General features: G+C 34.0%; 3 protein-coding genes across 3 annotated transcripts; 1 reads left to right on the top strand and 2 right to left on the bottom strand.

Moving 5' to 3' along the window:
- Nucleotides 1-4,334: 4,334 nt before the first annotated feature.
- Nucleotides 4,335-11,721, bottom strand: LOC132548118 (beta-1,4-N-acetylgalactosaminyltransferase bre-4-like). Its single transcript, XM_060211939.1, has 6 exons — nt 11,538-11,721; nt 10,199-10,431; nt 7,659-7,846; nt 6,302-6,424; nt 5,571-5,675; nt 4,335-4,476 (listed from the first exon to the last, which is right to left on the bottom strand). Exons 1-6 carry the CDS (start codon nt 11,719-11,721, stop codon nt 4,335-4,337), a joined length of 975 nt encoding a protein of 324 aa, XP_060067922.1.
- A 2,253-nt stretch (nt 11,722-13,974) lies between these two features.
- Nucleotides 13,975-34,307, bottom strand: LOC132548117 (beta-1,4-N-acetylgalactosaminyltransferase bre-4-like). Its single transcript, XM_060211938.1, has 7 exons — nt 34,001-34,307; nt 21,275-21,496; nt 19,876-20,108; nt 17,249-17,436; nt 15,942-16,064; nt 15,212-15,316; nt 13,975-14,116 (listed from the first exon to the last, which is right to left on the bottom strand). The coding sequence occupies exons 1-7, from the start codon at nt 34,305-34,307 to the stop codon at nt 13,975-13,977; spliced, it is 1,320 nt and encodes a 439-aa protein (XP_060067921.1).
- A 66-nt stretch (nt 34,308-34,373) lies between these two features.
- Nucleotides 34,374-40,292, top strand: LOC132548116 (carbohydrate sulfotransferase 11-like). Its single transcript, XM_060211937.1, has 2 exons — nt 34,374-34,589; nt 39,237-40,292. Exons 1-2 carry the CDS (start codon nt 34,374-34,376, stop codon nt 40,290-40,292), a joined length of 1,272 nt encoding a protein of 423 aa, XP_060067920.1.
- The last annotated feature ends 24,502 nt before the right edge of the window (nt 40,293-64,794 follow it).

The following is a 64,794-nucleotide window of genomic DNA, read 5'->3' as shown; positions in this document are numbered from 1 at the left end:
ATGTAGAGAGGAGGCTAACCACTACAGTAATGTAGAGAGGAGGCTTACCACTACAGTAATGTAGAGAGGAGACTTACCACTAAATAGTAAGTGTCTACGGTATGTTCTTGTTGCTGAACAAACAAATGTTCAATCTTTTATTGTGATGTTTTCTGCCACCAAAATGTAATTTTACGTAGTTTCACCTCCTTGTTTGTGTTTATTTCATTTCAGTGATGTCAATTGACGATATAATTGGTCATCTGCCCGACCACATGGGCTGCCTCCGGTTACTCAGGTTTTCCCCCGCAGTAAGACCCCGCGTGCGCTTTTATGTCTTGATCAACAAGACTTAGTTTAAGTTGTTTCACAATTGTTGTAAAATAAATTAATTACACACATTTAGAGAAACTATTTCAATTCTAATTCGGTCCAAATCACTCCTGACAATACTTCATGACTTGTTTTTAAGATGTTACTCATGTATAAACATGTTTTCCGTTCGGGCAATACATTTACATTCCATATAAGCATTTACAAGCAATAAAATCTCACTCGGTATTCGGATTTGAACTTAAAACACTTTCAAAATTAAGACGCTTTCTCTTCCGGAACACCTGATCTTATTCTTTTGTATTTTCAGGTGTCTCCTTAAAAACATTTCTTTTGTTCATATTTTGACCTAGTTTGATTGAATTTGAGTTTTAATCCTGATTCAAATTGACATGTTGGTATTTTTTTTTTTTTAAATCCTGAACAAAGAGGTTTACATTTAAGTATGATTCAAGGATGATCTTACTGATATGATAAAATTACAACACAAAAACTATATTAATATAGAAATAGAACGATTTCTATCATTTCAGTTACACTTTTTTCTTTGATTCTTTGGTTTTGTTTTATGTGTGAAATGTGCTGCTTATTCACCAGAAACCAGAGAATGAATCCTGACGTCTGCCATAAATTATGTATTGAGTCAGTGGAAAAATAAACACGGATGAATTAAATTTTGATATATTTATTAACAAATGTACGTGTTCATAGATTTATTATCAAGTGATTGGAATATAGTTTCCTTGCTGTACAACTTTCATCTTCCCTTACATACATAAACTGGCAAGCAGACAAGCAGGGAGGCAGGCAGAGAGGCAGGCAGAGAGACATATCGTTTGTATGTTTCACCAAATATAATAAGGAAATAACGAGAGACCCACTGGCTAAACTACTAATACATATAATGCTACGTTACAGAATTAACGTACTGCAAACAAAGCCCAACAGCTTTATCAAAATTCAACAACTTAATAACAACAAATAAATTTTATGCAATAAAATTACAAATATTGTGATGGTGTACAGAGCTAGCTACTAATTAATCAAAAGTCAGAAGAATAATCCAAGAATGGTTTCCTCGCTAGGTATATATGTCCATAAGGCATTATCACTAAATAACTGTACAAGTCCACACTTCACAGACTGAAGTCTCAAAGTAAGCTCACTCAAGCCGTAAGTACTTCAAAAAGGCTCCTCAGGCCCAGTTCCATTATTTCATTTAATACTTATTTTATTGTTAGCGTTAACAAATGGATTGGGCACAGGCATTACCTATGATATCCCTTTCCTTACATTTATACAAACATTTCGTTAAACAGGAAGAAACATGAATATATGAATAAGGATATATAGAAGCAATACATAATTCAGCCTTTTTAAATAATGTACTCTTAGAATCTAGCTGTTTATTATCACAATATATTTTGCCACCTTTCAAATCTGTTTAGTATTTTTGAAAAAATAATAATTGTATATACATATATGTGTGTATATATATGCGGAAAATTATTTGGTTTAGGTTTCAGTAAATTTATGAATTTATAATGGTGGTGCTTAACTTTATTCCGAGTATACAAAGGGAGATAATTCTAACTCTACTGATTTTTCAGTAGCAACCATAATGGCGCCCAGCAAGTGATCGGATAACAAAAGTATTTATTTCAGTTTTTCAAGGTGACAAATAGGCTTCTGGGTCAGGGTATGTGATATGGGTCTACCGACTCCATCAATCACCATAAGACACCTCGCCAAAAGCTACAGGCCTGTGATGACTGATGAGTTAACAAGCCCATACTCCCCCTCCACTCACAGCCAAATGTTAGAATATGACACAGGACAGTGGAGCTACTTAGCAGGTCATGTGGCTGGTCATGACTCTACAAAGTCAATGTCACTACACACAGTGCCATTAGCGACCAGTTACACAGGAGCTGTACAGAATCATTTAGTAATAAGTATTATAATAATTAATATAATACAGCTAGTGAAATCTTTCAGATTTTTCTATGTATTCCAAGACACAGGAGAGAATGAAAACATTAGCATGAGCACTTAAGTCAATGTCACTCTTTGTAAGGAGATTAATATCAATTCTAATATTACTAATTTCACTAGATATAGACTAGAGCAAAATTTGTCTTTCATTGTCGTACTTCGGACAAGTAAAGAAAAAGTGACCTACATCTTCAATATAATCACAACAAGTACAATTTGGATTATCAGGTAGATGATCCATAAACAAATCATAGTTAAGTTGGCTTGCATTGTTACGTAGTTGACATAGTATCATATCATATTTACTTGAACCACCATACTTTAAAATGTTGGTACAATCACATATACTTGAGAAAAAAGTAATCTTATATAGGTTAGTTCTACGTAAGGTGTTTAAGATGGGCATTAGTATCAATCTTAAAATATGGTACAATGCATTCATACAGATAATGAGGACAGTCATGCTGCAGTATTTTGCAGAATAATATACACTGATGATCGTAACGCCTTTTTTAAAATTTATCAATTCCAGATTCCTTGTAGATTAAGTTATGACTAGTACCGCTTCTTAGCCCAGTTATAATTCGAAGGCAGTCTAACTGAACTGATTCTAGAAGATCACTTTCATCCTGTGTACAGTTATTCCAAACAACATTCCTATATTCAAGTAATGGCCTTATGAATGATTTGTAGATAATTTCAAGTGACTTTCTATCAAGTTTATGTTTAAGCATTCGCATAATTTGTAGTTTAGAGCAACTATTTTCATAAATATAATTAATATGATCTGCCCATGAACAATGGCTGTTAAAAAAAATTGACATTGATATCATTACTGTTAGACAGGACAGGATAAGCTGCCTCGGGGTTAATCTTCTTCGATATCAATAGAGATTCTGTTTTGTTTGGATTAAATTTAACACCCCACTTATCTGCCCATGTAGTTATTTTTCTTACATCGTCATTAAGAATATTTGCAGCATGTCTGCCATCATTATCTATCAGGACGTATAGTGAGGTGTCATCAGCAAAGAGTTTGACACGGGAAAGGAGGTCATCTTCAAGGTCATTAATAAATATTAGGAATAAATATGGCCCCAAAACTGAGCCTTGTGGCACTCCTGCTTTTAGCGTTTGTAAATTTGACTTATAACCATCCAATAACACCCTTTGCTGCCTGTCAGTTTGATAACATTTAATCCAGTTGAGAATACTGTCTGTCTTACCATATTTCTTCAGTTTATGAATTAAACCACCATGCCAGACCCTGTCAGACGCTTTGCTGTTGTCACAAAATACTATCATAGCTTCTTTCCCTCTATCAAGTTGTTTTAATACTTAATCATACAATGAAATCAGTTGGTTAACAGTTGAGTCTTTAGTAAGGAAGCCAGACTGCTTTCTAGAGATAATATTATTGTTGGAAAAAAAGTTAAAAAGATATGTAAAAACATTTTTTTCAAGAATTTTTACTAAAAATTGATGTAGCTGAGATAGGTCTGTAATTGCTAGGGTTACTCCTTTCCTCTTTGCCCTTATATATAGGAGTTCCATCATGTTTATATATACTTCAGGTTTCTAAAAAAATCTTGTTTAGATGATTCTAGACTAGCAGGTACCTAGCTTGTTTACATGTGTCTCTAGAAACTTCTGGAAACACCCAGGTAATTCTAATAACCGAACTTTCTAGATTTAGAAACTTCCGGAAACACACATGTCATTCTAGTAACCGAGCTTTCTAGGAAAATCTGCCTAGCTACACATATTCTGACAAATAATCATAAACGTGTTTTTTATGTAAACAATCAATATGATGCAATGCATGTAAATACGACACATCTGAATTTGGTTTTCTATACAACATTTATACATAACAATAACTAGACTAAATCTGAGACTCATACGGCGGTTGACAAAGTGACCTGGCAATCTAATGAATAATAGGCATGTCCTTGAATTTGGTATCATGTTTTAATGTGTAAACAGAAAGAACACATACCACTAGCGCTGTCTGTTTTAATTCATAACTATATTGCGTAATCTTTCTGGTCTATTTCGACCTGGATATTAGTATACAGCGTCCCCCTTGTTATATTTAACACTTTATATTTCAGACTGTTGATCCCGTCAGTTTTCATCCTCTTAGTAGCAGTGGCTAGCAACGCAATCCTGAAGAAAACATGGCGCATATTTTAGAAATACACAACGCCACGGGACAAAATAACAAGGGAGATACTATCGACATAAAGGAACCTGAATTCAAACACAAATTGTTTGAAGCTATGGCAATAATAACAAATGAAACTAATGAATTTAAACCGAGGCCCCTTAAAAAGTACGACGATAATAAGACAAGTCATAGACAAGTGTTAGAAAGAGAAAATGGATATGATACAATTTGGTTCGTTATCTGGGTCTGCTCTATCGGCACTGGTCTTATCTTGATGGACGAAACTGCTAGGTCATCTCGAGCAAAGGCGACAGTGCAGGTGACGGTGTAGTATCTAGAGCAAGGGTGACGGAGCATTATCTAGAGCAAGGGTGTAGGAGCAGTACCTAGAGCAAGAGTGACAGAGAATTATCTAGAGCAAGAACGACGGAGCAGTACCTAGAGCAAGAGTGACAGAGAATTATCTAGAGCAAGGCGAAGGAGCAGTATCTAAACAAAAGACGACTGAGCAGTATCAAGAGAAAAGGAAACGGAGCATTATCTCGAGCAAAGTCAAGGGAACGGTTTACAGAGCAAGGGCGACGGAGCATTTACAAGAGCATATCGACGAAGCAGTATCTCTAGGAAAGGTAACGGAACAATATCTATATCAAGGGGCATTGGAGCAGTATCTGGAGGAAGGGTGACTATATCAAAAGAACAATAATTTGTTAAATGATTATACAAAAGATGACAAGTGAATAGCACCTTTATCATAAACTTAGCGTTAGATACAGTAGAGTCAAACAATGAATTAAATTGCAGTATAGAGCTGGTTCGTCCCTTTGGGTTTCTTCACTGAAGATAAGGGCTAAAATTTGGAAGCGATTGAAAAAAATCGAAAGGCATCGAAAGGAAAGTAATAATTTAGGTAATTGGTAATTTCACTAATTGTATTCTTATATGCCCATATAGGAAAAGTCTTTTAGTCAACATAAACACAATCTACTGTGAATCAATAATTTGCCGCAATAGATTATATTTCGCGTTCATTCATTATCAAATGGATTGACAGTATATAGTAAGTGTCATGGAATGCTGTAATCAAACGTACCTTTTAGGATTAGGCATATTGTGTTTTTCTTTGGTATGTTTTATCATCTTGTAGCGCGAAATCGTCATACTGTATCTTTGTATCTTCAAAGAGGCATTCCTTAATCTGAATACAAGGATAAATATGAATTATTACAAAATCAGAATAAAAAATTATCCAGCACTTGTGAGTCTGAATCACTTGTAGATTAAAACATCTTTCTAGCGGCTTATTCCTTTATTTACAGAAGAAAATACTGACATTTTAACAGATTTTTTATATTCGACCTCAAAATCGGCGAAAGTAAAAACAAATATGAACAAAACAAAGATTCACAAGGAAACTCCTAAAAACATACAAGGAGAATAAGACCATGTGTTTCGGAAGATCATTTTTTTTCCCCTCATCGACGTCACCCACTTTGTAAATTCTGGTGAATCAGAGTAAGTAATATCATGCTTCTTAATCAAAATAAGTGAAACAACAATGGTATGACTAGCTATGTTAATGATTATCAAACACATCCAACTCCAAATCGTACCACAACAAGCCAAACATTTTCATAATCTTAAACCCGATTATGTCATTTGACAGTTGCCGATATTGTGCACGGAAATTTTAATATTTAGAACAGTCTCTGAATAACTATCATCTGCGACATGTAAGCACCATAGTTGAGCGTGCTGAGCCCCTTTCCTTTATGTACATACAAGTGAGACGACACATCAATAATTGGTGTTTAGACACAATACCTGACAGATAAGTCATCATCTTCACCACCCCAACCAAAGTATAAGTTGGAGAAACCATTTATTATTTCAACATCATTTCGTCGTAGTTGAGTGACTCCACCGGCAATGGATTGATAGGGCAGCCTTGAAGGATAAGGATATTAGATTCAGTATAAAGTGGTAGATAGTGATATTGATTGTAGATAGTATGATACATTTTGTCGTTATGTATGGCGTTTTGTGGTACATTTTGTCGTTATGTATGGCGTTTTGTGGTACATTTTGTCGTTATGTATGGTGTTTTGTGGTACATTTGTCATTATGTATGCTGTATTTTGTTGTTATGTGTGGTGTTTTGTAGTATATTTTGTTGTTATGTTTGATGTTTTGTGGTACATTTTGTCGTTGTGTATGGTGTTTTGTGGTACATTTTATCGTTTTGTAAGGTGTTTTGTGGTACATTTGTCATTATGTATGCTGTTTTAAGGTAGATTATCTGTTATGTATGGTGTTTGGTGTTATATTTTGTTGTTATGTGTGGTGTTTTGTAGTATATTTTGTTGTTATGTTTGGTGTTTTGTGGTACATTTTGTCGTTGTGTATGCTATTTTGTGATACATTTTTGTTGTTATGTGTGCCGTTTTGTGGTATAATTTCTTGTGTGTTGGTTAAGAGTGTTTCTAGTTTTGTGTCGGTTAAGTTGTATTTTTGTCATTGTGTGATTTTTTGTGTGATATTTTATGATGTGCTGTATTTTCTGTTGAATTTTGACGTTGTACATTGATTTTATGTGCATTTTAACGTGAGCTGTTTCTTGTGTTAAACTTTGTCATGGTGTGTTGGTTTGTGGTATATTTTGTCATTGTGTGCTGTGTACATTCTGCTGTTATGTGCTAGTTAAACCATATTCTCATCGTTCTACTTTCGTTTTCGGGTGTATTTTGAAATTGTGTGTTGTTTCATTTTTTTCTTATTTTGTTTTTTGTTTTGTTTTTATCTTTATGTATGTATTGGAATTGAGGTGCATTTTTCATTGCTTTCTGTGGTACTTTTTGTTGTCAGGCGTTAGTTTTCATTTCGTCATGTGTGTATATTTGCTTTACAAGTATCTTTATTTGATTTGAACATATTGTTATGCATTATTTTTTATGGAATGTGTTGCTTTATCGGTACATTTTGTCTCAATTGATGCCATATTTTCATTTTGTGTACAAGTTTCATTTGTCCTTCTTCAACGTTACGAATTCAGTTACGCAATGCCGAATTTGTGTTAACGTTACGCATTATAAATGTAGTCAAAATCATTGTGCTAAGCCTTTATACAAACGTCTGGATACTCATGTTGCACTATCATCCAATCACATTAAAAGTCAAGTACCTATAGTTGAATTTATCTATGGCTGCTGAGAGGTGACGTGGACCATTTCCACAACCGTAGTAGATACGATCGTCTTCGGGAATGAGGTCAACGTCATGGAAAACAAAACATCTGAACTCTGCAGATTTCATTGCCTCGACGTATCCAATATTCATCAGAAGTCCTCTGTTGAAAGTATTCGTTCCAGCCTGAAAAGAAAGCATAGCTATTCTATAACGATCTCCATCATTTGGTAGTTATCCATCATAGTCCTTCAAAATTATGTTCTTATATTTTGTTAATGCATAAACCTTCACATTTCACTTCTTCATATCTGTAAAACACACGTGAACCAACTATAGAGTAAATGTTGGATAAAACGCCAGACCTCTCGCGAAAATGATTCATTTGTTACGAATGTCGTGAAACTATGGATTTCTTTGTGTCACATTGAAATTACGCAATTTCGCGATTTAAATTCTGTATCCTAAAATCAAGTGACCCATCTTGTGGATGTGGTACCCCAAGTGAAACAGATCAACATTTCTTTTTTGACTGCCCTAGATATAATAACCCTAGACAAAGTTTATAACAAACCCTAAACAACCATAATCATAACCACTATCAACTAAACTATGTTTGGCATGGCTGCCCAATCTGTACCACCTATATCAATAAATCATTGTTTGATGCTGTAGTTAACAATATTGATGATACAGAAAGGCTTTAATGTCCAATGTTTGATAGATGTTGATATAAATTGAACTTATAGAACAAATCTAAAACTAAGACAAAATAGAATTTGTAAAAATTGATATCCTTCCATAGATATAGTCAATTCAACTTTCATTTATCATGAGATGAATGCCGGTTGATAGTTATTTACATGTTTCCCTATTATTATTTGTTCTTTCTGATTTATTCACAATATTTCAATTAGTACTTATAATGAGGAAACAACACTGAATAGTTCTCTATCTTGGTCTAAATATCCTTTTTATTTAGAATAATAATCCCTTGATATCAGAAAAATGTTCTTTATGTGTACTTGCTCCCTCACTAAAGTGGGAGAGGGCTTTTGTTTCATGGACATTCTGGTCCAAACCCCTTTTATATGGGAGAGAAAGTACATGTAATGCACATTTAATATGATGAATATCATAAGACATTGTAAACTGGAAAGCTGGTGGTTTGTTTTTTCTTATAATCATAATTTCAAAATATAAAAAATAACAGAGTTGTCTCCCAGAATTTAAAATTGATGAGTTCGTCAATATTACATTTATGATTGTATGTATGTTATATAAGGTTTATATGTGTGTATGTGTGTGTGTGTGCCTGTGTGTGTATGTATGTATGTGTATATGTTTGCATGTATGTGTGTGTGTATGTATGTATGTATGTATGTATGTATGTATGTATGTATGTATGTATGTATGTATGTATGTATGTATGTCTGTCTGTCTGTCTGTCTGTCTGTCTGTCTGTCTGTCTGTCTGTATGTATGTATGTATGTATGTATCTTTGTGTGTATAATTGTATGCTTATGATGTATTATGTTTATGTCTGACCACCATGTTGTCTAATCATATTGATTGTTTATATCAATAAAATATTCTGAAACGAGACAAAACAATACAAATTTTAATCTAAGGTGCTCTAGCCGGATGATTCTATAAAAAAAGTTTAAAAAATAAAAAGTAAAATAAAGTTCTTGAACATGTTTCCTTGCTGCCTTATATTCAATATACCGTATATGTAAGGGCGATTGTATCACCAGGGTCACGCCACATACTGTTCAAAAAGCGGAGCACTGTGGTATAGCGTGTATACGTAAACACTTCTGTCACGGTTCATGAACCCCTGTGTACGAATTCTAGTAGGACGATTGCATGGATAGAAACTAACATAAGAAATCAAAAAGCTCCATCACTATCATACTGTATAAACAGTTCAATATTGTTCATTTTAAAGTATTCATTCCAAATGTGTCGGACTTTGATAATTGATAAAACGCAGTTACTATGTTTTTTGCACGTGATTGAGACATGTGTTAATCGAAAACCATATAGTGTTTTTATCATCCTAGCGATCTAACGCCTAGGGCAGTCAAAAAAGAAATGTTGATCTGTTTCAGTTGGGGTACCACATCCACAAGATGGGTCACTTACATACATACATACATACATACATACATACATACATACAGACATACAGACAGACAGACAGACAGACAGACATACATACATACATATAAACTTGACATCACATACATACAATCATAAAATTTGTGTTGACAGACTAATTAATTTGGTATTTTTTGTATATTTGTTTTATTGTTATTTAGTTTTATTTTATGAGAATGAAATTAAAATGCGACACCACATACCTCGAAAATGAAATAAAAACAAGTAAAAACATTACTTATTTCATAACTAAAACAATATTAACCTTTTTTTGTTCTAACTAAAAATGTTTATAAGCAACCGTAGAGCAACCATGTGAAGCATCAAACAACTCACCTTCATCATATAGTTTTAACCAGTGTGTGATTATCTTACCTGTTCGATAACGAAGATAGTATAGTTCAGCTGTTGTCTCGTCAGCATTGGATGGAGGTTGTAGAGAAGCGTACGTAATTGTGATGACCTGTTTCGGTAGGGTATCACTATAGCCACTCGTTGGTTAGTTCGACATTCCTGAGGTTCGAAGTGTCCACCTGGCTTTAGATATTTCAGTTCCAGCTCCATTTTTTCCAAAGATGGGGAATTTTTGTATGTTGCTAGAGGACCAACTATCAACATGAAACGATTAGATTAATACGATATTCAAACAAAATTCAAAGAATTAATGAAATGGTAATAAAAAAAAAAAAAAAAAAACATTTTCAAAAATATAATTGTTCAATTGTATCAGTCTGTTGTTTATGCATGATATGGTATCGAAAATTGTCAAACATTTTGCAATTTTAATGAATAGATCTATCTTACAGATGTACATATCAAATTCATTTACCGTCATTTGTTTAATTGGTTTAAAGAACCGATAATACAATGGCCCAATGTCCGTCTGTCATTGTGTATTTTCATTCATTTTGCGTAAAATAGAAAATACTCCAGACCCAATGTTGCATCAGAAATATTAGTGTTTGGCCAAATGAAGTTACGAAGACGTATCTTTTTAAAAATCCTTTTTATTTCATTTTCATAAAAGTGAAAAGGAATCTTTGTTACCATTTTTGTGCCAATTGTAACTAAAACTCAGGTTTGAATAAATAGTGTTTTTCTCTCTACATTGTAGGTGTTATTCAGTGTTGGCAACTAAGGGAAGCAAAGATCATTACTTTGTGAAGGGCAGTGGTGAAATGCGATAAGGAATAGACACAGAATCAATTAAAGTTAAGCATTTATTCATAAATTATCTCTGAAACATGATAAAAATGTAACATGACGAAAACACACATTGTTCAGGGTTACAGGTATACTCCGGCTTCAGGAGATGATTGAAATAATGACGATTTATCCAAGTACAGCCATGGAACTTCGCCTGACCTCCTGATTACTTAAGCTCTAAAGAATTGTACAAAACGTACGTAATTGTATATCACTAAAGGATTTTTTTATAGGCAAATGTATATACCAATTAACTTAGTAAATTGCAACTCATAGTTGTCACGTTATGATAATGCTCGCATATATATATATATGTACAATACTAAGCCGCTGTACGTTACATTTTGCCAGTATACACAATTTTTATATCTGACACACTTAGGATATATATGTATGAAATACAGATAACATACACATATCACATAGTTCAGTTTTTTAGTGTCAGTTCTCGATTTAAAATTGCTAGTTCATCAATATTTCTATTAGACCTAGAAAATAATATACTAACCAAGTCTTGGTGGGTTTGGTGGACATTCAGGTAAGTAATCCGTCCAGTTAGAATCTCCATGAGCCGCATTGTAAAATCGAAAATGTTGCTTGTGTGCCAAACTATAAAATAGAACTTGAATAACTATGAACGCTGTTATTAATATAGTGCAAACTCTTATTATAAGATCCGGTTTGGAAGCCATATTTTTCTCAGCAGAAGTCGAATATCTCAATTTTGTAAAGTTGACACAATAATGGTATTTAAAACCAGAGAGATTGCTGATTGCCGTCCGATGATTTCTTTATGATTGCCTGAATATTTCTGTACAGGATAACAACTTCATACGCGGTCACGTTTGGTTAGCCAAGCGTTGTTTGCAATAGACTTTTTTGTAAATGTTTAACATTTGAAAATTAGTTTATGTGGGCTTTGTTGGAGGATTTATGTAAGTTGAAATTTAGCCAAGGACCGCCCATAATTTGAAGTTTTCATAGATATTGAAAATAATCTGAAAATGAGTAGTAATTGACAAGTGATAGGAACAATGTATATTGTATTTGTATGCCAGTGTCTTAACAAAAATTCAATTGCTGCAATAGACCAAGAATATTATTTTTCATCTTTCTGCTGTCAAGGGGACCCTATTTCTCAATAATTTTCAGTGCAGAAGATTAAACAGTTATGAATAATACCAATGTAAAGGAGTATTAGCGATCAGAATTAGGACCAATAATAATGTCAAATATGTATAAGTAATCAGAACTATGACAAATAACAATGTGAAAGGTGTATTAGCGATCAGAATGAGTACAAATAACAATGTGATCGATGTATAAGTGATCAGAATAAGGACTAATAATAAAATGAAAGATTTGTTAGCGATCAGAATTAGGAATAATAACAATGTTAAAGGTGTATTAGAAATAACCACTGCAGTAATCTAGAATGGAGACAAACCACTTCAGTAATGTAGAGAGGAGGAGGCTTACTTCTATAGTAATATAGAGATGAGACTACGTACTACAGTAATCTAGAATGGAGACAAACCACTACAGTAATCTAGAGAGGAGATGAACCACTACAGTAATCTAGAGAGGAGACAAACCACTACAGTAATCTAGAATGGAGATGAACCACTACAGTAATGTAGAGAGGAGACAAACCACTAAAGAGTAAGTGTCTACGGTATGTTCTTATAACTGGGCAAACAAATGTTCAGTATTTTATTGTGATGTTCTCTATCACCCACATGTAATTTATACTTAGTCTCTCCTCATTGTTTTTGTTTATTTCATTTCAGTGATGTCATTAGACGACATTATCGGTTGTCTGGAGGGATGATCGGGTAGCACAGTTGTAATGCAATCGAATTAACCGAGCCATCCATTGTTCGATTCCTGGAAAGGACGTAAAAAATAAGGGCGTCATCTGCCCGACCATAGAGACTGCCTCTGGTTACTCTGGTTTTCTCCCGCAGTAAGTACCCACGTGCGCTTTTATGTCCTGGCCAACAAGATTTAGTTTAAGTTGTTTCACAATTGTTGTAAAATAAATTAAGTATACACATTTAGAGAAACTATTTCAATTCTAATTCGGTCCGAATCACTCCTGACAATATTTCATGACTTGTTTTTAAGATGTTACTATTGTATAAACATGTTTTCCGTTCGGGCAATAAATTTGCATTTAATATAAGCATTTACAAGCAATAAAATCCCACTTGGTATTCGGATTTGTACTTAAAACACTTTTCGAAATTTGGACGCTTTCTCCTCCGGAACATTTGATCTTATTATTATTTTTTTTTTAGGGATCTCCTGATAAATCTTTCTTTTGTTCATATTTTGACCTAGTTTTAATTAATTTGAGTTTGAATCATGATTAAGCTGACATGTTGGTATTTTCCCTTTTTAAAAGCCTGCACAACGAGGTTTACACTCCAGTATGATTCAATGATGATCTTACCGATATGATTAAATTACACAACAAAAACTTATAAATATAGAAATAGAACCAGAGAATGAATCCTGGGTTGTTGGTCTTGTCCATCAAAGTCTGTCACAAATTCTGTGTTTAATAAATGGAAAAATAAACACAGGTGTATTAAATTTTGATATATTTATTAACAAATGTACGTGTACATATATTCATTCTCAAGTGACTGAAATAAATGTTCTTGGCTGTACAACTATCATCCACCCTTACATACATAAACTGGTAGACAGACAGAAAGGCAGACAAACAGGCTGGCAAATACAATTACGAAATGACGAGAGACCCACTGGCTAAAATACTAATATTTATAATAAGACTAAAACTGCGATTTGTGCGGTTGACATGGTTACCTGTCGATCTAATGAATAATAGGCATGCGGGTCCTTGATCTCGGTATCATATTTTTAATGTGTAAACACAGAGAACACCTACCACTAGCGCTGTCTGTTTTAATTCATAACTATATGGCGTAATCTTTCTGGTCTATTTCGACCTGGATATTAGTATACAGCGTCCCCCTGGTTATATTTAACACTTTATATTTCAGACTGTTGATCCCGTCAGTTTTCATTCTCATAGTAGCAGCGGCTAGCAACGTCATCCTGAAGTAAACATGGCGCATATTTTAGAAATACACAACGCCACGGGACAAAATAACAAGGGAGATAATATCGACATAAAGGAACCTGAATTCAGACACAAATTGTTTGAAGCTATGGCAATAATAACAAATGAAACTAATGAAATTAAACCGAGGCCCCTTAGAAAGTACAACGATAATAAGACAAGTCATAGACAAGTGTTAGAAAGAGAAAATGGATATGATACAATTTGGTTCGTTATCTGGGTCTGCTCTATCGGCACTGGTCTTATCTTGATGGACGAAACTGCTAGGTCATCTCGAGCAAAGGCGACAGTGCAGGTGACGGTGTAGTATCTAGAGCAAGGGTGACGGAGCATTATCTAGAGCAAGGGTGTAGGAGCAGTACCTAGAGCAAGAGTGACAGAGAATTATCTAGAGCAAGAACGACGGAGCAGTACCTAGAGCAAGAGTGACAGAGAATTATCTAGAGCAAGGCGAAGGAGCAGTATCTAAACAAAAGACGACTGAGCAGTATCAAGAGAAAAGGAAACGGAGCATTATCTCGAGCAAAGTCAAGGGAACGGTTTACAGAGCAAGGGCGACGGAGCATTTACAAGAGCATATCGACGAAGCAGTATCTCTAGGAAAGGTAACGGAACAATATCTATATCAAGGGGCATTGGAGCAGTATCTGGAGGAAGGGTGACTGTATCAAAAGAACAATAATTTGTTCAATGATTATACAAAAGATGACAAGTGAATAGCACCTTTATCATAAACTTAGCGTTAGATACAGTAGTGTCAAACAATGAATCAAATTGCAGTATAGAGCTGGTTCGTCCCTCTGGGACTCTTCACTGAAGATAAGTGCTAAAATTTGGAAGCGATTGAAAAAAAATCAAAAGGCATCGAAAGAAAAGTAATAATTTAGGTAATTGGTAATTTCACTAATTGTATTCTTACATGCCCATATAGGAAAAGTCTTTTAGTCAACATAAACACAATCTACTGTGAATCAATAATTTGCCGCAATAGATTATATTTCGCGTTCATTCATTATCAAATGGATTGACAGTATATAGTAAGTGTCATGGAATGCTGTAATCAAACGTACCTTTTAGGATTAGGCATATTGTGTTTTTCTTTGGTATGTTTTATCATCTTGTAGCGCGAAATCGTCATACTGTATCTTTGTATCTTCAAAGAGGCATTCCTTAATCTGAATACAAGGATAAATATGAATTATTACAAAATCAGAATAAAAAATTATCCAGCACTTGTGAGTCTGAATCACTTGTAGATTAAAACATCTTTCTAGCGGCTTATTCCTTTATTTACAGAAGAAAATACTGACATTTTAACAGATTTTTTATATTCGACCTCAAAATCGGCGAAAGTAAAAACAAATATGAACAAAACAAAGATTCACAAGGAAACTCCTAAAAACATACAAGGAGAATAAGACCATGTGTTTCGGAAGATCAATTTTTTTCCCTCATCGACGTCACCCACTTTGTAAATTCTGGTGAATCAGAGTAAGTAATATCATGCTTCTTAATCAAAATAAGTGAAACAACAATGGTATGACTAGCTATGTTAATGATTATCAAACACATCCAACTCCAAATCGTACCACAACAAGCCAAACATTTTCATAATCTTAAACCCGATTATGTCATTTGACAGTTGCCGATATTGTGCACGGAAATTTTAATATTTAGAACAGTCTCTGAATAACCATCATCTGCGACATGTAAGCACCATAGTTGAGCGTGCTGAGCCCCTTTCCTTTATGTACATACAAGTGAGACGACACATCAATAATTGGTGTTTAGACACAATACCTGACAGATAAGTCGTCATCTTCACCACCCCAACCAAAGTATAAGTTGGAGAAACCATTTATTATTTCAACATCATTTCGTCGTAGTTGAGTGACTCCACCGGCAATGGATTGATAGGGCAGCCTTGAAGGATAAGGATATTAGATTCAGTATAAAGTGGTAGATAGTGATATTGATTGTAGATAGTATGATACATTTTGTCGTTATGTATGGCGTTTTGTGGTACATTTTGTCGTTATGTATGGCGTTTTGTGGTACATTTTGTTGTTATGTGTGGTGTTTTGTAGTATATTTTGTTGTTATGTTTGATGTTTTGTGGTACATTTTGTCGTTGTGTATGGTGTTTTGTGGTACATTTTATCGTTTTATAAGGTGTTTTGTGGTACATTTGTCATTATGTATGCTGTTTTAAGGTAGATTATCTGTTATGTGTGGTGTTTGGTGTTATATTTTGTTGTTATGTGTGGTGTTTTGTAGTATATTTTGTTGTTATGTTTGGTGTTTTGTGGTACATTTTGTCGTTGTGTATGCTATTTTGTGATACATTTTTGTTGTTATGTGTGCCGTTTTGTGGTATATTTTCTTGTGTGTTGGTTAAGAGTGTTTCCGGTTTTGTGTCGGTTAAGTTATATTTTTGTCATTGTGTGATTTTTTGTGTGATATTTTTATAATGTGCTGTATTTTCTGTTGAATTTTGACCTTGTACATTGATTTTATGTGCATTTTATCGTGAGCTGTTTCTTGTGTTAAACTTTGTCATGGTGTGTTGTTTTGTGGTATATTTTGTCATTGTGTGCTGTGTACATTCTGCTGTTATGTGCTAGTTAAACCATATTCTCATCGTTCTACTTTCGTTTTCGGGTGTATTTTGGCATTGTGTGTTGTTTCATTTGTTTTCTTATTTTGTAGTTTCTTTTTGTTTTTATCTTTATGTATGTGTTGGAATTAAGGTGCATTTTTCATTGCTTTCTGTGGTACTTTTTGTTGTCAGGCGTTAGTTTTCATTTCGTTATGTGTGTACATTTGCTTTAGAAATGTCTTTACATGATTTGAAGATGTTGTTATGCATTATTTTTTATGGAATGTTTTGCTTTATTGGTACATTTTGTCACAATTGATGCCATATTTTCATTTTGTGTACAAGTTTCATTTGTCCTTCTTCAACGTTACGAATTCAGTTACGCAATGCCGAATTTGTGTTAACGTTACGCATTACAAATGTAGTCAAAATCATTGTGCTAAGCCTTTATACAAACATCTGGATACTCATGTTGCACTATCATCCAATCACATTATAAGTCAAGTACCTATAGTTGAATTTATCTATGGCTGCTGAGAGGTGACGTGGACCATTTCCACAACCGTAGTAGATACGATCGTCTTCGGGAATGAGGTCAACGTCATGGAAAACAAAACATCTGAACTGTTCAGATTTCATTGCCTCGACGTATCCAATATTCATCAGAAGTCCTCTGTTGAACGTATTCGTTCCAGCCTGAAAAGAAAGCATAGCTATTCTATAACGGTCTCCATCATTTGGTAGTTATCCATCATAGTCCTTCAAAATTATGTTCTTATTTTTTGTTAATGCATAAACCTTCACATTTCACTTCTTCATATCTGTAAAACACACGTGAACCAACTATAGAGTAAATGTTGGATAAAACGCCAGACCTCACGGGAAAATGATTCATTTGTTACGAATGTCGTGAAATTATGGACTTCTTTGTGTCACATTGAAGTTACGCAATTTCGCGATTTAAATTCTGTATCCTAAAATCAAGTGACCCATCTTGTGGATGTGGTACCCCAACTGAAACAGATCAACATTTCTTTTTTGACTGCCCTAGATATAATAACCCTAGACAAAGTTTATAACAAACCCTTTGTTTATAACAATAAATCATTGTTTGATGCTGTAGTTAACAATATTGATGATACAGAAAAGGCTTTAATGTCCAATGTTTGATATATATTGATATGAATTGAACTTATAGAACAAATCTAAAACTAAGACAAAATAGAATTTGTAAAAATTGATATCCTTCCATAGATATAGTCAATTCAACTTTCATTTATCATGAGATGAATGCCGGTTAATAGTTATTTACTTGTTTCCCTATTATTATTTGTTCTTTCTGATTTATTCACAATATTTCAGTTAGTACTTATAATGAGGAAACAACTCTGAATAAATAGTTCTCTATCTTGGTCTAAATATCCTTTTTATTTAGAATAATAATCCCTTGATATCAGAAAAAATGTGCATTATGTGTACTTGCTCCCTCACTAAAGTGGGAGAGGGCTTTTGTATGTATGTATGTGTGCGTGTGTGTGTATTTATGTATGTGTGTGTGTGTGTGAATGTATGTATGTATGTATGTATGTATGTATGTATGTATGTATGTATGTATGTATGTATGTATGTATGTATGTATGTATGTGCGTGTGTGTGTATGTATGTATGTGTGTGTATATGTGTGTAGGTGTGTGTGTATGTGTGTGTATGTATGTGTGTGTATGTATATATGTGTGTATGCTTGTTTATATGTATGTATTTGTGTATATATATGTATGTATGTATGTATGTATGTATGTATGTATGTATGTATGTATGTATGTATGTATGTATGTATGTATGTATGTATGTATGTATGTATGTATGTATGTATGTATGTATGTATGTATGTTTATGGTGTATGGTGTATTATGTTTTTTTTTACCGCCACTTTTATATGCCTGCTGTCTATTCCTATTAATAATTTTTAAATGAAGTGGCCTCGCAAAAAATCGTATAATAACCACGTGTACTCCTAATTCTGTAGTCTATCACTGAAAGTATCAATTGTATACACCAGTATTTTATTTAGGTGGTATAATGCAAATGTATTTTTAGACAACTAACTGTAATAGTAATATAAACGCTGATATATACAAACTATTTCAGAGTTATTAGTTTTTGATAGTGTGAAACCAGGCGTTAGATCGCTAGGATGATAAAAACACTATATGGTTTTCGATTAACACATGTCTCAATCACGTGCTAAACATAGTAACTGTGTTTCATCAATTATTAAAATCCGACACATTTGCAGTGAATACTTTAAAATGAACAATATTGAACTGTTTCTACAGTATGATAGTGATGGAGCTTTTTGATTTCTTATGTTAGTTTCTATCCATGCAATCGTCCTACTAGAATTCGTACACAGGGGTTCATGAACCGTGACAAAAGTATTTACAAATACACGCTATACCACAGTGTTCCGCTTTTTGAACAGCATGTGGCCTGACCCTGGTGATACAATCGCCCTTACATATACGGTATATTGAATATAAGGCAGCAAGGAAACATGTTCAAGAACTTTATTTTACTTTTTATTTTTTTAAACTTTTTTTATAGAATCATCCGGCTAGAACACCTTAGATTAAAATTTGTATTGTTTTGTCTCGTTTCAGAATATTTATTGATATAAACAATCAATATGATTAGACAACATGGTGGTCAGACATAAACATAATACATCATAAGCATACAATTATACACACAAAGATACATACATACATACATACATACATACATACAAACTTTACATCACATACATTCAATCATAAAGTTTGTGTTGACAGACTAATTAATTTTGTATTTTTTGTATATTTGTTTTATTGTTATTTAGTTTTATTTTATGAGAATGAAATTAAAATGCGACACCACATACCTCGAAAATGAAATAAAAACAAGTAAAAACATTACTTATTTCATGACTAAAACAACATTAACCTTTTCTTTCTATCTATAAATATTCATAAGCAACCGTAGAGCAAGGGATGAGACACAGCTTATAACACCGTATCCTGTTCACGTTAAGAACAACCATGTGAAGCATCAAACAACTCACCTTCATCATATAGTTTTAGTGTGTGATTATCTTACCTGTTCGATAACGAAGATAGTATAGTTCAGCTGTTGTCTCGTCAACATTGGATGGAGATTGTAGAGAAGCGTACGTAAATGTGATGCCCTGTTTCGGTAGGGTATCACTATAGCCACTCGTTGGTTAGTTCGACATTCCTGAGGTTCGAAGTGTCCACCTGGCTTTAGATATTTAAGTTCCAGCTCCATTTTTTCCAAAGATGGGGAATTTTTGTATGTTGCTAGAGGACCAACTATCAACATGCAACCATTAGATTAATACGATATTCAAACAAAATTCAAAGAATTAACAAAATGGTAATGAAAATAAAACCATTTTCAAAAATATAATTGTTCAATTGTATCAGTCTGTTGTTAATGCATGATAAGGTATCGAAAATTGCCAAACTTATTTCAATTTTTAATGAATAGTTTTATCTTACAGACGTACATATCAAATTCATTTACCGTCATTTGTTTAATTTGTTTATAGAACCGATAATACAAAGGTCCAATGTCCGTTTGTCTAAGTTTATATACTTACATGTATTTTCATTCATTTTGCGTAAAATAGAAAATACTCCAGAGCATAAATTGACAGTGGGACCCAATGTTGCATCAGAAATATTAGTTTTTGGCCAAATGAAGTTACGAAGACGTATCTTTTTAAAAATCCTTTTTATTTCATTTTCATAGAAGTGAAAAGGAATCTTTGTAACCAATTTTGTGCCATTTGTAAATAAAACTCAGTTTTGAATAAATAGTGTTTTTCTCTCTACACTGTAGGTGTTTTTCAGTGTTGGCAGCTTTGGGAAGGAAGTGGTGAAATGCGATAAGGAATAAACACAGAATCAATTAAAGTTAAGCATTTATTCATAAATTATCTCTGAAACATGAAAAAATGTAACATGACGAAAACACACATTGTTCAGGGTTACAGGTATACTCCGGCTTTAGGAGATGATTGAAATAATGACGATTTATCCAAGTACAGCCATGGAACTTCGCTTGACCTCCTGATTACTTAAGCTCTAAAGAATTGTACAAAACGTACATAACTGTATATCACTATTAAAGGATTTTTTTATAGGCAAATGTATATACCAATTAACTTAGTAAATTGCAACTCATAGTTGTCACGTTATGATAATGCTCGTATATATATATATGTACAATACTAAGCCGCTGTACGTTACATTGTGCCAGTATTTACAATTTTTAAATCTGACACACTTAGGATATATATGTATGAAATACAGATAACATCATATGATAAACGACAGATTGACTACACATATTACATAGTTCAGTTTTTTATTAGAAAGTATTATATCTGGGCAATTCGTTTCAGTGCCAGTTCTCGATTTAAAATTGATAGTTCAACAATATGTTCATTAGATCTAGAAAATAAAATACTAACCAAGTCTTGGTGGGTTTGGTGGACATTCAGGTAAGTAGTCCGTCCAGTTAGAATCTCCATGAGTCGCATCGGTTATCACAGACATAACTTTCATTTCGTTTGCCATTTCCAGATGTTTCCGTATTGCTCCACTGTAATTCTTGATCAGTACTATGTTATTGTACAATCGAATATTTTGAGTTTGTGCCGAACAATAAAATATAACTTGAATAACTATGAACGCTGTTAATAGTATAATGCAAACTCTTATTATAAGATCCAGTTTGGAAGCCATATTTTTTTCAGTATCTCAGTTTGCTGTCAGGTAATTTATTCATAATTGTATTTCTGTCGACAATTCAGAGTAGCCGGGGTCACGTTTGGTTAGCCAAGTATTGCTTACAAACGGGATGTGAGATCAGCTTCGGATATCTTTGATAGATTTAATGTGTTTTTAAAATACCGCAGTAGTATGGACTATAATCATTTGGTGGATGATTAATACATGTTGGCATATTGCTAAGGATCACTTTCAATTTGTTTTCATAAAAGTTGAAAATAGTCTTTAAAAAAAAAGAGCAGTTATATGAACAATGTACATAGTATATTGTATTTGTAAGCCAGTGTCTTAACAAAAATGCAACTTCTGCAATTGACTAAGAATGTTATTTTTCACCTTTCTACTGTCAAGGGGACCCTATTTCTCAATTTATTTTTGTTAAGAAGAAACAGACATGAATAATACCAATGTAAAGGTGAATAAGCGATCAGAATAAGGACCAATAATAAAGTCAAATGTGTATTAGCAAACAGAATTAGGACAAATACCAACGTGAAAGGCGAATTAACAATCAGAATAATGGCCAATATCAAAATAAATTGTGTATCAGCAATCAGAATAATGATCAACAACAATATCGAAGGTGTAATAAGAAATAGGACCAATAACACTGTGAGAAGGGAATTAGAGATCGGAATAAGGAAAAATAATAATGGGAAAAGGGTATTAGCGATCAGAATTACATCTAATAGCAATGAGGAAAGTTTATTATCAATCAGAAATACGACCAATAACGATGTTAAAGGTGTATTAACAATCAAACATCAATAAAAAGTTGAATGTTGTATTAACAATCAGAATATTGTACGAACATTCAGAATAATGACCCATGACACTATGAATGGTGTATTATCAATCAAAATCAGGACCAATCTGAAAGATATATTATCAATCAATATTAGTATAAATAACGATGTTTAAGATATATTCACAATTAGAATAAGGACCAATAGCAATATGAAAGTTGTATTAAAAATCAGAACGAGGACAGATAACATATGGAAGGTGTATAATCAATCACAATGAAGATAAATATTTATGTTTAAGGTGTTTTAACAAGTAAAATAAGGACCAATAACAATGTGAAAGTTGCATTATCAATCAGAACGAGTATCAAACACAAAGTGGAATATGTATAATCAGTCAAAATTAGGATAAATAACGATGTTTAAGGTGTATTCACAATAAGAATAAGGACCAATAACAATGTGAAAGGTGTATTATCAGTCAGGATTAAGATAAATAATAAAGTGAAAAGTGCATTTTAAATCAGATTAATAATAAATAACAATATGAATGATGTATTAAAACTTAAAATAATGACCAATAACTCTGTTAAAGGTGTATCAACGATCAAAATAATGATCAATGATAATGTGAAAAGAGAATTATCAATCGGAATGAGGACCAATAGCAATGTAAAAAGGGGTATTCGCGATCAGAATAAGGACCATTAACGCAGTGAAAGGTGTATTAGAGATCAGATTTAGGAACAATATCAATATAGAAAATTTATTAATCAGAATAAGGAACATTAATAATGTGAAAGGTGTATAATAAATCAAAATTAGGATAAATAACGCTGTTAAAGGTGTATTATCAATCAGAATAATGACCAATAACAATGTGAAAAGGGTATTACTGATCTTCATATTTACCACATTTTATCATAACAAAGTTGTTGAAAGTTCCCATGTCTACTTTATTGTGTTCTTTCACTCATACACAAACAAATGGTATCTTGGTTAGGAAAAGTTGGGCAAGGGTTTTTTTCTTTACCATAGTAACATTACGTTTTCATTATTTTCTCAATAATTTTTTTTTCTCTCTTTCATCTTTGTCCCCCTGTGGGAAGATATTTGTTCGACAGAGGTACCACAGGTCCCAAATATTGAAATTCTACTTTTCCACCATTTTCTTCAGTTTGTCTCGCTTTATATTGCAGAAGAAATGATTTGTTAGTAACCTACATGAACAAGTCTCATTCATTTAAGCAATAAATTGTATGTGTTATCAATTTGCTTAAAATCAACAAAAGTGAACGTCTTATGAAATACTTGCAAGAAGGGCATTTCGGTAATTATATAAACTATAGTTTTTTTTATATTCTTATTTATTAGTTATATTGATGTTGCCAACAACATTTTATGCAATATTCAGCAATTAGATATTTCATTAGTTAATGAAAAAAACTTACTGTATACATAATATACAATAGAAACAGGCATAATATGGAATGGCCCACAAAAGCATTCTGTTGTCACAATTGAAAGACTCATATATGTACATGTAAGCACAATTGCCATCTAGTACTGATGTGATAAACTTGTGAATTTTAACATTGTTGTCATTTGTTTTGAACATAATAATATAATGTATGAACATAAATTAATGTTGTTAGCTGTGACATCGTTTATTTTCATCCTTTAGTTCTCGCACTTTAAATGTTTTCTGACAGATTGGATGTAGGATCATAATCTGTAGTTAGTTGCATTAAAAATTAATTAATGATGCATATTTATTAATGTTTCTTTTATAAATAATTCATGATTTTCTTTTTAGGACATTTTAAAAACCTGAAGCTTTCTTTTCGCGTCTTCAAAGAAGAAGGAATAGGGTCAAAGATAACAAAGATGATTCAACCAATTTAGCAGGTACCACACAGTTCAAGCAATATACATATCCACTATTACAGTATTATTGGTCAATAATTGGACATACATTTATATAATTACTTCTCATAGAGTAGGTACCTAAAGATGTCATGCTCAGAATTAATATCCGGTCTATATTCTAGTAAGTCATCTTCTTGAACCCAGGACTCAAAATAAATCACTCCTATCCATGGTTTTGGTGATACCTGCCTATTTCCTCAAAGCAAATTATTAATTAACTTCTGTGGGTGGTATCCTTCGACAAAACCTGAACTCCTATGGTTGGATAGATGTTTAACTGGAATAACCTTTAGTAGCTAAACAGATGAGAGTATGGCTGCAACTTCTAATAAGTAGGATTAGAACAACTATATTGAATACTGGGCAGCATGTTAGAAAAAGACCTTTGGTTTGACAAGTTTGGTTACATCGTCTTTTTAAATGTATTGTGTTATTAGTAGTTTTTTCAAAATCTGCTGAAAGACTGCTTGGTTTAAATTCTTGATTTCAACAACAATGATAGTTTATAGTTACAGACGCCATTCAAACAGATAATATACATTATATTGAACAAAACATAGCAGTTTTCAACCAGAGAGGCAGAACACAAAATTTCGTAAGCTCGGGAAAGTGGATTTTTGAGGACTGGTTATTTTGATAAGGCCATACTTTAGTATATCATGTATACGCAGCAATGTTTGCAAAATTTGTATTCCCTGTAATTGTACTTGATATCTAACCTCTTTTTTATAGTGCTTCTCTAGCCTGTTGTGAATATATATAAATTTTGTGAATATATATGAATGTTGTGAAGATATAGGATAATTACTAAAAACTTAATAGCCATAATATGAGTGTTAAAATTTTCTCTGGTTTTATCGAGAACATTCTTTTTATAATTTGGTTTTGCTATATGTCAAATCCATGCTTTATGTGCTTGTATGCACATACACCTTTATTCAGCTTTCTTATCAGATAACACATACAATGAGTAAAATATGCCGCATCATGATGTTCGGCTGGATGTGTGGTTTTGAAGTAATGGTTCAATTTAGGGAATCAAATCTTTAGATACTGCTCAAATGCAATAATATGTTCTAACTGGAACTGCAGAGAAGAATTCAGGTCCTGGACATATTGTAAGATCTGGCTGTAAATAATTCTTTTGAAAGTTTCATAATAAATGCATGCATGAGAATCACTAGCCTATAAACCTGTATATATGTGAAAGCAGTATTCTAACCTCTCTGTTGTATGTTTTAGACCTATTCAATGTGCTGATGATGCGTTCCGTTGGTTGAAACTTTGAAGAGAGGTGTTACATATTGATTATGTTGGTTATGCATTCATAGCACAAAGGAAATTACAAGATATCTCATAAACTTATAAAAAAGATTTTGTCAATATTCACACAATAGTATCACATCAAGTCATGTACCTGATTAGATTTTAATGGTCGTTGGCGAAGTTTTTTATGTCAAAGGTCTCTCTCGACCAGTTTTGAATGAAAATGCTTATGTACACGGTACTTTATGAACTCCTGAACGGATTTAGATCTAAAACCCAGACTTCTACTGTAGCGTTCTGGTGGCCTTCATTCTTTAAGGGATTCTCATCAAACTTCACACACTTATAAAACATCAAATTATTTTGAACAAGTTTGAGTGTCAGTGTTAAAAAGTGTTTTCTCTTTAGTGGCTTCATTCCTGAGAAGATTTTTATTAAACCACTTGCAAATGACCATAACACATTATTGCACAATGGTGATATATTGTCCGATTGTCGTACTTATTTTTCCATTGTTCTTTTCAAAATAAGTAACAAAGTAATTGTATACTTAACGCCAAACAGCACCACCTTTATAAATAAATATAACGTAATGGCTTGTGGGAGACGGTAAGAGACATGCATTGCACTAGCAATACTCTCTATCCTTGTTGCAGTAGTATACCCTCAGATACTTGGTATGAATAGTTTCAGTTTTAAGTGCCATTCGATAACGTTAAATTGTCATCTATATTTAAGTTTTTTGATTGATTTTGTTCGTTTGTTTGCTCTAAAAATGATTTTATATCCAAAAGTGAGGATTCATTTTACTGCCACTTTTAGGGTAAACATGCAGGTCTTGAAGTGAATGACACAATTTACCTACTCTATTCCGTCAGTGTATGTCATGACTTTACTTCAAGACGGTCCCACAAGAGTCAACGCCATTTTGTCTGTGATCATCGATTGTTGACAAATCCTGTGGCATCGTTGACACGTTCGTGGAAGAATCAAAGCACACCTGTTGGAGTCGCTTCAAGATTGGTCAAAATGTACAGAAAACTCTCATTAATAGGAAAAGATCCAAATGCCAATAACAATCAGTAATCGGTAACTTTGATACACTGAACAACCCTCTGTGCTGAAAATCAAAATTCGAAGCGGGTTCCAATATTGCGCTCCGTATGGATTCAAAACAAGAAGCGGGTGCATCATCCAATCAATGGTCTGACCGATGAAATGTCTTCTCTCCAGAGAGTTTTATTCGTAAATTAAGAATGATTAAAAATTGATTCAAACAACTGTAAGCTGGCTACCAAGAAAAAATGGAGAAGAGATGAGATTTTATGAATATGTGAGAAATGAATTATTAGTGGGATTGGGACATATATGGTATTATTTTTGTGATTGTAAGATGACGAGTTCACCTGCACATCAATGCTTTTTTTGCGACAAGACTTTGAAAATACCTTTATCACTGAAATAAATGAATCACTGTTAATAAATCACCATGGTTTAAGTAACATGTTTTGTTTTGTTGAAATGTTATAACTACTCGCATCAATGCGTTTGCCATTTGCAAGATTAAGACGTGAGCGCAGGGTGGGTCGTAATCTTGCCGGTCTGTTGATTGTTGACATATCACATGCAGGAATCTACAAGTATCTAATACTAGAAAGTCAACGTTTATATCACCAAGTTTAACTACATGCGGAATTTCATTCAAAACTGTTTCAACTGAGACACGAAAGAGGTCCCAAAAAGTGTGAGGACTATTTGGAGTTCTATACATGGAAACTGGACCTCCATCCATACAACTTGAGCGAACGGAAATTCTAAGTAATTTCTACGACACGTGCACAGGAGATATGAAGTATTCACATTAATCCCCTAACCCGGAGTTCCACGGTATCAAAATTATCTAAGAGTGCTTCATCGTCAACTATATGTAAATCAAGGTGAGTCTCTATAATACAAACGATATCAAAACCAGATGCTATGCATTCTAAATACGATAACACGCTTCTTAAACTGCGTTTGTTAAAAGCTGTATTTGTAAAATGGATGGATTGATTCCTGCAAGAGGGGTGGTAGGGCATTGGCTAGAGCTGACGCCAGAACTGGAGTAAATGAGTCCACCAAGTCGGGATTGAATAGAGTACTCTTAAATAGAGTATCCAAGTCTACATGTGTACCCTTACTAAGCTGTAGTTTGAAGGAGGACTATCCAGACAGTTCAGCCATTTAATTATTATTATAAATTATCATAAAAATTATCAACACCTTTGAACTCAAAGCGACATGCCGTCCCATTTTACTTGCGCTAGAATATTTTTCTATGGAACATGTCAGCTTGATATTTATAAAATAAAATTCTCGATGCTGGCATAATAAGACAAACTTGATGTAAAATGTTAAATTTCAATTTGATTTAATGAGCTTTCAGGAATTTAACTACTTTAAGAATTTTGCTTAATTAATAGAAAATATCGTGGGTATATTTCATCAATGAAACCATTGCAATTCTTGACGCTATTGTTTATTAGATCACGGCTTCATCTATCATCTGTGTGGTCACAAAATCAATGTACTCCATTCAAAAATGTTACAAAGCCTCATTTTAGTCTAAATGTTCAATATATAATAAGGTCAGCTCATAAGCTTTAGGTACCACCTAGAATTTACTTTATAATAGTTACGTTCATTTTCTCGTTTGATGTTGTATATGAGACTGTTTATTAAAATTTACAATAATTATGTCTGTGAAGAAATACAGCTAGATACCTCTATGGTAAATATATGTGGCCGTAAGTCACTTTCTGGTATCAATATACTGATATTCGTTGGGAAATTCACTAAATAAAGTAAATATACTGTGTCGTAAATTGTAAATATCCCCGATAAAACAATAGACACGAAGCTCGGTTCAATATAAATGAGAGACATATTACTGCAATTCACATTATCTAAATAAGGTATTCACTAGAGCTTGAAAAAGTCACAATAAATTGTGACGTCGGTGTTTAATTGTGACGTCATATCTCCCTTGTTTGTAGAGGTATTGATTTTCTGATTGTAACACATAAAGGAGAAAAACGTTCAACAATTGTTTTATTATTATTATTCGGCGAATATTTTCTTCGCTTTTTGCGAGTTGAAAATACAAGGATTTTTTTCGGATCATCTTAGATTGATGACGTCGTGTGCACGGTGTACGTACATGTCTAATCGCTGGTCCGGTTTGTATTTCACACATATATTCATAAAGAATGAGATATTTTACTAGAATGTCAATACATGGATACCTAATATCCAATACCTTATGCATGTACATTGTGCGTCTGTATTGATAAATTCCCTTATTTTAAACATACCTTAATTTACAACCATTGCCGAATCAAAGTAGGAAAATGCTTTAAACGTTTGCGTGAGATGACACATTTACAAAGGATCTATGTCCTATTCAGACTATATAGCGATACTTCAGAAAAAGCATTGCAGCACTTGCGATATCGCATTATACAGGTAAACGCATCACTATCTGTTAATCACATGATTTTTACCTCGGAGCAGCACTGACCGCCTTTTGACCTGATGTACTTTAAACGAAGATGCTGTTCTGTACGATACACACTATTCCAAAGTTACCATTAAATCCATTTTTTACTCATTTTGTTACACTCAACGAGCGCTTTATGGTATTTTTTGTTGTAATTCTAAACCAACAAGTTAACAACATTAGATAAACAAACATCCATTATTGTAAAGATCAGTAATAGCAAAACTCCATTATATAAAGTTGACTTTATTTATTCATTTATTTAAAGCGACTATAGTGTTAAAAAACACTACGAGAAAACAATACAAAACGTTCTAATTTCCAATAGCATGTTACAAAACTAAGACTTTCTGTTAATTACTGAAATTAAAAGTCACTTGAAACCATTTTTTTATTAATATCTAAAAAAAAATAAAGAATGTAAACAGTGCGGTCTTGACCTAATTCATACATTACCGCTCGTAACCCTGATGCTGCGCATGCGTATAAGCCTAGAAAGAAGCAATCTAGCGGACGCAAATACAAAAAGACGACGAGGACCTTAAAGTTACCTTACAGAAAGTGAGAGAAAGCTTAAGAGAAAGGAGTCAGACCAGAAAAGAGGACAGGCAAGAATTTATATTAGACAGGAGATCGATAGATGGCGAAAGAGGAAGGCGGATCTTGGACTGAATACGGATTCGGAATTTGCGAAGCTGCTACTTGACTGGTTAGCTTAACGTAAGCCCTATAATTACAACGTATCCGCCTGTCATTGATCATAATTCAATATCCAGTGTTTGACGCGTGAATAAGTTATGAACAACACTACTAAAAGTGTTATCTGATAAATGGTGAATAGTTGTATTTTTCGCTTGAATTTACTATCGACAACAATGGGTTTGTTGTTGACTGCAAGGTGGGGCCCAATTGGGGGTATGCGTTCTAAATGTAAAAATATAACGGTAATGGTGTTACTGTGAGACTAACGAATACCGGCTTTCTTCGTAATAAGCAGAGCATGAACATGTTTATAAACGACAATCGAGACAAACAATGTTCCGACGTCGCAAATATGTACATAAACAACACATTTGACGTTATAGGCGCGTGTATCGCTTTATTATGGATAAATTTTATTATTCATAAGCCGAATTTTCCTTTTCCCGATGTTGGAATCTAAAGTAATATCCGCTTTAACATTTCTGGCAAAAAGTATATTTACAAGAAAAGCTCAAAATCCCAATGTTCATGTCACCTACACTAGACAAAAAATATTTACACGCATCCTTCCACAATCTGTAAGAAGTTCCATTAGCTTAAAGTAAACGGAATGCAAATTTAACTGTAAAAGCTTTTAGCTATAGACATAAATCAGGACAGTGTAATCCATCGTTACGCTTATCACCGATGACAGTTTTAAACGATACAAGATGATATGTATCATTCCATAGAAAACCAATACACAACTTATTTAATTCATTTTTCACACCATCTGGTATACTCGTAACAGCAAGTGTGTACCAACATTTAAACAAAAAACAAAGATACGATAACTGTAAGGTATTACGTGTATAGTTAGGTTTCTCTGAGACCATAACTGTAAAAGCTCATCACAGAGAGCGTCAATCTTTCCCAGATATACTTCGACAATTAAAATAACATCTTTTAAAAGTTTTAATTTATTCAAGTTACATTCATTTTCAGATATTTGTCACCTACCAATACAAAGTAATTCAGTTTTTGATTTGTTTACTTTCGCATCAGACTATTGACTATATGTCTCCAAAACATTAAAGACTCCCTCAATAGATCTTTTTTTTTGAAAGGGTCAAAGTGGTATCATCAGCGTGTTGTATTGTCTGTCCAAGAGGTTCAGTAACCAAGACGTATAGTAACGCAGATATTGGACAGCCCTGCCTTACTGAATTCCGGATAGGGGAAAATTGGTTAAAAACCCTTTACAATTAACACTACTATAGATATCAGTATAAAAAAATCTTAATCCAATTTATGAAATTGGGCCAAATCCAAACTTCTCTATCACTTTTAACAGATAACCCTGGTGAACTCTGTTGAAAGCCTTTTCCTGGTCAATTTTAAGAATATATCCTTCTAATTTATTCCTTTCAAACAAGTTCATAACATCTGTAACACTGGATATATTGTCCGCTATGTCTCTGCCCAACACACAACAACTTTGGAAAGGGGAGATAATTGAAGGCAAAACCTGTTTCAGTCTATTTGATATAATTCTTGTTAGAATTTTATAATCGACGTTCAGCAGGCTAATAGGCCTTCAGTTTTTTAGGCAAACTTGTTCACCCTTATTCTTATATAACAGATTTATCACACCCAGTTTCATTGATTTAGAAACTTCCCCTTTTTTACGGATATTATCAAACAAATGCAAAAATATACTTTCAAAATCATCATAAAAATGTTTGAAAAACTCTACTGTCAGTCCGTCTTTCCCCGGACTTTTATTATTAGGTATTCAACTTAAAGCTGATTTTATTTCCTCGCTACTAATAATATCATCACATGATAAGCATTCACTTTCAGACAAATTTGTTGCAATGCATTGTAAAAAAGAATCAATTTCATCTTCACAAACTTGTACACAAGAATATAAATCTCTGTAAAAGGAATATATTACATTTAGTAGTGAATCTGTATCAGAAACTAAGTCACCATTTTTATTAGTAAGTTGTTTAATAGTTTTAAACCTTGTTTGTACTTTTCCAGTCTTAAAAAATAACCAGTATTCCTATCACCGTCAACTGCCCATTTAGACTTCGGTTTCAAAATCGCCCCATCACACTTTTCTTTTTCATACAGTTGTAAATTTTTTGAAATTTCTTATTTTATATTGTCCCACCAAATTAAAGGGTAGGTGCAATACATTTCATCCTGTTTTCTGTCAGATATAATCTTTTTAATTTTATACACAAATTCTGCTTCCAAAAAAAAAGTGTTGTTAAGAATCCATAACCATGTATCTTTCTCTAAGTTATCTAAATCAATTTTCAGTGAAACAAACGCATGGTCACTCAAAAAAGTGTCATTAAAGAACACGTTCTGGATACAACTTAATCATTCCTGGGAAACGATCAAATAATCAATTCTACTTTGACGCAAATAACCGTTTTTGATTTGTTTGGGCGAAAAAAAACAGAACAACTCTTATCTCTTCTTCTCCATGCATCAGTTAAATTAAAATAAATTCATTTTCTAAAACATTTATCAACAACATGACACGATGACCCACCTCTGTCTAAAACGACTAAGGGTGGTATCAAAATCTCTACCAAATATGATATTACCGTCCACATTACTCAACCTGGAGTTTACAAAATGAAAAAAAAAATCAGAAATTTAGAACATTTGGCGCGTAAATATTAAAAACATTTAAAATAGAACCATCAATATCAAATTTTACATGTAAAAATCCGACCCTCATGACCTTCAGAATTTATCACATATTTTTCCATATCATTACTAATCAATATTGCTACACCCTGATGACCACTGTCGTTATTAAAAGCATATTTTTTCCATTCCATTTGTCACTTATCTGACTTACAAAAGTGTCATTCCAGTGCGTCACTTATCATCAAACAATATTACAATTCTTTTCATTACACCAAACAAAATTTTATTTGATTTTAGTGATGTCTTTCAACCCATTACAGTTGAAAGATAACAAGTTAAACATAATCAATAATGCTATATCAATAATCTCTACTTTGTATACTTTTGAAAGGAAGTTCTGGGCTGTTTTTGCCGTGTTTGCACTTGCGGCGGTCTTTTAACTATTTTAGTTCTTGACTTCTTTAATTCTAAAACATCACTCCTCTCACACTGACTTCACTCCTCAGTACCAGACATATCAGACTCACCCCCATTTCAAAAACTCCCTTTCAGCCTCCCCACACTCTCATCTTCACCCATTGACAGTTTATCATCATCCTCATCAAGGGTAAGAGGGATTTCAACAACAGAATCAGTTAAAGTACTTTTAATAAGATAGAAATACGCCAGGTAAAATATGTCAAATGGAAGCAAGAAAAATATTCTTTATGTTAAAATAATTTATACCATTGTAAAGCTTGTTTATTCTTCTACCTAGCTATATGCAGGCATAAGGTAAAAAACTATCAGTTAGTTTAATAATTTAACTTTAGTGCACCACTTTCGCGCTTCTCATACAGTATCTTATATAGTATCGTCACTCGGTTAACAGCGGAAATATCACACAGTGTTTTCGTGTCGTGGGTATAAGGTGAGGAGAAACGTTGCCCATGTCTTACATGTATGGCAGCAGTAAACAGTTAAATGGCCATTTTCTGAAAAATAAGGGACACATTCCAGATAATTACACACAGTAGATTAACCGTGCAAATCAGACACATAAAAGTATATATTTTCATAAACTACACACCACATGCAGTTCTAATACACAATAGAGCATTGTCTAAATACATGTTTACTCTGTATTAAACACTGTTGAAAACCATGGTTACCACATTAAAAAACACTGAAAATAGCAAAATATTGTGATTTTTGACTGAAAGTCAGACAGAAATTTGAAGTATGACACATATCAACAATTTATCACTACATACCTGAGAGCAAAATGATTTATGTTTCAGGAAAATGTAACTCGGAAATTTTTCACAACACAACCTCGTGTCCAGACATCAGAATTTGGCTGCCAGTAAAGCTAGCTTTTTCTGTATAGGTACACTTTCGTATAATGGCCAAAATTGTAATATCAAACTAGGTACATTTTTTTTATGTAAAGCCCCAATATCCAACATCATCATGAATATACCAAATTTTGCCCCCTTTTTTTCATTTTTTCTACATGCATTTACACAGATGTTCTCTATTGTACAAAAAAATCACCCATGGCCACACCAAGAAACTTTGTACTGCTACCTTACATGTATTATCTACTTCTGAGAGAACAGCGTCCTCATCATGTACATCAACATTGTCCTGTAACACGTCCATGCTGTCACAGGGCTCTGCTACCTCATCCGTAACTGTCACGAGCTCAGACTCTTCGGTAACCTGCAGGGTATCATCGCGATCATCAGACTTCGGGCAAGCACATATAAACTTGTCACAGTTAATACAACGTTCGTCGTCTACCTCATCGCCATCACATCGACAGTCAAAGGAACCACACGTGTTACACAGGGACATCTTACGGATTGACTCTTCCTCCGCGCGCTCAGGCGTAGACATTCTACGCGGACAATCGGCTCTGACGTCACCGCAGCGCCTGCATGGCTCGGTCCGATAGGTACGAGCATGATGTCCCTGTCCCTTACACATGAAACAGCGGAATTGTGGACAATCTGTGAAAAGATGGTCAATCGAATGGCACAGAGAACACATACAATTCTGATTGTGGTGTGCAACATGTTAATACGCGTTGTCCAACTTTACAGTATATGGTATGGACGGAAGTGTAAGCGGAACCCTGACCTTGACAAATCTCGTATCGCCCTCTATTTCAGTCCCAAGGTAATACCGTCTTTGGAATTGGGATAAAATCGTTACCCCTAAACTAGTAAGCCTGGCCTCAAGTTCACTGTCTTCAATAAAGGCATGTATATGAAGAAAGGCGACAACAATGAAATATTTTACAACCTCCGACACATCACAGAAACGTCCGTTAATGTTGACGTCGTCTAACAATATCTAGGCCGACGCCTTACCGTCTAGAGTGATCTCGTAACCATTCCACCCTTTGGGGACACGGGCAAATAGAGCACCTGGACCACATCGATTTTCAACAACATCAAATATAAAAAAACGAGCTAGTAACTATGGCAACAACCATGAATCAGTAAATTACATATACAGATTCTTAGGTTCCTAATCCAGTAGTTCACAATACTATGAATTTCGGATGTGTTTTTTATTATTCACTTTCCTCGTCGAAAACATGTGCTGATGATTGGAATTTGATATTTTTTTTCAAATGTTTAAAAATTCTGGCAATAGTAACGTCATTTTTCGTAAAACATGATTTTTGTCCAAAAATGGAAAGCTTGTATTCCCATCTTTCTAAACATATGAGGGTTTCTTACCAAAACGATGACTGGAAAAGGGCGAAAATTCTTATTGAAGCAAAATGACAGATTTTTCTTAGTGTCATTAAAAATTCACGGGAGTTAAGGGGTTAACACACAGTGTGGTAACACCTCAGCGGTCTAGTGAGGTCTATGAAAGTTACCTCACTTCGGCAAAATTCTGTTAGCACACAGTGTAGAACTCCACAGCAGCTAAGTGAGGTACGTGAAATTTACCTGAGCGGTGTGCTAGATCACCAACTTGAAGATGGCGGAGTCGACACACTGTGTGCAAAATACTACACCATTAAAATGGGGTACACAGTAAAACGTCATGTGACGTAGAGATTCGATTTTCTACACAGAATTCATGGTCGGCAAAGCGAGGTTACGGGGGAAAGTACCTCGCTTTTTTCATCCCTCATTTCGTGACTATGTTATAATGCTTTGTACCTCGAAACGTAATGTAAACAAACAGACACACACACACACACACACACACACACACACACACACACTCACCCTAACACACACACATACACGAACAGAGGTTGTATTTTTATCGACGGTATACTACCATCTTGAAACAACGTTGGAAAATTCCTGTCAAGCACGACCTTCCCAATTCTTACTATACTAAACTATTTCTCTGTTAATCAGAAAACACCATAATGGGTTGATATTAGCATTACAACAAAATCAAGTATATCAAGCATACATATTTCTATACTGTTAAGTCTGTATAATTACAGACCAGTCTTAGAAAGACGAAACAATACAGAAGTAAAAACAGAAGGGAAATGGTCTATTTCACTACATGTCTCTACTTCTTCTTTTCTTTCTTTTCTTTTTTTGTTTGTTTTTTTTATTGTCTTATTCATTTCATTTTCAGTTTTAATTAAAATCGATGGTGTATGTTTTGTTATCATCTTTTTCATAGGTAACCAACACAATGATCAATGCTCGTCGCTTTTGTCTGTGTCTTCTCTGGTTCCTTGCTGTATATATATGTATATATATTAAACAAGACTCCCTGGGTATGTATATGAATCTAATAACTGTGGGGGTCGAGTTATTTTTATGTTCTTATTTCTACTACCTTTGAGTTTAGAATAAACGATGCTTTGAAATTTAATTAAAGAGAAAATAATCCCGTTTTGATGGTTTCCGTAAAAAATAATCTTTTCCAGATTTTGAATTTTTTTCTATAAAAATAACGTAAACATTTAGTATCAGAGTTGAAAACACCAAGAATAGCATGCAAAAAATATATAATTATATAGGAAAATCAGAAAAAAACGTTTAATGGAACTTATGTAAGTAAATATCAGCGTTAAGGGAGAGGGTTACATATTCGGATTGGTTAGTTTGTTTAATTAAGACTTAACACAATGGCATATCACAATTCTTTCAAACGAGATTATTCACTTCGAAAACCATTTCTTATTTTTCCAACACCTCATCTGTGCTTGTGTGTTCTACGGAAAGATCAATCTGCCATTTTTTTTTTTTTTGAAATTATCTTTTCTGATTGAAATATCAGCTCATATTCGCTCATTTGACGTCACTACTTTATGTGATATAACCTAATACCGTCTTCAATCAGTTTCGAAATAAATCCTAAAGGTCATTTATTATCGCGCGCATTGTGCATATATTGATATTGAAAGTGTGAAAAAAGTCGTAGTAAGATATTTTAAAAAATATATAAGTAACGATAAACATCCAAAATTTGTGATAAGGTTTTTTAAAGGTATGCAATTGCGGAAGCGTTTTCCGGCCACAATAAATTTTTATCTCAAGATTTCAAAGATAATCCAGAATTTCGAGATATTTAACCTAACTTTCTAGACAGTAAATATAGATTAGCGTATTCAGGCCACCGGACTAATTGTTAATCTTCCTATACGTAAGAATGAAAAATAATCATTCAGAAATTTCTGATATCAATATGTGTTATTTGTAAGATATGTGGCTTTAAGGGGCAGAGTCATATTTCAGTATCGCCAAGTCAGTGTTAACGGGGATACTTTTATTTAAAGAACACTTATCACAGTTATAAGGTACTTCTGTACGGAATGGACCTTACCTTGAGATACGCTTTAAGATAATAGAAAAAAAACAGAAATCATACCTTGCTGAATTATAAAACTGAAACGTATATAAGTTTGTATTTTTACTTGATACTATTTGCTAACTCGAACTTTCGGGTTACTCTCAAGAAATTTTGATGTAGAAAACTAACGTGGCTGGAGTATGCATTAGTACCTATGATAAAATGATAATAGTTTAAAAAAATAAGAAAGAAAAAGAAGTTTTGTTTATTGTATGTAGTTTTTCATTGTGAAATAAGGTTTATTCTTTCTATTTGAATTGATGACCCAAATTACTCGTTATCTAATAACGTCATTATACCGCATCTTTTTTTTTCAGTGAAACCGAACGAACTAAAAAAATGGTTGAATCCGGTTGAAAAGGTTTGTCAAGTATTTCAGTGTTTACAGTATCACCATGACATGACTTGGTAGGATGTAAGTAATTTTTGGCCAAATGTCATATTTTTATAACTTTTGATCCGAGTACTCTTGAATATGAGAAAGCTGTATATAGCAAATATTAGGTATCTATGTGAAGTACTTTTTAAGATACGGCTAGGTATACAACGACTTTAAGATTGTAGAATTTTAGCGTTAGATTACTAATTGATGACGACAGGTCACGCAGAATAACATGTACAACGTAAGTATTTCAACCTCCTCAAGACCTTTTTCTTGGAAACTTAGTCCATTTGACAATTCATATAAATGTACTTGTTCATGTTACCAGATTCGCCATTCAAGGGAATCATGACGACGTAATATTTCATGTGTACGGTTATTATGACAATCTTTATTGTTATCTGTTGATAATGACGTGTCCACAGACTCGAGTCTGTATCTGCCATAATGCTTAACAAAGACTCACAACGACACATGAAAATGTGATGCTTCTGTATAAAGTTAAAGCTTTTGTTGCGTATGTATAAACATGTTCCTATATCTTTGAAGGTAAACACTGAACTCTACTTCACCCTGTCATGTTTGGCTATATTTAATTTCGAGTCCATGTGTAAATCTGAAAAAAGAGGGTATAATACCAGTTTCGTTGCCTGTAATGACATTAAGCCAAAACCAAAAGAAAAAGAAATCTTGATGCCAAGGGGTATGGGTAAACACCACATACACACACACCAACACACACACACACACACACACACACACACACACACACACACACACACACACACACACACACACACACACACACACACACACACACACACACACACACACACACACACACACACACACACACACACACAACACAAAGCACCACACACACACGCAGCACCAGACACACTCACACACACGCACACAACCCAAAGCACCACCCACAAAAACACACAACACCACCAGCCAGCACCACACATACACACACACAGCACCACATACACAGAGTACCACACACAAACACTCAGATAGAGCACCACAAACACACATACACAGAGCACCATACACACACAGTACCACACACACACACAGAAAAAAACACCACACACACAACACCATATACAAACACAGCACCACACACACACACACACACACACACACACACACACACACACACACTCACACCACAAAGCACCACACAAACAAACACACACAACACAAAGCAACACGCACAAACACACACACATACGCACCCTCACACCACACACACACACACACATACACCCTCACACACACACACACACACAAACGCACCCTCACACACACACTCTCACACACACAAACACTGGACGATAGTTCTAGTTATGCACTGCATTCGGTTTCAAAACAGTGACAATAAAAACAAAATTGTAAACAACCGTATAACAGAATTGAACTGTATGCAATTACTTTTACGGTAGTGTGAAGGCAACAGGATACATATGAACCCTAAAATAATATGTAAACCATTGCGTTCATACCATTGCCAAACGATAAAAACATGCATATTCGATAACGGTTATATTACTTGTAACAAGTATTAATTTTATTTTTTAACATTACAACAGAAACGCGGGAGTACTCCGGACGAAAGAAAACCATATATCATAGAAGCATGCAAATCTATGAATATCTCTCTAAAGCATGGGAAACACGGAACACTAAACACCATAAAAGGCAAATATCTCCTATACAATCCAAAACATAACTTTGTCTTCTGTATGGTGCAGAAAGTAGGATGCACATTTTGGCGACGAGTGTTCCATTTAATGAACCACAACGAAACTTCGAATCTGTATTCTGTTGGTCATGAAAAAGTACACTCCGAATCTATTCCAACCCTTGGGCGTTTCAACCTCAGTGAAGCGAGAAGTGTTTTACAATCTTCAAAATCAGCATTATTTACTCGAGACCCTTATGAACGAATGTTGTCTGGGTACTTAGACAAATTATTCACGATAAATACTCATTACATGACACACCTTGGGCGACCTATCATCAAAATGCTACGGAGAAATGAAAGTAAAATCACATGCGGTCATGACGTAACATTTACGGAATTTGTGCAATATATCGTAAATATGAAAAAGATTGGTGCGGAACAAGAAATCGACCATCATTTCACATCTTTGTATACCCATTGTTTGCCATGCGATGTCAAATACGACTTTGTGGGTAGAATGGAGTCCTTCGATGAAGATTCTTCTTTTCTCTTCAGAAAAATCGGCTTATTTCCAAACAGAACAATATCAGTGGGAAAGAATGATTCCATCAGTGATGATATACAATTTAAATTTAGAGTAGCATTTAATGCTAGAAATAAATTTTCAAAGTGTATGACGTTGGAGGAAATGTATGGTAGAGTCTGGACTACGCTCCAACTCAGAGGAATGGTAAACCCGGATGTTCAAATGCCTTATTTTCCAAATGCTACTATTGACATGATGCAGCAGGCGGCGGTCAGAGCTAGTGACCCGTCACGTGTGTCGGAGTTCAAACGCAGAGGATTTATCAATATGTACAAGACCTTGGACAGACGACTTTTGGAAGAATTAAGAGAATACGTTCTTCTAGATTGCAAGATCTTTGGATACAACGATAGGCCCGCTGAAATATTTTCATGAGAACTATAGTTTTGATGAAGACAATGTGCTCCGTGTTGTAAAGTAAAAACGTACTATCTTAAATAACCGGGTAACAAAAAATATAACCAATGCCTGTTTTTAATATTGATTGGTAAAAAATCTTTGTAAATATTGCCCATGCCTCTCTGTCTCAAAATATGCCCATTTGGGTTTGTATTAACTGCCAGATACAAATAGATGTTGACTAATCTAACCACTGTCAACAAAGTGTACTTTCGAAGAAGCATAACATAATAGCGACATCAGGTATAGATTAATAACACTACTTGAAAACCAATAAGTTGGTCTACACAATTTTTTGTGCCAGTGTTCCATCTGAATTAAGAATAGGGATGTAGTAATTTGATTCAGGTTCATATATGTTTTTAACAAATTCATGAAATATGTTGGGCGAGTATTGTTTTGCAAATATAATATGTCTGTTTTAAGTAAAAAAAAACAATAACATGTCATCATAGGATGATAAATATGTTACAGTGTCTTCTTTACCACCATTTGTTGAAATAAGGTTGTTGCCTGACCTTTTTCAAACAAACAAATTCATGTCCTGTCCTGGCTAAAATTGATGATACTCCATAGGTTTTACTTATTAATGGTACAGTTGTAAGTAAGTCCTCCTTAAGGTCCAACTTCAATACAATTGACAGTGTCACATCACTAATGACATGCAGAAATATTATCAGAGTATGTGGTAGAGAGGTAGTGTACATAATGCTTTCAGGTTGCATACAGTTACATATAACTGATTTATCTCTGCAGACTGCTGCAGACTTTATGGGATTTGTAACACACATTGAATCATATTGTGCCATTGAAAGTAAATCAATTGTTTGTGATTTTTTTTACCTGCAGTGCATTACAACTACTGCAACTTTTCACAAGCTCATAAATTAGTTTGAAACATTCTGCCCCAAGACATGACAGGTCTGATATAAAGTTAATATTTAAAAGGTAGTCTGATATATGTATCACAAAGTCTTCACTTGCCATTGAACTTGAATCGTCATTACGATTTTGAACAGCATAACTGAGCGATTCTGCTATCTTGTTGACACTTATTGCTCCTATTGTCAGAATGCACCGTCTTCATTCCTTTTGTCAGAGACAAACATTTAAGTAAAGGTTCAACATATGCAGGTAACTCTTTTTTTCAGTTCATAAAATAACATATAGCATGATTTTTCAACTTCCTTAATAATTCCATTACATTTAGATAAATCATTTATTTTTGAAAACTGCCATATGTTGTATAGTGGCCAGAATTATATGATCTGCCATGGTGACAAATTACACTTCTGAGATTATACTCTGTCAGCTTGTTATCTATCACCATATCACTGATATTTATATACCTGTCAACAGCCACATCAGTGTCTATCTTACTGGCACATCCTGAATGCTTATTATATTTATATCGTTTAAGGTAATCACTAGAGTCTTTGGTGTTGTGATCAAATGTTGCAACAGTGATAAGTCGTTATTACATACTGGGCACCTACCAATAGTAGATGTTTGAAAATATTCTTTAATCATTGGATCAATTGATGAAACTTTGTCATCTGGAATAAGTAGCTCTATATCTTGTATGTTTTCGTTATTTTTAATAGTTGAAGATTGGCAATGATTACATACATATTCCTGTTTAATTATTAATTTTTGCATCAATTATCTATGATATCATAGATATAACATTTGTGTAAAATTTATTAACATTTGTCTGCCTTGCCAATCCCTTAAACGTTTCATCAAATTCAGAAACTTTTTGCAAAGCTAAAAAAAACATGCTTCTAGGCACATCTTTACCGGTAACATCAAAATTGGCCATAAATTCCAGTATATTAATGATGCATCTAAATATTTCTTTTGATTCATAATCGTCACTAAGTTTCAGCGGTATTTTCACCAAAGCATCAATATACCTTTTTGCCATGTCGCTGCTATTAATGGCCTACATCATGGAATTAAACCAGCAGGTTGAACCGAGATTACGCCTTCCATTGTGTTTTCTTTTTTTGTCTTGCATATACAGTATATTTGATATTACGCTGAAGGCCTTTTCTTTTTCACTTTGTACTTGCTTTTTTTTCCAAGACTCTTTTATTGTTTCAGTACTTTTTCTGGCCTTTTTCTTATATGTCTTAAGAGCATCTTTTGCCAACAATCTTTGCACTTGCACTGTATGTTGCTGTAACTCTTTGGAAAAATCATCAATTCTGCTGTTTTTCCTGTTGTCAAGACTGATAGATTTTAATATTCTGAACCAGTTTTCAATAGTACTTTGCGTTTTTGAAAATGACATACCAGTTATAGTACGTGTAGCCCAAAGCGAGAAAATTGGTAGGTATTTGGTCAGAATAGTATGTAGAAATATATCCTGATAGTATAGGTTTTTCATGTTAGTTTTGTTCAATGATAGTTTTGCCAGCACTGTGTGGTTCACCTTACGACCCAAACTTTTGAATGGTGACTGTTGCTAGAGTCAGAAAATCATCTTCTGTGTAACGACCTGGTTGAATATTGTCTGCACTATCATGAATATCTTCAACATTTACACTGCTGCCAGCTATGGTCGTATCAAAAGTATTAATCTTCTGCAACAGTCGATCTATATAAAACTTGTTACTTTCACCAATTGTTGGAGATTGTAGGGCTACACAGATATCATGCAATAACTCTTCTGCTTCCTCAGTAATTTTTAATGTTCAATAGCAAACTTACCAAATACAAACCAAATTTCATATTTGTCTTGTAATGAACACTGTAAAACCGTTTTACTTTGTTCATAAAAAGGCTAGCACACAAGTGAACAATGGTCTTTTTAACAAGTTTCTGACTTTTTACCATTGAATAATTCTAATAAAGATTTCAGTATTGAACACATTGGGAGCAGAAATTATGAACACCCATGCCCCATCACTTACAATCAATTTTGGTTGACAAATAGAGCTGTGACCAAACCTTTTTTTCTGCATGTTGAAAAAATGTCATCCAATCCAATATCATAGGGACGCTTTGATTTCCACTAATCATAGCGCTAAGTGGGATGCCCATTTTTCCATTCACTGGATTATTTTATTGAGAGTTCATAGTATAGATATCTTTTGCTATCATCATTTTTTCTCGCCACACTTCCTGTAGCATCCCAATATAAAGGGTAATCTTTTGCCAAATTGTGTTATATATTGAGACCTTCCTCTGAACAATATAAAATGTAATTTGGTTTTGCACTTAACTTCTGAATGAAGCCTCTTCCTGATCTTTCCATATTTTCCATTTGTTGTATCATGCTAAGAAGCACATTTTTATCATACCTACCTATATGTCTGCTTTCAGTAGCAATTTGCCTAAATACATGGGTATCTTTTCCAAACCCAGCATTATTACCTGAAATAATTTGCTCAGAGTCAGTATACTTCTTTTTAAATATTCATTCAGAGGCTTTTCACCTCTTTTAAATATGTCTTTAAGAGCCTCTCTTTCACTACCAGAGATTGGTCTAGAAATTTGCTCACTGATATTATGCTTGATGTTGTTTTTGCAATGTACCTGTACATGTCCGAGTTTAAACATTTTCAAATTGACTTTCAGCGAATTTACATTATGCACATGCTTAAAAAAAGGAGCATTGACTTTCTTGCATCTCTTTTTTGCATTGCTTATTTGATGTCTGTCAGAAGTAAATACACAGTGTTTATTAGATTGTTTTATTCCTATAATAAATATCTCCTGCCATTTTCCTTTTTGATATATACGTCCATTATGCACTGAGCGTAAATATACCATGTCATCATTTTTTAAAGTGAAATCAGTTTGATCTGATAATTCTAGAGTAAAACACTGATCAGGTAATTTAATTTTCAGTCTTTCATCTATTGTCTCTTTATCTAGACAATTACTCTCATCAAAATAACTTGCATCCCGTTCAGATTCGTTAGATTTGTGATCATTGCAATTAGAAGAAGTGTCTTTTGAAGAATCAGAATAAAGTTTTATATACATATTTTCTTCATGTGTACTTTCTTGTTCATTTTCACTTTTTGCCCACATTTAAAAAACACTGTTTTGGAATGTATTTTTTGTTTTGAATGTTTGATATTGAAAGACATGTGCAGTGATACCATACACTACATATATCGTATTCTACCATAAGACCGTCATCAACTGACTGCCAATTTGTTGACTGACATATACAATATTTGACAGAGTTTTCACTCTCAAAAGAGCTCCTTTTCTTTAGTCTAGCTCAGGTAATGCATGATCAATCATATCATCTATTATGATGGATTTTGGTGGTACATTTGGTGTACACTCAGCAGTTTGGACAGGAGATGCACTTCTCTTATATTTACGTCCAACATTTTCTTTGCTTAGGGCTGTAGCTCCATGTATATTGTTAGTATTAGTAATCATGCTGTCTTTAACATTGCCTCTGTTTTGGTGCCAAATGGTTTTTAGGTAATTTCTATTTTTTTTTTTTTTTTTTTTTTTGAAATATTTTTCCATTTTAATTTGGTAGCTGCCATACCAAATGTACCATTTTCACTGATATCATTTTCTCCATATTGCCAACACAATGGTCGGAGAATGTTGCCAATAACCCTACAGTTCACATACCTGGAAAATTTTCTGCCTTTTCCTTACTTTTGACAAATATTTCCGCCACCACCTATCAACTTACCCTCTCCACTTGAATTATTATATATACCTTAAGTATATAAAATTATCTCGGTTTTACCCAGTATACCATATATTTGCATTTAATTTCCTGCATTCGGAAAGTGAAGAGAAAATTTACTGTAACAATGGATGTTGCAGAATTAATTGCTAGATGTCAACAAAGTCTGATACAAAACAAAGCCTAAGCATTTTCCCAAATTTTGTGAGAATCTCATCATTCATTTCAAAGAAGTTGATAGTACTTAAAAACAATGGAAGACCACAAAGGATGACGAAAAAAGAAAAAAAGTATTCAACTTAAAAGATAATGAATACCCCAACAAGAAATACAGAACAAAATTAGAAAAACAAATTACCCTCTCAGATGCATGTCACTCTTTTTCAAAACCTTAATATGATACAAATGAATATTAAATAGATAATGAATAATACAAGAGACATAAATACAGAAAATAACCATTACTGAAATATACCTTGTAAGTATATTATAGAAGAAGTGACACAAAAACTTGTTGACCCCTGACCTCTATACTAGGAGGTGTAACACCTTATACGTATATGTATTTTAGTGTGTATAGCTTAGTGATACATGTAGGAGTATAGCTGTATTCAATTGGGTCATTTTATTTTTATAAATCACCAAATATTACCCCTTTATAAGTATACTATAAGAAGTGACACAAAAACTTGTTGACCACTGTCCTCTTTACTAGGTCGTGTGGCACCCTATGGTATATGTATTTTAGTTTGTATAGCCTAGTGGTACATGTAGGAGTATAACTGTCTCCAATTGGGTCAGACATTTTCTTCTTATAAAACACCTTTAATATTACCACTCTTTAATTATACTATAGAAGAAGTGACACAAAAACTTGTTGACCTCGACTTGTATATGACATAAAACAGCATTTACCCTCGATGTTGTAGGATGGAAATAAAAATTAATTCATTCTGCCTCCATGATCTTGTGATCCTCTGATAAGGATGATTCATCCGTCTTTAATCAAAACATCATTGTTAAGAATATATGATTTGTTTCCATGTAAACAAATTAATTTCTTTATATTGAGGATATTTCCTTCGAACCCTAAAAGCTACAAAAAATGAGATCTCTCAACAAATCAGTTGTTACTTATTTAACCGTATTAATATAATGTAATCTGTAGGTATTGCATACATGTTGGGAGGTCAATATATTGTTAAGTGGTGCCATGCAATTATAATGAACGAGCAACCTTGGAGTAAGACAACCATTACTTTAGCATACTAATATCTTGGGTTGTGGAAGAATGTATCAATCTGTTAATAAGTGGATACACCTGCCTAGAGACAAACAATTTTTATCACGCATTTCAATTTTTTTATGAAAAGACTGTGTTTATGTGCTTGTTTTACTTCTGCAACAAACATGATTGATATTACAGTATATTGATGTAACAGTAGCCATGATCAATTTACTCTACAATTATTTGATTACAATAACGTAAAAGTTAATCAAAACATTTTTACACGCCAGTTTTGTATCAATTTCAGGACCATGTCATACGTTGTAGATGAGAATAGATTAAAACAAGTTAAAATATAACATGTTTACACTGCACAAAACTGATCAATGATCAAGTGATCAGCATTTTCACATAATATTAATTACTGAGAGTGAATTATAAAAAATTACAGTATCACACCATGTTGGTATCCTACATACATAGGTTTTACACAGATGATTACAAGACAGATGGTTTTTATTTAATGTCAAAGTAAAACACAGGTTAGTTATGATAACTTCATTTCTCATCAATGTACTTTACCACATTTTTCTCTTGATCCTCCCAAACTAATGTCAAATCCTCACCACAAGGTTTGAAAAGAAACGTCTGCTTGTCCAGCAAACAGTTATTTTGTGAAAGATTCAATGATTTGTCCTTGATTGTAAATCAGTAATAGTTACATTGAAATATAACAAGTTTTGACAATATGTTCTGTATGTCTATTAAATCATAATTAATATACAAAACATATCCTATTGATACTTTAGATTAACTTTAACATACTTATTTGTTGGCATATTCTTTAGTGTCAAGGGTACATTTGATAGCAAACTTATCAGATTTTTTACAATCAATAATGAGAAATGAATGAAGTGAAAAATAAAGAAAACAATTATTAATAACTATGTGCAAAAAGTACATTTATGAATACAGCTTTTTAATAAAACACAAGTAACATAGAGTAGTTTTCTATTATGTTAGAACTGACATGATATACATTCACTTGAGCTATGTGTACTTTGTTTACCTTTAAACCTTTTGGTGTCATAAGTGAATATCTCATATCTTTTTTTTTCCAATATAAAAAAATACATATGTAGCAAACGCTAATCAGGTGCAAATATCATAAAATGTTAATCAGGTGCAAATATCATAAAATGTTAATCAACCTGAATTATCTCTCAATAGTAATAATATCTGTGGATATAACATAAAATTAATTGAGTTCTCATACTTATTGTAAGATTCCCCTATATATATTGACACCTGTGAATGCTACAAAACCTAACAAAACCTAGTTACTTTCATGTCTACTTTAACAATTCCAGCATAAGTATGTGGACCTGCAAAGACATCAGTGTGAAATGGCATTTTGTAAATCAGAGAGAAAAAAATCTGATAGCAATGTTTCTAATGTCTATTGAGAGAATAAAAAAAGAGTTGCCAGCACAATCACGTAATGATTCAAGCCGATGTATCATTTGTTACTCTATGTACCTCGCTGATGAAGATGTAACCGTATCCATAACCTGAAAAACAACAACAGAAACCCCACAAAGCATCAAGAATATTACTATACTTCATATATCTGAAGAATACAGAGTCATGATTACCTGGGTGGAAATAATTGTGACACCTATAGATATTTTAAAACACATGACAGGCAAATACAATGTACTGTATACGGTACCATGAGGAACTTTTTAAATGCATTTCAGCAAAAAAAATCATCTTGGTCTATATAAGTAATTAAACACAGCCGTAGTAATAAACTCTAGCATACTTCATCTGTTCAAGGAAGAATGTTCATTGAAAACGTTTATAGAATATCTAAATTGTGGTTAAGAATTTAAGTCAATTTATAGTTAATAATTGTTAAATAGTTAACAATTAGACTATTGTAAAAAAACAAACCTAACGGAAAAGCCATCTTTAGACTATCAGTAGTTGATATCGGGAATTTCTGGTTTATATCAATCCAGATAAAAAAATTGATGTTATTTATTTATACTTTTCATTGCATGCTAACAATGATTGTTTGGTATACAGTACAGTATATCAAAATAGATTAAAGATTTTAAAATCTGCTTTCCATCAACATATAAGTCAGATGAAGAGTTTTCTTCAATTATAACTATGGTAATATATTAATGATATGTAGGAATAAACTGAAATAAAAATTACCTACAACAATACTTTAATGTTGCTGGTTATAGATTCAAGACCACATAGCATATCTTTCATGTTTCCTTTTTGTATTTTCATGTTTATGTTCTATTGTTTTCTTCTATCAGTTGCCCACGCATGACGTGATAAATTGAATGGTAACACAGGTGTTTCATTGCATTTGCCACGTTATCTATCACGAGCCTCAGGTGCGTAGCTGCTTGAACTGTTTAAGTACTTTATTACTGCTTATAATATAACAATTCTTAGTGCTAATTGTCAGGGCTTGTGTGATAGACTAAAACGAAAAGATATCTTTACGTATTTCAAAAGTCAATCTTATAACATTTTCTGTCTTCAGGACACACATTTCACTACGGAGAAGGAGGATATGTTTAGAAGTGAGCTTGGTACTGAATGTTTCTTTAATTCTTACAAATCAAATGCTAGAGGGGTTGCTATATGTACGAATTTTAATTTTGAGTTTGTTTCATAGGGAAAAGGGGATAACACCGGTAACTTTTTGGCTCTTGATATTATGACTGAGGGGACAAGATTAACTCTTATTGCTATTTATGGTCAAAACCAGGATTATCCTGAATTTTACAATATTATGTTTGAGACTATTGACGATTTTGGGAACAGCTCAGTTATTTTGTGTGGAGATTTTAACTTAGTTTTAAATCCTGAGGTTGATTATGATAGTAACTACAAAAACATTAACAATCCATAAGCAGTTGATAAAGTTTGTGAAATTATTGAAAATTATGGTTTTATCGATATTTTTCGAGAACAGCATGAGGATAGTAGAAGATATACAAGGAGAGAGAACAACCCAATAAAGCAAGCAAGGTTAGATTTCTTTCTTGTTTCTGATGATATGCTCTCGTCTATTAAAAATTCTTCTATTTATCTTGGATATAAATCAGATCATTCTTTCCCAAAGATTCAAATATAATTCAACAAGTTTAATAGAGGGAAGGGGCTTTGGAAAATTAATAATTCTTTGTTCCAAGATATAGAATATTTCAATGCAATAAGTTATCTTATTAATGAAGTTAAAATGCGGTGTTGTTTACCAGTTTTCAAACTTAGATAATTTCCTTGATATATCTGACACTGATTTACACTTTACTCTAAGTGACCAATTATTTCTTGAAGTTTTATTGATGGAAAAACGAGGGAAAACTATAGCATACTCTTGTCATAATAAAAAAACAAAAGCATCTCACAGAAGATAATCTAAAACGAACTATAAAAGAATTAGAAGATAGGGATAATGTTAATTTAAATGAATTAGAAAATAAGGAAAAATAATTTGAAGCAATTAGGTAACATAAAGTTAAGGGAAACATTATTAGATCATGGACAAAATGGGTAGAGGAAGGAGAACAACCTACAACATTCAAATACAAATACAAAGTAAATAAGTTAGAGAATCCAGATGGTGAGATAACTGATCAGGATGAAATTTTAAATAGTGTTAAAGACTTATGAAAAATTATACGTATTTTAGCACACGCATTAAAAATAATATGCTGAATCATTTAGGTATTCCATTTAAGACATTAAAGCGATTTTATCTGCTGTGATAAACAAGTTTAGGTATCACATTTAATCAAAATGTATTGATATCCACTGAAGGGTGGAGTTATTTATTCGGGTGGAGTAAATATTTTCACGTGTGATGTCAGGCACCCTTTAAGGTCACGCCAGCGTCTGATCAACAAACATTAAATTTCCACACCCTGAATTTTCAATCAGCGTTGCAGGATAAATGAAATACATAAGTGGTAAAACATATAAGCGGTTATTGAAATTATAACCAGGTGCTAAAAAATAATGTTTAGATATACATTTGAATGTAACACTGTACGCGTAAACAGACGTAATTGGTCAAAATAACCATGTTTATTACATGTTGAATAATAATAATGTTACATGTACGAATGCAACATCTCATCAACATACAGAGTTCATATACTCATACTAGTACCGCGTTGTGTCTCGTTTCAGAACTGTTTTTGTATAAAAACAGTATTTTTAAGGTATGTACTAAAATACCCATTCCTCATACTATTCATCATGGTGTAACCTGTCTGTCGATAGGGCTAGTAAGCTCTCTGTCCGTCCATAGGGCGAATGAGCTCTCTCGCTCTCTCACCTAAAACTCTCCTCCTTTTATCCATTCTCTATACGATCTTATCATGGAGATGCCACGATTTTATGCCCCATTGGTTGAGTTTCACATTAGTGTGGACTTCAGTTGATTAAATTGTCTAATACATGTTAACCAGGAGAATTTCATGTTTCAGTCTTGTCTTCGGTATGTTACGGCTAGCATTTACCAGGGTTACACACTCCCCTTCCAGGAAAGAACCGTGCAAGCATTTTCCAATGGTCACTACACTTCATGTTCTGGTAAAATTTAAAATGCCAAAGTTGAGTGACCTTGCGTGTTCTATATCTGGTTTTGGCAATGAATTAAAAATCGAACCTCAATTACCAAAAATGTTGACAATAGGAGTCGGATTTGGCGGATATTTGGAAAATAAGAGACTTTCTTTTTTTTTAAATACGGGGGGCGGGGCACAAAAAGATCTCTGCATCGACATTTCTAACAAAATAAACTCTAAACAGTCGCAGTAACTCATTCACTATGTAGAATGTCTACACAGAACGCGATAGCTCACTATGTAGAATGTCTACACAGAACGCGATAGCTCACTATGTAGAATGTCTACACAGAACGCGATAGCTCACTATGTAGAATGTCTACACAGAACGCGATAGCTCACTATGTAGAATACAAGAACGCGATAGCTCACTATGTAATGTCTACACAGAACGCGATAGCTCACTATGTAGAATGTCTACACAGAACGCGATAGCTCACTATGTAGAATGTCTACACAGAACGCGATAACTCACTATGTAGAATGTCTACACAGAACGCGATAACTCACTATGTAGAATGTCTACACAGAACGCGATAGCTCACTATTATAAAGCCAACAGTTTTGAAAACGAGGCAGTTCATTTATAAAAGTGAAGACAAATGACAGCTTCGTAAACAACTGTTTTTAGGACTTCCAACAGGCCAAAAAAATCCTTTTGATGACTTATTTTGATGTCAAATAAATACGGCGTATGTTTCTGTTAAGTGATACTTGTATTGTACACAACTTCAGCAATCCAACAGAAAATTTAACAAACAGCACATTCGTTTAAAAGGTTTGATGTGACAGGCCCGTTGCTTTAATTGGGTATGACAGATATTCACTTTGGATGAGCCATTTGTGACAAACATGACGTCGAAATGATTACACAAGTAAAATGCTTATTTCTGACTCTTTGAATGGTGTTATTAAGAAAAGAAAATACTATAAATTTAAGTCGTATTCATGTGATTTACCCTATGCCACAAAAGTTTTAGGATCTCATACACTAAACAAATCCTTAAATGGAATTCAGTACTCCTTTTTCCCTCCCTCTTTGACACACAATGTTTTATCGTTTACCATTTATATAACAGAATTGAACAAATCGCCATGATCAAACAACATATAAGACTAAGTGTTTAAAGTATCTTAGTGCATTTTGATAAACCTGACACACCCTTTTGCAGGTATCTTAAAGGTAAAACTGAGTGCATTTATAATGTACTTTCACCGAATTGTATTTACAAACACCAAACGAAACTCAGATCGTATAACGGTATGTGGTAAGGCTTTGAAGTTAGATATCTTTCCTTTGTAACCTAAATTACAATAACAACGTGTGACTTTACACCAGAATCTCACCTAAAAGTGTTACTTTACACCGTAAGAGAATGACTTTACACCAGAATCTCACCTAAAAGTGTTACTTTACACCGTAGGAGAGAGACTTTACACAAAAATCTCACCTTAAAGTGTTACTTTACACCGTAAGGTGGTGACTTTATACCAGAATCTCCCCGAAAAGTGTTACTTTACACCGTAGTGAGAGAGACTTTACACCAGAATCTCACCTAAAAGTGTTACTTTACACTATGGAGAGAGATTTACACTGAACTTCCTCTTGGATAATCTCACCTAAAACGTGTTACTTTACACCGTAAGAGAGAGACTTTACACAACATAAAAAGTGTTAGTATGCTTACTTCAATCCTGAGTGTTACTTTACACCGTAAGGAGAGAGACTTTACACCAGAATGTTACCTAAAAGTGTTACTTTACACCGTAATGGGTGACTTTAAACCACAATCTCACCTAAAAGTGTTACTTTACACCGTAAGGTGGTGACTTTACACCAGAATCTCACCTCAAAGTGTTACTTTACACCGTTAGAGAGAGACTTTACACCAGAATCTCACCTAAAAGTGTTACTTTACACCGTAAGAGAGAGACTTTACACCAGAATCTCACCTAAAAGTGTTACTTTACACCGTTAGAGAGAGACTTTACACCAGAATCTCACCTAAAAGTGTTACTTTACGCCGTAAGAGAGTGACTTTACACCAGAATCTCACCTAAAAGTGTTACTTTACACCGTAGGAGAGAGACTTTACACAAAAATCTCACCTTAAAGTGTTACTTTACACCGTAGGAGAGAGACTTTACACAAAAATCTCACCTTAAAGTGTTACTTTACACCGTAAGAGAGAGACTTTACACCAGATTCTCAGCTAAAAGTGTTACGGTACACCGTTAGAGGGAGACTTTACACCAGATTCTCACCTAAAAGTGTTTCTTTACACCGTTAGAGAGAGACTTTACACCAGAATCTCACCTAAAAGTGTTACTTTACACCGTAGGAGAGAGACTTTAAACCAGAATCTCGCCGAAAAGTGTTACTTTACAAAGTAAGGTGGTGACTTTACACCAGAATCTCACCTAAAAGTGTTACGTTACACTGTTAGAGAGAGACTTTACACCAGAATCTTACCTGAAAGTGTTACTTTACACCGTAAGTGGTGGAGTTAAAACAGAATAACAACGAAAAGTGGTTAGTTAAACCGTAAGGGGGTGACTTTACACCAGAATCTCACCTAAAAGTGTTACTTTACACCGTAAGAGAGAGACTTTACACCAGAATCTCACCTAAAAGTGTTACTTTACACCGTAAGTGTTACTTTACACCGTAGACTTTACTTTACACCAGATTCTCACCTAAAAGTGTTACTTTACACCGTAAGAGAGAGACTTCACACCAGAATCTCACCTAAAAGTGTTACTTTACACCGTAAGAGAGTGACTTTACACCAGAATCTCACCTAAAAGTTACTTTACACCGTAGAATCTCACCTAAAAGTGTTAGACAGAATCTCACTTGAAAGTGTTACTTTACACGGTAAGAAAGTGACTTTACACCAGGATCTCACCTTAAAGTGTCACTTTACACCGTTAGAGGGAGACTTTACACCAGAATCTCACCTAAAGTGTTACTTTACACTGTTAGAGAGAGACTTTACACCAGAATCTCATCTAAAAGTGTTACGTTACACCAGAGATTTACTCTCACCTAAAAGTGTTACTTTACACCATAAGGTGGTGACTTTACACCAGAATCTTACCTAAAAGTGTTATTTTACACCGTAAGAGAATGACTTTACACCAGAATCTCACCTAAAAGTGTTACTTTACACCGTAAGAGGGAGACTTTAAACCACAATCTCGCCGAAAAGTGTTACTTTACACCGTTAGAGGGAGACTTTACACCAGAATCTCACCTAAAAGTGTTACTTTACACCGTAAGAGAGAGACTTTACACCAGATTCTCAGCTAAAAGTGTTACGGTACACCGTTAGAGGGAGACTTTACACCAGAATCTCACCTAAAAGTGTTACTTTACACCGTAGGAGAGAGACTTTACACAAAAATCTCACCTTAAAGTGTTACTTTACACCGTAAGAGAGAGACTTTACACCAGATTCTCAGCTAAAAGTGTTAACACCGTAAGTGTTACTTTACACCAGAATGTTACCTAAAAGTGTTACTTTACACCGTAGGAGAGAGACTTTAAACCAGAATCTCGCCGAAAAGTGTTACTTTACACCGTAAGAGAGAGACTTTACACCAGAATCTCACCTCAAAGTGTTACTTTACACCGTAAGGTGGTGACTTTACACCAGAATCTTACCTGAAAGTGTTACTTTACACCGTAATGGGTGACTTTACACCAGAATCTCACCTAAAAGTGTTACTTTACACCGTAGGAGAGAGACTGTACACAAAAATCTCACCTTAAAGTGTTACTTTACACCGTAAGAAGAGTGACTTTACACCAGAGTGACTTTACACCACCAGAATCTCACCTAAAAGTGTTACTTTACACCGTAAGGAGAGACTTTACACCAGAATCTCACCTAAAAGTGTTACTTTACACCGTAAGAGAATCTCACCTAAAAGTGTTACTTTACTTTTTACACCAGAATCTCACCTAAAAGTGTTACTTTACACCGTAAGAGAGAGACTTTACACCAGAATCTCACCTAAAAGTGTTACTTTACACCGTAAGAGAGACTTTACACCAGAATCTCACCTAAAAGTGTTACTTTACACCAGAATTTACTCTCACCTTAAAGTGTTACTTTACACCGTAAGGTGGTGACTTTATACCAGAATCTCCCCGAAAAGTGTTACTTTACACCGTAAGAGAATGACCTCTACACCATAATCTTACCCAAAGTGTTACTTTACACTGTAGGAGAGAGACTTTACACCAGAATCTCACCTAAAAGTGTTACGAATCTCACCTAAAATGTTACGTTACACTGTTAGAGAGAGACTTTACACCAGAATCTCACCTAAAAGTGTTACTTTACACCGTTAGAGAGAGACTTTACACCAGAATCTCACCTAAAAGTGTTACTTTACACCGTTAGAGAGAGACTTTACACCAGAATCTCACTTGAAAGTGTTACTTTACACGGTAAGAAAGTGACTTTACACCAGGATCTCACCTTAAAGTGTCACTTTACACCGTTAGAGGGAGACTTTACACCAGAATCTCGCCGAAAAGTGTTACTTTACACCGTAAGAGAGAGACTTTACGCCAGAATGTTACCTAAAAGTGTTACTTTACACCGTTAGAGAGAGACTTTACACCAGAATCTCACCTAAAAGTGTTACTTTATACCGTTGGAGGGAGACTTTACACCAGAATGTTACCTAAAAGTGTTTCTTTACACCGTAATGGGTGACTTTAAACCACAATCTCACCTAAAAGTGTTACTTTACACCGTAAGGTGGTGACTTTACACCAGATTCTCACCTAAAAGTGTTACTTTACACCGTTAGAGAGAGACTTTACACCAGAATCTCACCTAAAAGTGTGAGAGACTTTACACCAGAATCTCACCTAAAAGTGTTACTTTACACCGTAAGAGAGACTTTACACCAGAATCTCACCTAAAAGTGTTACTTTACACCGTAAGAGAGAGACTTTACACCAGAATCTCACCTAAAAGTGTTACTTTACACTGTAGGAGAGAGACTTTACACCAGAATCTCACCTAAAAGTGTTACTTTACACCGTTTTACACACCAGAATCTCCACCTAAAAGTGTTACTTTACACCGTAAGAGACTTTACACCAGAATCTCACCTAAAAGTGTTACTTTACACCAGAATCTCACCTAAAAGTGTTACTTTACACCGTAAGAGAGTGACTTTACACCAGAATCTCACCTCAAAGTGTTACTTTACACTGTAGGAGAGAGACTTTACACCAGAATCTCACCTCAAAGTGTTACTTTACACCGTAAGGTGGTGACTTTACACCAGAATCTCACCTAAAAGTGTTACTTTACACCGTAAGAGAGAGACTTCACACCAGAATCTCACCTAAAAGTGTTACTTTACACCGTCTCACCTAAAAGAGAGAGACTTTACACCAGATTCTCACCTAAAAGTGTTTCTTTACACCGTTAGAGAGAGACTTTACACCAGAATCTCACCTAAAAGTGTTACTTTACGCCGTAAGAGAGTGACTTTACACCAGAATCTCACCTAAAATGTTACGTTACACTGTTAGAGAGAGACTTTACACCAGAATCTCACCTAAAAGTGTTACTTTACACCGTAAGGTGCTGACTTTACACCAGAATCTCACCTAAAATTGTTACTTCACACCGTAAGAAAGTGACTTTACACCAGAATCTCACCTAAAAGTGTTACTTTACACCGTAAGAGAGTGACTTTACACCAGAATCTCACCTCAAAGTGTTACTTTACACTGTAGGAGAGAGACTTTACACCAGAATCTCACCTCAAAGTGTTACTTTACACCGTAGGAGGGAGACTTTACACCAGAATCTCACCTAAAAGTGTTACTTTTCACCGTAAGAGAGTGACTTTACATCTGAATCTCACCTAAAAGTGTTACTTTACATCGTAAGGGGTGACTTTACACTAGAATCTCACCTAAAAGTGTTACTTTACACCGTAGGAGAGAGACTTTAAACCAGAATCTCGCCGAAAAGTGTTACTTTACACCGTAAGAGAATGACCTCTACACCATAATCTTACCTAAAGTGTTACTTTACACTGTAGGAGAGAGACTTTACACCAGAATCTCACCTAAAAGTGTTACTTTACACCGTTGGAGGGAGACTTTACACCAGAATCTCACCTAAAAATGTTACTTTACACTGTAAGGTGCTGACTTTACACCAGAATCTCACCTAAAAGTGTTACTTCACGCCGTAAGAGAGTGACTTTACACCAGAATCTCACCTAAAAGTGTTACTTTACACCGTAAGAGAATGACTTTACACCAGAATCTCACCTAAAAGTGTTACTTTACGCCGTAAGAGAGTGACTTTACACCAGAATCTCACCTAAAATGTTACGTTACACTGTTAGAGAGAGACTTTACACCAGAATGTTACCTAAAAGTGTTACTTTACACCGTAATGGGTGACTTTACACCAGAATCTCACCTAAAAGTGTTACTTTACACCGTTAGAGAGAGACTTTACACCAGAATCTCAGCTAAAAGTGTTACGGTACACCGTTAGAGAGAGACTTTACACCAGAATCTCACCTAAAAGTGTTACTTTACACCGTAAGGTGGTGACTTTACACCAGAATCTCACCTAAAAGTGTTACTTTACACCGTAAGAGAGAGACTTTACACCAGATTCTCAGCTAAAAGTGTTACGGTACACCGTACACCAGAATCTCACCTAAAAGTGTTACTTTACACCGTAAGGTGCTGACTTTACACCAGAATCTCACCTCAAAGTGTTACTTTACACCGTTAGAGAGAGACTTTACACCAGAATCTCACCTAAAATTGTTACTTCACGCCGTAAGAGAGTGACTTTACACCAGAATCTCACCTAAAAGTGTTACTTTACACCGTAAGAGAATGACTTTACACCAGAATCTCACCTAAAAGTGTTACTTTACACCGTAGGAGAGAGACTTTACACCAGAATCTCACCTAAAAGTGTTACTTTACACCGTAAGAGAGTGACTTTACACCAGAATCTCACCTAAAAGTGTTACTTTACACCGTAGGAGAGAGACTTTACACAAAAATCTCACCTAAAAGTGTTACTTTACACCGTAAGAGGGAGACTTTAAACCACAATCTCGCCGAAAAGTGTTACTTTACACCGTAAGAGGGAGACTTTACACCAGAATCTCACCTCAAAGTGTTACTTTACACTGTAGGAGAGAGACTTTACACCAGAATCTCACCTCAAAGTGTTACTTTACACCGTAAGGTGGTGACTTTACACCAGAATCTCACCTAAAAGTGTTACTTTACACCGTAAGGTGGTGACTTTACACCAGAATCTCACCTAAAAATGTTACTTTACACTGTAAGGTGGTGACTTTACACCAGAATCTCACCTAAAAGTGTTACTTCACGCCGTAAGAGAGTGACTTTACACCAGAATCTCACCTAAAAGTGTTACTTTACACCGTAGGAGAGAGACTTTACACCAGAATCTCGCCGAAAAGTGTTACTTTACGCCGTAAGAGAGTGACTTTACACCAGAATCTCACCTAAAAGTGTTACGTTACACTGTTAGAGAGAGACTTTACACCAGAATCTTACCTGAAAGTGTTACTTTACACCGTAATGGGTGACTTTACACCAGAATCTCACCTAAAAGTGTTACTTTACACCGTAAGGTGGTGACTTTACACCAGAATCTCACCTAAAAGTGTTACTTTACACCGTAAGAGAGAGACAGGTTTTCACCAAATTGAAAAGTGTTAATTTACATTGTAAAAGAGTGTATTTACTCCAAGTTTTCACTTGAAAGTGTTACTTTACACAGTAAGGGAATAACCTTCACACCAAATCAGTACCGAAACCTGTCACTTTACACTGTGTGGAGCGACGTTACACCAAATCGTCACCGATAGGTATTACCTTACGGCCGCGCGGGACTGCCTTTACACGAAATCGTCTCTAAGAAGTGTTAATTTACATGTTAAGCCTTTACAACAAATCACATTTAGATGTGTTACCTAACACCGTAAGGAGTGATTACATAACACCATATTATTCAATGAAAGCGTAAGCAGAGATGTCTCTGGTGTAACTTTACACCGTGAGGACACTCGGACACAAAATTAAATCCTCACTTAAACATGTTAGTTATTCCCACACCAAGAGCAAACTTCAGTTAACTTTTAATGTGGGCCAATTTCCGTCGGACAACGTTGTGGCCCTCCGTATTGCAAGACAAAGATATTGGGTAGCGTTCCATTTTGGGTAGAGTATACTAGCCTCACGTTGAATGCCATTTGATTTTGCCTGTTAAACCCGGGTTCATGAAATGTGGACATGCCAAATGGTTTGTTGTCGAATGTAATGGATAATTACGAAAAAAATGGAAAATCTGTATTTGCAATAGTCACCATCATCAGTTAAGCCATATGCTTTCAGTACATAGATGCATGTTTAAACGAATCGTTCCGACTTCTTAATGAACAGATTTTTAGCTGCAAAAACCTGATCACCAGATGCTTATAAAGTGTTTGTGCGAGTAAGAAGCTGAAAACCCGCACACTTTACGCTAGCCATAAGATGTTTTGACTTCCCCAAGTCGATAGACGATATTGGTATGTCCAGAATCTAGTGAAACAAGATCTTTGTAAGTTCTGGTTTTTTCTATGTGTCTCATTGCTTTACATGTACATGGAAAATATTACTGATACCTTATGTAATTACTGAACATTGTAAAAAGATTGGTTATCTAATGTTTTGCATCCTAGAAATAAAGACCAGAGGGATTTGAGAGAGATGACTTATTACAATTTTGTTGTGTTTAGATGGAAGAGGTTTTAATATATTGTGTAGTTGGTAATATTCACAGGGGATTTAATTTTGCTCCATCTGCGGCTGTTAAAGGTAGCACGACATTAAATACCCCGCACACTTTTTCATATTTATCATTTGCCTGAATACTGTGGTACTCATTCATACACAAGCGCAAAATATTACCACCGCAAACTTGTATACCCCAAATAAAGATGACCGAAATAAAAATGATTGATAAAGCATGGAGCTTACACTGATTATAAATCAAGGTTACCCTAGTTGGAATTTAAGTAACACGGACAAAGGATGAAGGTAACACTGATAAAAGATGAAGGTAACACTTGTACTTAGAAGAAGGTTACACCAAAAAAGTGGCACCACATCTGCCTCCTTTCGTGGTGTAACTTTGCATCAATATCGTGAGTTTACACCCGTGGTGTAATCTCATGAGATGGTGTAAAGTTGCACCGAAAAAGCCGCCACCTTTTTTGGTGTAACCTTTATCCAAGTAGTTTACAGTGTAATGCAACCCCCCCCCCCCCCCCCCTATATGTTTAGAAACATGGAAATACAAGCTTTCCAAATCTTTTGACAAAATCATTAGCAAATGTTTTCGGTAATGGAAGAAAAGTTACTGATTCATGGTTGCTGTCATGGTTACTAGCTCGTTTTTTATTTGATGTTGTTAAAATTAGCAACTTATTTGTTTTACAGCAAAATTATTCCTTTTCATACATCGTTAGTTGTATATATGGTCCACTTCAGTACGGGAATTAGATCAAAACAAAGACATCTCACATATTATTAACTACGCTTTTGTCAGGTTTTGAAAGCAATCTGCCTGTACTTTTACATCATGAGGAAGTTCACTACTTAAAAGTACAAAAATGAAAAAAATATAGATATATTAAATTGGTAATTTGCATGGGTTGTGACGAAGATGTTCACCCAACGACGGAGACCAATTTTCTGTCGTTAAACTTTATGTAAATGAACACAATGCACTCTTGCCGCCGAATGTTACTAGCAACATAACACGTTATATATGTTTTGGTGCACATTAACAACGATTATCGTCGTTTGATCTCAGGCTGCTTTTACCCTAATCTTTGATGTAAAGAAAACACGACGACATTTATTTGATATATCCCTGATTGATCGCACATAATTACACAAGTACACTCTAGCTATATGATTGGGCAGTATGATATCAGTGATATATTTCACAAATATTAAAAGTACATAGACTATATAACTTCAGAAGGGAAGAGCGGGGTAGAGAAATTCAAAGATATGCTTGTTAGAATCTGTTTGTTTCGTAATATATTGCTGAGTATGTAAAGATATGGGTTGGTGGTCTTGTTCAGAAAGTACGGAAGCCGGTTAGTGCCACTTTTTTCATGAGTTAAATTTTTTTTTAAAGTCGTAATTACGACTTAGGTATCTCGTAATTACCATTATTATTTCAAGATCATTTTAGATAATAGAACATGATAAGTCAACTTCACTGAGTAGATGGAGAGGGTAAAGATTACTTCGGCGAATGTTCAGGGTCTCTCTAGGAGAGAGAAGCCTAGCGATGTTTTTCTTATCTTAGAGATAGTAATTACAATATTTAATGTCTTCAGGACACTCACTTCATTCCAGATAATGAAGAAATTGTAAGAAATGAATGGGGCTATGACTGTTTCTTTGCGTCATTTAAATGCACGTGGAGTAACCATTCTTATTAGAAATAACTTTGAGTGCAAGATACATAAGGAAAATAATGATAGCTAAGTGATATATTGTGGCTAGTATTTACCATGGTTTATTTTATTCTTTTATCTTGTTCTAAAACCAGAATTTAATCATAATAACACATACAAAAATATCAATAATCCCAGAGCTAGGGGTGAGATTTTAAAATCATTGGTAGGTAGATTATGGTAAATATTTTTAGAAAACGTCACGAAAATGTTAGTTGATACACATGGAGAAGGAAAATCCCTGATCCTAGGTTATTTTGTTGTGTTTTCTTTTGGACATTGGTATATACATTCTTCAGCTATCTAAAGAATGGTAGTCCCGTAGTAAAGGATTCTATCGGGTCTTCTAAATTCAGAAAATCAATGGTGTTATGAATTTTTGAACTAAGATGTTCAAATTTAATCTAATCTGCATTATATAATTTTCAATAGAAATTCCACTTCAAAAATTATTCCTAAGGTACAGAAAGGTGATAGGATAATAACTGATCAATTTGAAATTTTAAATGAAGTTCAAGATTTTTATGAGAATTTGTATGGTGTAGTTGATGAAATTTTTTTATATTAACTTGGATGATTTTATTGATAGTTTTGATGTTCCTAAATAAGATGATATAGAATCAGATGCTCTGGAAGGAATTATTACATTAGAAGAAGCGGGTAAAACTCTTAGTAAAATGAAAAATCAAAAGAGGCCAGGTTCCGACGGTTTTACCACTGAATTTCTTTAAATGTTTTTGGAAGCAGTTGGGTACATTTATTGTTGGGTCACTTAATTTTGGGTATTTTGCAAACAAACTTTCTGTTACTCAAAGACAAGGAATTATTATTTGTATACCGAAGGGGGATAAACCAAGACAGTTTTTGAAAATTGGCGACCCATTTCTCTCTTGAATATTGTTTACAAAATTGCTTCTGGGGTAATAGCGAATAGGGTGAAGTCAGTTTTAGACAAAATTATTGATTCTTATCGGGACGCTATATAGGTGAAAATACTAGACTTATTTATGACATAATGACATATTCCAGGAATGCTTCTAATGATCGACTTTGAGAAAGCCTTCGATTCTGTTTCATGGGAATTTATGGATAAAACACTGAACTTTTTTGGCTTTCGGGAAAGTATTAGAAAGTGGGTCAAAACTCTTCACAAAAATGCCATTTCAGCTATAAATAAAGGGGGAAACGTTTCAAACTTCTTCGAAGTAAAGCGTGGCTGCAGACAAGGCGACCCAATTTCACCGTATATCTTCATATTATGCACAGAAATTCTAGCAATAAGAATAAGGGAAAACAAAAATATAAGTGGTATAAGTGTAGGTGATTTTCCAATACTTCTCTCTCAGTATGCCGGTGACACTTCCTTCATACTCGATGGGTCAGAAAAATCTCTATGTGAATCTGTAACGGAGCTTAATTTGTTTGCAAATATTTCAGGTCTTAAGATTAATACTAGCAAAACACAGGTAATATGGATTGGTAGTAAGAAATATTCTACAGACACTTTTTTTACCAGAGCTTAACTTACAGTGGGGAAAGGATAAATTTACATTATTGGGGGTTGATTTTAGTGTAAACTTGTATGAAATTCCTAAACTAAATTTTGACAAAAAATTAATAAAACTAAAATCTCTTATTAAATCTTGGAGTAGAAAAATAATGTCATTAAGTCACTTTTAATCTCACAATTTAATCATTTATTTATTGCCCTTCCAAATCCAGGTAATAAGTTCATTAATTACTTAAATACTATCCTTTTTAACTTCTTATGGAATGGGAAAACTGATAAAATTAAAAGAAATATCATTATTAAAAGCTATTTTGAGGGAGGTTTGAAGATTTCATAAATGCATTGAAGTTAGGTTGGATTAGGAGATTTTTTTAAGTTCTTCTACAAGTAAGTGGAAAATTGTATTCAAAAGACAAATTAATACTGATCTTGCTATGAACTGTGGAAGTGATTATATAAAAAAATTGTCAGGACAAAATGTAAAAATAAATTTTGGAGTGATGTTTTCCAAGCTTGGGAAAAGTTACTGATCATAAAGCTCAAAGTTAAAGGTAGACAACTCTCTCCACTGAAAACACCTCTTTGGTATAACCCAAAATTAATTATAGGTGGGCATTCTGTTTTCTACAAAGACTGGTTTTATTCCTTGCAACAATGAACCTTTTTTCCTACGGACAAAAGGGACAAATGATATTTATAGATGTTTTATAAAAAATAATGAAATTCCTACAGGTAGAAAGAAATGGGCTGAACAGATTAACTTTGAGGAATCCACTTGGGCAAATATCTTTTTCTTTACTTTTTAAAATTACTAATAATTCTAAGCTTCATTGGTTTCAGTACAGAGTCTTACATTACACTTTGACTACAAACTCATTTCTGTATGTGGTGAAGAAAGTAGATAGTCCACTCTGTACTTTTTGTTTGTCTGAGATTGAAACTTTAACACATATATTGTGGGATTGTGAAAAAGTCCAGAATTTTTTACAAAGTTTAGAAATTCTTTTAGAAGCATTGCTTATCCCTTTTTCTGTCAACAAGCAGTCCTTTTTCTTTGGTTTCTGGCCACTTAAAAATTTGTACAGCAAAATTGATAATGAAATTAATATTATCATTAAACAGTACATATACAATTCAAGATGCTTTAAGAACTCTCTTGACGTACATGCACTGATTAATACCATTAAGGATCATTATAAGGTTAAGAAGTATATTGCCACGGCTAAGGGAGATTCTTATTTAGAAAAATTCAATGAAGAATGGAGAAAATGGAATAAATTAATACTTCTTTGAACCTATCATAATTTTATTAATCTATTTTTCCCCATAATTTTGTGAACACATGCTTTTTCATTTTTCCTCCCCCTTGGTCTTGGCAGTATTTGATATAATTAAAATACTTGTAATTTTTATCAGGTATAGTTAAAAAGAGTTTTACCCTATTCATATACAAAGTGTGTCTTAACCAGTCCATCTCTCTTTCCCCCCTCTTTGTTCTTCCCTCTTTCTATCTAATAAATAAAAAAAATCATCACATGTTTCGTTTTGTATTTGTCTATTTCATTATATCTAGGAACATTTATCTTACAGTGATACAGTGACAGCTCACTTGTTATGAGTCCATACTAGTTTATGGAGAAATTACTGACCTTAGCATGTTTATGTATGTATGTATGCTTGATGATGAAGATAATGATGTTGACTGTGTCTAAGAATCTGCAGCATCCTTATGCATGGAGGTTTGTTGTTAAAGTGTGTGAAGAATCTGATAATGAGGATGTGTGATGCTGCTGTGTGATCCTGCTGATGTTGGTATATATGATGATGTTGAGGTGTGACGA

Source organism: Ylistrum balloti, unplaced genomic scaffold, assembly GCF_031769215.1.
Source record: "Ylistrum balloti isolate Yb309-2 unplaced genomic scaffold, AGI_CSIRO_Ybal_v1 Utg370002, whole genome shotgun sequence".
Lineage (NCBI taxonomy): Eukaryota > Metazoa > Mollusca > Bivalvia > Pectinida > Pectinidae > Ylistrum > Ylistrum balloti.
Note: the sequence above shows the minus strand (reverse complement) of the source record. Positions and strands in the feature narration are given on the sequence as shown.

Coding starts and splice junctions, on each gene's coding strand:
- LOC132548116 (XM_060211937.1), top strand. CDS start 34,374: ATGATGTCCCTGTCCCTTACACATGAAACAGCGGAATTGTGGACAATC. Junction 34,590..39,236: donor CCCTCTATTTCAGTCCCAAG/GTAATACCGTCT, acceptor ACATTACAACAG/AAACGCGGGAGTACTCCGGA.
- LOC132548117 (XM_060211938.1), bottom strand. CDS start 34,307: ATGTCTACGCCTGAGCGCGCGGAGGAAGAGTCAATCCGTAAGATGTCC. Junction 20,109..21,274: donor ACCAAACCCACCAAGACTTG/GTTAGTATTTTA, acceptor GCATGTTGATAG/TTGGTCCTCTAGCAACATAC. Junction 16,065..17,248: donor ATAGATAAATTCAACTATAG/GTACTTGACTTA, acceptor TTATCCTTCAAG/GCTGCCCTATCAATCCATTG.
- LOC132548118 (XM_060211939.1), bottom strand. CDS start 11,721: ATGGCTTCCAAACCGGATCTTATAATAAGAGTTTGCACTATATTAATA. Junction 6,425..7,658: donor ATAGATAAATTCAACTATAG/GTACTTGACTTT, acceptor TTATCCTTCAAG/GCTGCCCTATCAATCCATTG. Junction 4,477..5,570: donor AATATGCCTAATCCTAAAAG/GTACGTTTGATT, acceptor TGTTTTCTTCAG/GATTGCGTTGCTAGCCACTG.